This window comes from Onthophagus taurus, chromosome 8, assembly GCF_036711975.1.
Source record: "Onthophagus taurus isolate NC chromosome 8, IU_Otau_3.0, whole genome shotgun sequence".
Taxonomy (NCBI): Eukaryota; Metazoa; Arthropoda; class Insecta; order Coleoptera; family Scarabaeidae; genus Onthophagus; species Onthophagus taurus.
In genome coordinates, this window is record NC_091973.1 from 11,717,985 (window position 1) to 11,790,073 (window position 72,089).

The 72,089-nt window shown below is 38.2% G+C and overlaps 3 protein-coding genes across 5 annotated transcripts; 1 reads left to right on the plus strand and 2 right to left on the minus strand.

Moving 5' to 3' along the window:
* The first annotated feature begins 24,050 nt into the window (after window positions 1–24,050).
* On the plus strand, window positions 24,051–28,225 carry LOC139431189 (uncharacterized). Its single transcript, XM_071198826.1, has 2 exons — window positions 24,051–24,951; window positions 25,011–28,225. The coding sequence occupies exons 1-2, from the start codon at window positions 24,393–24,395 to the stop codon at window positions 28,223–28,225; spliced, it is 3,774 nt and encodes a 1,257-aa protein (XP_071054927.1). The 5' UTR covers window positions 24,051–24,392.
* A 3,510-nt stretch (window positions 28,226–31,735) lies between these two features.
* Window positions 31,736–34,877, minus strand: LOC139431088 (uncharacterized). Of its 3 annotated transcripts, XM_071198668.1 has the most exons (3): window positions 34,460–34,877; window positions 34,319–34,399; window positions 31,736–34,258 (listed from the first exon to the last, which is right to left on the minus strand). In XM_071198668.1, exon 3 carries the CDS (start codon window positions 34,121–34,123, stop codon window positions 32,966–32,968), a length of 1,158 nt encoding a protein of 385 aa, XP_071054769.1. In that variant the 5' UTR covers window positions 34,124–34,258; window positions 34,319–34,399; window positions 34,460–34,877; the 3' UTR covers window positions 31,736–32,965. The 3 variants fall into 3 exon arrangements, with proteins under 3 accessions (XP_071054769.1, XP_071054770.1, XP_071054768.1); XM_071198669.1 differs by lacking the exon at window positions 34,319–34,399; XM_071198667.1 differs by having other exon boundaries at window positions 31,736–34,399.
* Window positions 34,878–36,192: 1,315 nt separating this feature from the next.
* Window positions 36,193–37,455, minus strand: LOC139431190 (uncharacterized). Its single transcript, XM_071198827.1, has one exon. It carries the CDS (start codon window positions 37,453–37,455, stop codon window positions 36,193–36,195), a length of 1,263 nt encoding a protein of 420 aa, XP_071054928.1.
* Window positions 37,456–72,089: the final 34,634 nt, after the last annotated feature.

Consider the following 72,089-nt stretch of genomic DNA (forward strand, 5'->3'; position numbering starts at 1 on the left):
ATATTTGTGATATTCAGACGCCAAATGACATCTTGGAGCAAGTTGGAGATAAAAAACAAAATGTGCCCAAAACGTGATATTATGACGTTATACGCCGTTCTGAGACATGTTTGAACTTTCTATCACTTTTGGTTCCGATAGTTCTGCTGACCATATTTGTGATATTCAGACGCCAAATGACATCTTGGAGCAAGTTGGAGATAAAAAACAAAATGTGCCCAAAACGTGATATTATGACGTTATACGCCGTTTTGAGCCATGTTTGAACTCTGTATCACTTTTGGTTTCGATAATTCTGCTGACCATATTTGTGATATTCAGACGCCAAATGACATCTTGGAGCAAGTTGGAGATAAAAAACAAAACGTGCCCAAAACGTGATATTATGACGTTATACGCCGTTCTGAGACATGTTTGAACTTTCTATCACTTTTGGTTCCGGTAATTCTGTCGACCATATTTGTGATATTCAGACGCCAAATGACATCTTGGAGCAAGTTGGAGATAAAAAACAAAACGTGCCCAAAACGTGATATTATGACGTTATACGACGTTCTGAGCCATGTTTGAACTTTCTATCACTTTTTGTTCCGATAATTCTGCTGACCATATTTGTGATATTCAGGCGCCAAATGACATCTTGGAGCATGTTGGAGATAAAAAACAAAATGTGCCCAAAACGTGATATTATGACGTTATACGCCGTTCTGAGCCATGTTTGAACTTTCTATCACTTTTGGTTCCGATAGTTCTGCTGACCATATTTGTGATATTCAGACGCCAAATGACATCTTGGAGCAAGTTGGAGATAAAAAACAAAATGTGCCCAAAACGTGATATTATGCGTTATACGCCGTTTTGAGCCATGTTTGAACTCTGTATCACTTTTGGTTTCGATAATTCTGTCGACCATATATTTGATATTCAGATGCCAAATGTCACATTGGAGCATGTTGAAGATAAAAAACAAAATGTGCCCAAAACGTGATATTATGACGTTATACGACGTTCTGAGCCATGTTTGAACTTTCTATCACTTTTGGTTCCGATAATTCTGCTGACCATGTTTGTGATATTCAGGCGCCAAATGACATCTTGGAGCATGTTGGAGATAAAAAACAAAATGTGCCCAAAACGTGATATTATGACGTTATACGCCGTTCTGAGCCATGTTTGAACTTTCTATCACTTTTGGTTCCGGTAATTCTGTTGACCATATTTGTGATATTCAGGCGCCAAATGACATCTTGGAGCATGTTGGAGATAAAAAACAAAATGTGCCCAAAACGTGATATTATGACGTTATACGCCGTTCTGAGCCATGTTTGAACTTTCTATCACTATTGGTTCCGATAATTCTGTTGACCATATTTGTGATATTCAGGCGTCAAATGACAACTTGGAGCAAGTTGGAGATAAAAAACAAAATGTGCCCAAAACGTGATATTATGACGTTATACGACGTTCTGAGCCATGTTTGAACTTTCTATCACTTTTGGTTCCGGTAATTCTCTTGGCCATACTTGTGATATTCAGGCGTCAAATGACATCTAGGAGCATGTTGGAGATAAAAAACAAAATGTGCCCAAAACGTGATATTATGACGTTATACGCCGTTCTGAGCCATGTTTGAACTTTCTATCACTTTTGGTTCCGATAATTCTGTTGACCATATTTGTGATATTCAGGCGCCAAACGACATCTTGGAGCATGTTGGAGATAAAAAACAAAATGTGCCCAAAACGTGATATTATGACGTTATACGCCGTTCTGAGCCATGTTTGAACTTTCTATCACTTTTGGTTCCGGTAATTCTGTTGGCCATACTTTTGATATTCAGGCGTAAAATGACATCTAGGAGCATGTTGGAGATAAAAAACAAAATGTGCCCAAAACGTGATATTATGACGTTATACGACGTTCTGAGCCATGTTTGAACTTTCTATCACTTTTGGTTCCGATAATTCTGCTGACCATATTTGTGATATTCAGACGCCAAATGACATCTTGGAGCAAGTTGGAGATAAAAAACAAAATGTGCCCAAAACGTGATATTATGACGTTATACGCCGTTCTGAGCCATGTTTGAACTTTCTATCACTTTCGGTTCCGATAATTCTGTTGACCATATTTGTGGTATTCAGGCGTCAAATGACATCTTGGAGCATGTTGGAGATAAAAAACAAAATGTGCCCAAAACGTGATATTATAACGTTATACGCCCTTTTGAGCCATGTTTGAACTTTCTATCACTTTTGGTTCCGGTAATTCTGTCGACCATATTTGTGATATTCAGGCGTCAAATGACATCTTGGAGCATGTTGGAGATAAAAAACAAAATGTGCCCAAAACGTGATATTATGACGTTATACGACGTTCTGAGCCATGTTTGAACTTTCTATCACTTTTGGTTCCGATAATTCTGCTGACCATATTTGTGATATTCAGGCGCCAAATGACATCTTGGAGCATGTTGGAGATAAAAAACAAAATGTGCCCAAAACGTGATATTATGACGTTATACGGCCTTTTGAGCCATGTTTGAACTTTCTATCACTTTTGGTTCCGGTAATTCTGTCGACCATATTTGTGATATTCAGGCGTCAAATGACATCTTGGAGCATGTTGGAGATAAAAAACAAAATGTGCCCAAAACGTGATATTATGACGTTATACGACGTTCTGAGCCATGTTTGAACTTTTTATCACTTTTGGTTCCGATAATTCTGCTGACCATATTTGTGATATTCAGACGCCAAATGACATCTTGGAGCAAGTTGGAGATAAAAAACAAAATGTGCCCAAAACGTGATATTATGACGTTATACGCCGTTCTGAGACATGTTTGAACTTTCTATCACTTTTCGTTCCGGTAATTCTGTCGACCATATATTTGATATTCAGATGCCAAATGTCACATTGGAGCATGTTGGAGATAAAAAACAAAATGTGCCCAAAACGTGATATTATGACGTTATACGCCGTTTTGAGCCATGCTTGAACTCTCTATCACTTTTGGTTCCGATAGTTCTGCTGACCATATTTGTGATATTCAGACGCCAAATGACATCTTGGAGCAAGTTGGAGATAAAAAACAAAATGTGCCCAAAACGTGATATTATGACGTTATACGACGTTCTGAGCCATGTTTGAACTTTCTATCACTTTTGGTTCCGATAATTCTGCTGACCATATTTGTGATATTCAGGCGCCAAATGACATCTTGGAGCATGTTGGAGATAAAAAACAAAATGTGCCCAAAACGTGATATTATGACGTTATACGCCGTTCTGAGACATGTTTGAACTTTCTATCACTTTTCGTTCCGGTAATTCTGTCGACCATATATTTGATATTAAGATGCCAAATGTCACATTGGAGCATGTTGGAGATAAAAAACAAAATGTGCCCAAAACGTGATATTATGACGTTATACGCCGTTTTGAGCCATGCTTGAACTCTCTATCACTTTTGGTTCCGATAGTTCTGCTGACCATATTTGTGATATTCAGACGCCAAATGACATCTTGGAGCAAGTTGGAGATAAAAAACAAAATGTGCCCAAAACGTGATATTATGACGTTATACGACGTTCTGAGCCATGTTTGAACTTTCTATCACTTTTGGTTCCGATAATTCTGCTGACCATATTTGTGATATTCAGACGCCAAATGACATCTTGGAGCAAGTTGGAGATAAAAAACAAAACGTGCCCAAAACGTGATATTATGACGTTATACGCCGTTCTGAGACATGTTTGAACTTTCTATCACTTTTGGTTCCGATAATTCTGCTGACCATATATTTGATATTAAGATGCCAAATGTCACATTGGAGCATGTTGGAGATAAAAAACAAAATGTGCCCAAAACGTGATATTATGACGTTATACGCCGTTTTGAGCCATGCTTGAACTCTCTATCACTTTTGGTTCCGATAGTTCTGCTGACCATATTTGTGATATTCAGATGCCAAATGACATCTTGGAGCAAGTTGGAGATAAAAAACAAAATGTGCCCAAAACGTGATATTATGACGTTATACGCCGTTTTGAGCCATGTTTGAACTCTGTATCACTTTTGGTTTCGATAATTCTGCTGACCATATTTGTGATATTCAGACGCCAAATGACATCTTGGAGCAAGTTGGAGATAAAAAACAAAACGTGCCCAAAACGTGATATTATGACGTTATACGCCGTTCTGAGACATGTTTGAACTTTCTATCACTTTTGGTTCCGATAATTCTGCTGACCATATTTGTGATATTCAGGCGCCAAATGACATCTTGGAGCATGTTGGAGATAAAAAACAAAATGTGCCCAAAACGTGATATTATGACGTTATATGACGTTCTGAGCCATGTTTGAACTTTCTATCACTTTTGGTTCCGGTAATTCTCTTGGCCATACTTGTGATATTCAGGCGTCAAATGACATCTAGGAGCATGTTGGAGAGAAAAAACAAAATGTGCCCAAAATGTGATATTATGACGTTATACGCCGTTCTGAGCCATGTTTGAACTTTCTATCACTTTTGGTTCCGATAATTCTGTTGACCATATTTGTGATATTCAGGCGCCAAACGACATCTTGGAGCATGTTGGAGATAAAAAACAAAATGTGCCCAAAACGTGATATTATGACGTTATACGCCGTTCTGAGCCATGTTTGAACTTTCTATCACTTTTGGTTCCGGTAATTCTGTTGGCCATACTTTTGATATTCAGGCGTCAAATGACATCTAGGAGCATGTTGGAGATAAAAAACAAAATGTGCCCAAAACGTGATATTATGACGTTATACGACGTTCTGAGCCATGTTTGAACTTTCTATCACTTTTGGTTCCGATAATTCTGCTGACCATATTTGTGATATTCAGACGCCAAATGACATCTTGGAGCAAGTTGGAGATAAAAAACAAAATGTGCCCAAAACGTGATATTATGACGTTATACGCCGTTCTGAGCCATGTTTGAACTTTCTATCACTTTCGGTTCCGATAATTCTGTTGACCATATTTGTGATATTCAGGCGTCAAATGACATCTTGGAGCATGTTGGAGATAAAAAACAAAATGTGCCCAAAACGTGATATTATAACGTTATACGCCCTTTTGAGCCATGTTTGAACTTTCTATCACTTTTGGTTCCGGTAATTCTGTCGACCATATTTGTGATATTCAGGCGTCAAATGACATCTTGGAGCATGTTGGAGATAAAAAACAAAATGTGCCCAAAACGTGATATTATGACGTTATACGACGTTCTGAGCCATGTTTGAACTTTTTATCACTTTTGGTTCCGATAATTCTGCTGACCATATTTGTGATATTCAGACGCCAAATGACATCTTGGAGCAAGTTGGAGATAAAAAACAAAATGTGCCCAAAACGTGATATTATGACGTTATACGCCGTTCTGAGACATGTTTGAACTTTCTATCACTTTTCGTTCCGGTAATTCTGTCGACCATATATTTGATATTCAGATGCCAAATGTCACATTGGAGCATGTTGGAGATAAAAAACAAAATGTGCCCAAAACGTGATATTATGACGTTATACGCCGTTTTGAGCCATGCTTGAACTCTCTATCACTTTTGGTTCCGATAGTTCTGCTGACCATATTTGTGATATTCAGACGCCAAATGACATCTTGGAGCAAGTTGGAGATAAAAAACAAAATGTGCCCAAAACGTGATATTATGACGTTATACGACGTTCTGAGCCATGTTTGAACTTTCTATCACTTTTGGTTCCGATAATTCTGCTGACCATATTTGTGATATTCAGGCGCCAAATGACATCTTGGAGCATGTTGGAGATAAAAAACAAAATGTGCCCAAAACGTGATATTATGACGTTATACGCCGTTCTGAGACATGTTTGAACTTTCTATCACTTTTCGTTCCGGTAATTCTGTCGACCATATATTTGATATTCAGATGCCAAATGTCACATTGGAGCATGTTGGAGATAAAAAACAAAATGTGCCCAAAACGTGATATTATGACGTTATACGCCGTTTTGAGCCATGCTTGAACTCTCTATCACTTTTGGTTCCGATAGTTCTGCTGACCATATTTGTGATATTCAGACGCCAAATGACATCTTGGAGCAAGTTGGAGATAAAAAACAAAATGTGCCCAAAACGTGATATTATGACGTATACGCCGTTTTGAGCCATGTTTGAACTCTGTATCACTTTTGGTTTCGATAATTCTGCTGACCATATTTGTGATATTCAGACGCCAAATGACATCTTGGAGCAAGTTGGAGATAAAAAACAAAACGTGCCCAAAACGTGATATTATGACGTTATACGCCGTTCTGAGACATGTTTGAACTTTCTATCACTTTTGGTTCCGGTAATTCTCTTGGCCATACTTGTGATATTCAGGCGTCAAATGACATCTAGGAGCATGTTGGAGATAAAAAACAAAATGTGCCCAAAACGTGATATTATGACGTTATACGCCCTTTTGAGCTATGTTTGAACTTTCTATCACTTTTGGTTCCGGTAATTCTGTCGACCATATTTGTGATATTCAGGCGTCAAATGACATCTTGGAGCATGTTGGAGATAAAAAACAAAATGTGCCCAAAACGTGATATTATGACGTTATACACCGTTCTGAGACATGTTTGAACTTTCTATCACTTTTCGTTCCGGTAATTCTGTCGACCATATATTTGATATTCAGGCGCCAAATGACATCTTGGAGCATGTTGGAGATAAAAAACAAAATGTGCCCAAAACGTGATATTATGACGTTATACGACGTTCTGAGCCATGTTTGAACTTTCTATCACTTTTGGTTCCGATAATTCTGCTGACCATGTTTGTGATATTCAGGCGCCAAATGACATCTTGGAGCATGTTGGAGATAAAAAACAAAATGTGCCCAAAACGTGATATTATGACGTTATACGCCCTTTTGAGCCATGTTTGAACTTTCTATCACTTTTGGTTCCGGTAATTCTGTCGACCATATTTGTGATATTCAGGCGTCAAATGACATCTTGGAGCATGTTGGAGATAAAAAACAAAATGTGCCCAAAACGTGATATTATGACGTTATACGCCGTTCTGAGCCATGTTTGAACTTTCTATCACTTTTGGTTCCGGTAATTCTGTTGGCCATACTTTTGATATTCAGGCGTCAAATGACATCTAGGAGCATGTTGGAGATAAAAAACAAAATGTGCCCAAAACGTGATATTATGACGTTATACGCCGTTCTGAGCCATGTTTGAACTTTCTATCACTTTTGGTTCCGATAATTCTGTTGACCATATTTGTGATATTCAGGCGCCAAACGACATCTTGGAGCATGTTCGAGATAAAAAACAAAATGTGCCCAAAACGTGTTATTATGACGTTATACGCCGTTTTGAGCCATGTTTGAACTTTCTATCACTTTTGGTTCCGATAGTTCTGCTGACCATATTTGTGATATTCAGACGCCAAATGACATCTTGGAGCAAGTTGGAGATAAAAAACAAAATGTGCCCAAAACGTGATATTATGACGTTATACGCCGTTTTGAGCCATGTTTGAACTCTGTATCACTTTTGGTTTCGATAATTCTGCTGACCATATTTGTGATATTCAGACGCCAAATGACATCTTGGAGCAAGTTGGAGATAAAAAACAAAACGTGCCCAAAACGTGATATTATGACGTTATACGCCGTTCTGAGACATGTTTGAACTTTCTATCACTTTTGGTTCCGATAATTCTGCTGACCATATTTGTGATATTCAGGCGCCAAATGACATCTTGGAGCATGTTGGAGATAAAAAACAAAATGTGCCCAAAACGTGATATTATGACGTTATATGACGTTCTGAGCCATGTTTGAACTTTCTATCACTTTTGGTTCCGGTAATTCTCTTGGCCATACTTGTGATATTCAGGCGTCAAATGACATCTAGGAGCATGTTGGAGAGAAAAAACAAAATGTGCCCAAAATGTGATATTATGACGTTATACGCCGTTCTGAGCCATGTTTGAACTTTCTATCACTTTTGGTTCCGATAATTCTGTTGACCATATTTGTGATATTCAGGCGCCAAACGACATCTTGGAGCATGTTGGAGATAAAAAACAAAATGTGCCCAAAACGTGATATTATGACGTTATACGCCGTTCTGAGCCATGTTTGAACTTTCTATCACTTTTGGTTCCGGTAATTCTGTTGGCCATACTTTTGATATTCAGGCGTCAAATGACATCTAGGAGCATGTTGGAGATAAAAAACAAAATGTGCCCAAAACGTGATATTATGACGTTATACGACGTTCTGAGCCATGTTTGAACTTTCTATCACTTTTGGTTCCGATAATTCTGCTGACCATATTTGTGATATTCAGACGCCAAATGACATCTTGGAGCAAGTTGGAGATAAAAAACAAAATGTGCCCAAAACGTGATATTATGACGTTATACGCCGTTCTGAGCCATGTTTGAACTTTCTATCACTTTCGGTTCCGATAATTCTGTTGACCATATTTGTGATATTCAGGCGTCAAATGACATCTTGGAGCATGTTGGAGATAAAAAACAAAATGTGCCCAAAACGTGATATTATAACGTTATACGCCCTTTTGAGCCATGTTTGAACTTTCTATCACTTTTGGTTCCGGTAATTCTGTCGACCATATTTGTGATATTCAGGCGTCAAATGACATCTTGGAGCATGTTGGAGATAAAAAACAAAATGTGCCCAAAACGTGATATTATGACGTTATACGACGTTCTGAGCCATGTTTGAACTTTTTATCACTTTTGGTTCCGATAATTCTGCTGACCATATTTGTGATATTCAGACGCCAAATGACATCTTGGAGCAAGTTGGAGATAAAAAACAAAATGTGCCCAAAACGTGATATTATGACGTTATACGCCGTTCTGAGACATGTTTGAACTTTCTATCACTTTTCGTTCCGGTAATTCTGTCGACCATATATTTGATATTCAGATGCCAAATGTCACATTGGAGCATGTTGGAGATAAAAAACAAAATGTGCCCAAAACGTGATATTATGACGTTATACGCCGTTTTGAGCCATGCTTGAACTCTCTATCACTTTTGGTTCCGATAGTTCTGCTGACCATATTTGTGATATTCAGACGCCAAATGACATCTTGGAGCAAGTTGGAGATAAAAAACAAAATGTGCCCAAAACGTGATATTATGACGTTATACGACGTTCTGAGCCATGTTTGAACTTTCTATCACTTTTGGTTCCGATAATTCTGCTGACCATATTTGTGATATTCAGGCGCCAAATGACATCTTGGAGCATGTTGGAGATAAAAAACAAAATGTGCCCAAAACGTGATATTATGACGTTATACGCCGTTCTGAGACATGTTTGAACTTTCTATCACTTTTCGTTCCGGTAATTCTGTCGACCATATATTTGATATTCAGATGCCAAATGTCACATTGGAGCATGTTGGAGATAAAAAACAAAATGTGCCCAAAACGTGATATTATGACGTTATACGCCGTTTTGAGCCATGCTTGAACTCTCTATCACTTTTGGTTCCGATAGTTCTGCTGACCATATTTGTGATATTCAGACGCCAAATGACATCTTGGAGCAAGTTGGAGATAAAAAACAAAATTTGCCCAAAACGTGATATTATGACGTATACGCCGTTTTGAGCCATGTTTGAACTCTGTATCACTTTTGGTTTCGATAATTCTGCTGACCATATTTGTGATATTCAGACGCCAAATGACATCTTGGAGCAAGTTGGAGATAAAAAACAAAACGTGCCCAAAACGTGATATTATGACGTTATACGCCGTTCTGAGACATGTTTGAACTTTCTATCACTTTTGGTTCCGGTAATTCTCTTGGCCATACTTGTGATATTCAGGCGTCAAATGACATCTAGGAGCATGTTGGAGATAAAAAACAAAATGTGCCCAAAACGTGATATTATGACGTTATACGCCCTTTTGAGCTATGTTTGAACTTTCTATCACTTTTGGTTCCGGTAATTCTGTCGACCATATTTGTGATATTCAGGCGTCAAATGACATCTTGGAGCATGTTGGAGATAAAAAACAAAATGTGCCCAAAACGTGATATTATGACGTTATACACCGTTCTGAGACATGTTTGAACTTTCTATCACTTTTCGTTCCGGTAATTCTGTCGACCATATATTTGATATTCAGGCGCCAAATGACATCTTGGAGCATGTTGGAGATAAAAAACAAAATGTGCCCAAAACGTGATATTATGACGTTATACGACGTTCTGAGCCATGTTTGAACTTTCTATCACTTTTGGTTCCGATAATTCTGCTGACCATGTTTGTGATATTCAGGCGCCAAATGACATCTTGGAGCATGTTGGAGATAAAAAACAAAATGTGCCCAAAACGTGATATTATGACGTTATACGCCCTTTTGAGCCATGTTTGAACTTTCTATCACTTTTGGTTCCGGTAATTCTGTCGACCATATTTGTGATATTCAGGCGTCAAATGACATCTTGGAGCATGTTGGAGATAAAAAACAAAATGTGCCCAAAACGTGATATTATGACGTTATACGCCGTTCTGAGCCATGTTTGAACTTTCTATCACTTTTGGTTCCGGTAATTCTGTTGGCCATACTTTTGATATTCAGGCGTCAAATGACATCTAGGAGCATGTTGGAGATAAAAAACAAAATGTGCCCAAAACGTGATATTATGACGTTATACGCCGTTCTGAGCCATGTTTGAACTTTCTATCACTTTTGGTTCCGATAATTCTGTTGACCATATTTGTGATATTCAGGCGCCAAACGACATCTTGGATCATGTTCGAGATAAAAAACAAAATGTGCCCAAAACGTGTTATTATGACGTTATACGCCGTTTTGAGCCATGTTTGAACTTTCTATCACTTTTGGTTCCGATAATTCTGCTGACCATATTTGTGATATTCAGACGCCAAATGACATCTTGGAGCAAGTTGGAGATAAAAAACAAAATGTGCCCAAAACGTGATATTATGACGTTATACGCCGTTCTGAGCCATGTTTGAACTTTCTATCACTTTCGGTTCCGATAATTCTGTTGACCATATTTGTGATATTCAGGCGTCAAATGACATCTTGGAGCATGTTGGAGATAAAAAACAAAATGTGCCCAAAACGTGATATTATGACGTTATACGACGTTCTGAGCCATGTTTGAACTTTCTATCACTTTTGGTTCCGGTAATTCTGTCGACCATATTTGTGATATTCAGGCGTCAAATGACATCTTGGAGCATGTTGGAGATAAAAAACAAAATGTGCCCAAAACGTGATATTATGACGTTATACGGCCTTTTGAGCCATGTTTGAACTTTCTATCACTTTTGGTTCCGGTAATTCTGTCGACCATATTTGTGATATTCAGGCGTCAAATGACATCTTGGAGCATGTTGGAGATAAAAAACAAAATGTGCCCAAAACGTGATATTATGACGTTATACGGCCTTTTGAGCCATGTTTGAACTTTCTATCACTTTTGGTTCCGGTAATTCTGTCGACCATATTTGTGATATTCAGGCGTCAAATGACATCTTGGAGCATATTGGAGATAAAAAACAAAATGTGCCCAAAACGTGATATTATGACGTTATACGACGTTCTGAACCATGTTGAACTTTCTATCACTTTTGGTTCCGATAATTCTGCTGACCATATTTGTGATATTCAGACGCCAAATGACATCTTGGAGCAAGTTGGAGATAAAAAACAAAATGTGCCCAAAACGTGATATTATGACGTTATACGCCGTTCTGAGACATGTTTGAACTTTCTATCACTTTTCGTTCCGGTAATTCTGTCGACCATATATTTGATATTCAGATGCCAAATGTCACATTGGAGCATGTTGGAGATAAAAAACAAAATGTGCCCAAAACGTGATATTATGACGTTATACGCCGTTTTGAGCCATGCTTGAACTCTCTATCACTTTTGGTTCCGATAGTTCTGCTGACCATATTTGTGATATTCAGACGCCAAATGACATCTTGGAGCAAGTTGGAGATAAAAAACAAAATGTGCCCAAAACGTGATATTATGACGTTATACGCCGTTTTGAGCCATGTTTGAACTCTGTATCACTTTTGGTTTCGATAATTCTGCTGACCATATTTGTGATATTCAGACGCCAAATGACATCTTGGAGCAAGTTGGAGATAAAAAACAAAACGTGCCCAAAACGTGATATTATGACGTTATACGCCATTCTGAGACATGTTTGAACTTTCTATCACTTTTGGTTCCGGTAATTCTGTCGACCATATTTGTGATATTCAGAGGCCAAATGACATCTTGGAGCAAGTTGGAGATAAAAAACAAAACGTGCCCAAAACGTGATATTATGACGTTATACGACGTTCTGAGCCATGTTTGAACTTTCTATCACTTTTTGTTCCGATAATTCTGCTGACCATATTTGTGATATTCAGGCACCAAATGACATCTTGGAGCATGTTGGAGATGAAAAACAAAATGTGCCCAAAACGTGATATTATGACGTTATACGCCGTTCTGAGCCATGTTTGAACTTTCTATCACTTTTGGTTCCGGTAATTCTCTTGGCCATACTTGTGATATTCAGGCGTCAAATGACATCTAGGAGCATGTTGGAGATAAAAAACAAAATGTGCCCAAAACGTGATATTATGACGTTATACGCCCTTTTGAGCTATGTTTGAACTTTCTATCACTTTTGGTTCCGGTAATTCTGTCGACCATATTTGTGATATTCAGGCGTCAAATGACATCTTGGAGCATGTTGGAGATAAAAAACAAAATGTGCCCAAAACGTGATATTATGACGTTATACGCCGTTCTGAAACATGTTTGAACTTTCTATCACTTTTCGTTCCGGTAATTCTGTCGACCATATATTTGATATTCAGGCGCCAAATGACATCTTGGAGCATGTTGGAGATAAAAAACAAAATGTGCCCAAAACGTGATATTATGACGTTATACGACGTTCTGAGCCATGTTTGAACTTTCTATCACTTTTGGTTCCGATAATTCTGCTGACCATGTTTGTGATATTCAGGCGCCAAATGACATCTTGGAGCATGTTGGAGATAAAAAACAAAATGTGCCCAAAACGTGATATTATGACGTTATACGCCGTTTTGAGCCATGTTTGAACTTTCTATCACTTTTGGTTCCGATAATTCTGCTGACCATATTTGTGATATTCAGACGCCAAATGACATCTTGGAGCAAGTTGGAGATAAAAAACAAAATGAGCCCAAAACGTGATATTATGACGTTATACGCCGTTCTGAGACATGCTTGAACTTTCTATCACTTTTCGTTCCGGTAATTCTGTCGACCATATATTTGATATTCAGGCGCCAAATGACATCTTGGAGCATGTTGGAGATAAAAAACAAAATGTGCCCAAAACGTGATATTATGACGTTATACGCCCTTTTGAGCCATGTTTGAACTTTCTATCACTTTTGGTTCCGGTAATTCTGTCGACCATATTTGTGATATTCAGGCGTCAAATGACATCTTGGAGCATGTTGGAGATAAAAAACAAAATGTGCCCAAAACGTGATATTATGACGTTATACGCCGTTTTGAGCCATGTTTGAACTCTCTATCACTTTTGGTTCCGGTAATTCTGTCGACCATATTTGTGATATTCAGGCGCCAAATGACATCTTGGAGCATGTTGGAGATAAAAAACAAAATGTACCCAAAACGTGATATTATGACGTTATACGCCCTTTTGAGCCATGTTTAAACTTTCTATCACTTTTGGTTCCGGAAATTCTGTCGACCATATTTGTGATATTCAGGCGTCAAATGACATCTTGGAGCATGTTGGAGATAAAAAACAAAATGTGCCCAAAACGTGATATTATGACGTTATACGACGTTCTGAGCCATGTTTGAACTTTCTATCACTTTTGGTTCCGGTAATTCTGTCGACCATATATTTGATATTCAGATGCCAAATGTCACATTGGAGCATGTTGAAGATAAAAACAAAATGTGCCCAAAACGTGATATTATGACGTTATACGCCCTTTTGAGCCATGTTTGAACTTTCTATCACTTTTCGTTCCGGTAATTCTGTCGACCATATATTTAATATTCAGGCGCCAAATGACATCTTGGAGCATGTTGGAGATAAAAAACAAAATGTGCCCAAAACGTGATATTATGACGTTACGCCGTTCTGAGACATGTTTGAACTTTCTATCACTTTTGGTTCCGGTAATTCTGTCGACCATATTTGTGATATTCAGGCGTCAAATGACATCTTGGAGCATGTAGGAGATAAAAAACAAAATGTGCCCAAAACGTGATATTATGACGTTATACGCCGTTTTGAGCCATGTTTGAACTCTCTATCACTTTTGGTTCCGGTAATTCTGTCGACCATATTTGTGATATTCAGGCGTCAAATGACATCTTGGAGCATGTTGGAGATAAAAAACAAAATGTGCCGAAAACGTGATATTATGACGTTATACGCCGTTTTGAGCCATGTTTGAACTTTCTATCACTTTTGGTTCCGATAATTCTGCTGACCATATTTGTGATATTCAGACGCCAAATGACATCTTGGAGCAAGTTGGAGATAAAAAACAAAATGTGCCCAAAACGTGATATTATGACGTTATACGCCGTTCTGAGACATGTTTGAACTTTCTATCACTTTTCGTTCCGGTAATTCTGTCGACCATATATTTGATATTCAGATGCCAAATGTCACATTGGAGCATGTTGGAGATAAAAAACAAAATGTGCCCAAAACGTGATATTATGACGTTATACGACGTTCTGAGCCATGTTTGAACTTTCTATCACTTTTGGTTCGGATAATTCTGCTGACCATATTTGTGATATTCAGGCGCCAAATGACATCTTGCAGCATGTTGGAGATAAAAAACAAAATGTGCCCAAAACGTGATATTATGACGTTATACGACGTTCTGAACCATGTTTGAACTTTCTATCACTTTTGGTTCCGATAATTCTGCTGACCATATTTGTGATATTCAGGCGCCAAATGACATCTTGGAGCATGTTGGAGATAAAAAACAAAATGTGCCCAAAACGTGATATTATGACGTTATACGCCGTTTTGAGCCATGTTTGAACTTTCTATCACTTTTGGTTCCGGTAATTCTGTTGACCATACTTGTGATATTCAGGCGTCAAATGACATCTAGGAGCATGTTGGAGATAAAAAACAAAATGTACCCAAAACGTGATATTATGACGTTATACGCCGTTCTGAGACATGCTTGAACTTTCTATCACTTTTCGTTCCGGTAATTCTGTCGACCATATATTTGATATTCAGGCGCCAAATGACATCTTGGAGCATGTTGGAGATAAAAAACAAAATGTGCCCAAAACGTGATATTATGACGTTATACGCCCTTTTGAGCCATGTTTGAACTTTCTATCACTTTTGGTTCCGGTAATTCTGTCGACCATATTTGTGATATTCAGGCGTCAAATGACATCTTGGAGCATGTTGGAGATAAAAAACAAAATGTGCCCAAAACGTGATATTATGACGTTATACGCCGTTTTGAGCCATGTTTGAACTCTCTATCACTTTTGGTTCCGGTAATTCTGTCGACCATATTTGTGATATTCAGGCGCCAAATGACATCTTGGAGCATGTTGGAGATAAAAAACAAAATGTACCCAAAACGTGATATTATGACGTTATACGCCCTTTTGAGCCATGTTTAAACTTTCTATCACTTTTGGTTCCGGAAATTCTGTCGACCATATTTGTGATATTCAGGCGTCAAATGACATCTTGGAGCATGTTGGAGATAAAAAACAATATGTGCCCAAAACGTGATATTATGACGTTATACGACGTTCTGAGCCATGTTTGAACTTTCTATCACTTTTGGTTCCGGTAATTCTGTCGACCATATATTTGATATTCAGATGCCAAATGTCACATTGGAGCATGTTGAAGATAAAAACAAAATGTGCCCAAAACGTGATATTATGACGTTATACGCCCTTTTGAGCCATGTTTGAACTTTCTATCACTTTTCGTTCCGGTAATTCTGTCGACCATATATTTAATATTCAGGCGCCAAATGACATCTTAGAGCATGTTGGAGATAAAAAACAAAATGTGCCCAAAACGTGATATTATGACGTTATACGCCGTTCTGAGACATGTTTGAACTTTCTATCACTTTTGGTTCCGGTAATTCTGTCGACCATATTTGTGATATTCAGGCGTCAAATGACATCTTGGAGCATGTAGGAGATAAAAAACAAAATGTGCCCAAAACGTGATATTATGACGTTATACGCCGTTTTGAGCCATGTTTGAACTCTCTATCACTTTTGGTTCCGGTAATTCTGTCGACCATATTTGTGATATTCAGGCGTCAAATGACATCTTGGAGCATGTTGGAGATAAAAAACAAAATGTGCCGAAAACGTGATATTATGACGTTATACGCCGTTTTGAGCCATGTTTGAACTTTCTATCACTTTTGGTTCCGATAATTCTGCTGACCATATTTGTGATATTCAGACGCCAAATGACATCTTGGAGCAAGTTGGAGATAAAAAACAAAATGTGCCCAAAACGTGATATTATGACGTTATACGCCGTTCTGAGACATGTTTGAACTTTCTATCACTTTTCGTTCCGGTAATTCTGTCGACCATATATTTGATATTCAGATGCCAAATGTCACATTGGAGCATGTTGGAGATAAAAAACAAAATGTGCCCAAAACGTGATATTATGACGTTATACGACGTTCTGAGCCATGTTTGAACTTTCTATCACTTTTGGTTCGGATAATTCTGCTGACCATATTTGTGATATTCAGGCGCCAAATGACATCTTGCAGCATGTTGGAGATAAAAAACAAAATGTGCCCAAAACGTGATATTATGACGTTATACGACGTTCTGAACCATGTTTGAACTTTCTATCACTTTTGGTTCCGATAATTCTGCTGACCATATTTGTGATATTCAGGCGCCAAATGACATCTTGGAGCATGTTGGAGATAAAAAACAAAATGTGCCCAAAACGTGATATTATGACGTTATACGCCGTTTTGAGCCATGTTTGAACTTTCTATCACTTTTGGTTCCGGTAATTCTGTTGACCATACTTGTGATATTCAGGCGTCAAATGACATCTAGGAGCATGTTGGAGATAAAAAACAAAATGTACCCAAAACGTGATATTATGACGTTATACGCCGTTCTGAGACATGTTTGAACTTTCTATCACTTTTCGTTCCGGTAATTCTGTCGACCATATATTTGATATTCAGGCGCCAAATGACATCTTGGAGCATGTTGGAGATAAAAAACAAAATGTGCCCAAAACGTGATATTATGACGTTATACGCCCTTTTGAGCCATGTTTGAACTTTCTATCACTTTTGGTTCCGGTAATTCTGTCGACCATATTTGTGATATTCAGGCGTCAAATGACATCTTGGAGCATGTTGGAGATAAAAAACAAAATGTACCCAAAACGTGATATTATGACGTTATACGCCGTTCTGAGCCATGTTTGAACTTTCTATCACTTTTGGTTCCGGTAATTCTGTTGGCCATACTTTTGATATTCAGGCGTCAAATGACATCTAGGAGCATGTTGGAGATAAAAAACAAAATGTGCCCAAAACGTGATATTATGACGTTATGCGCCGTTCTGAGCCATGTTTGAACTTTCTATCACTTTTGGTTCCGATAATTCTGCTGACCATATTTGTGATATTCAGACGCCAAATGACATCTTGGAGCAAGTTGGAGATAAAAAACAAAATGTGCCCAAAACGTGATATTATGACGTTATACGCCGTTCTGAGCCATGTTTGAACTTTCTATCACTTTCGGTTCCGATAATTCTGTTGACCATATTTGTGATATTCAGGCGCCAAACGACATCTTGGAGCATGTTCGAGATAAAAAACAAAATGAGCCCAAAACGTGTTATTATGACGTTATACGCCGTTTTGAGCCATGTTTGAACTTTCTATCACTTTTGGTTCCGATAATTCTGCTGACCATATTTGTGATATTCAGACGCCAAATGACATCTTGGAGCAAGTTGGAGATAAAAAACAAAATGTGCCCAAAACGTGATATTATGACGTTATACGCCGTTCTGAGCCATGTTTGAACTTTCTATCACTTTCGGTTCCGATAATTCTGTTGACCATATTTGTGATATTCAGGCGTCAAATGACATCTTGGAGCATGTTGGAGATAAAAAACAAAATGTGCCCAAAACGTGATATTATAACGTTATACGCCCTTTTGAGCCATGTTTGAACTTTCTATCACTTTTGGTTCCGATAATTCTGCTGACCATATTTGTGATATTCAGACGCCAAATGACATCTTGGAGCAAGTTGGAGATAAAAAACAAAATGTGCCCAAAACGTGATATTATGACGTTATACGCCGTTCTGAGCCATGTTTGAACTTTCTATCACTTTCGGTTCCGATAATTCTGTTGACCATATTTGTGATATTCAGGCGTCAAATGACATCTTGGAGCATGTTGGAGATAAAAAACAAAATGTGCCCAAAACGTGATATTATAACGTTATACGCCCTTTTGAGCCATGTTTGAACTTTCTATCACTTTTGGTTCCGGTAATTCTGTCGACCATATTTGTGATATTCAGGCGTCAAATGACATCTTGGAGCATGTTGGAGATAAAAAACAAAATGTGCCCAAAACGTGATATTATGACGTTATACGACGTTCTGAGCCATGTTTGAACTTTCTATCACTTTTGGTTCCGATAATTCTGCTGACCATATTTGTGATATTCAGGCGCCAAATGACATCTTGGAGCATGTTGGAGATAAAAAACAAAATGTGCCCAAAACGTGATATTATGACGTTATACGGCCTTTTGAGCCATGTTTGAACTTTCTATCACTTTTGGTTCCGGTAATTCTGTCGACCATATTTGTGATATTCAGGCGTCAAATGACATCTTGGAGCATGTTGGAGATAAAAAACAAAATGTGCCCAAAACGTGATATTATGACGTTATACGACGTTCTGAGCCATGTTTGAACTTTCTATCACTTTTGGTTCCGATAATTCTGCTGACCATATTTGTGATATTCAGACGCCAAATGACATCTTGGAGCAAGTTGGAGATAAAAAACAAAATGTGCCCAAAACGTGATATTATGACGTTATACGCCGTTCTGAGACATGTTTGAACTTTCTATCACTTTTGGTTCCGATAGTTCTGCTGACCATATTTGTGATATTCAGACGCCAAATGACATCTTGGAGCATGTTGGAGATAAAAAACAAAATGTACCCAAAACGTGATATTATGACGTTATACGCCGTTCTGAGCCATGTTTGAACTTTCTATCACTTTTGGTTCCGATAATTCTGCTGACCATATTTGTGATATTCAGACGCCAAATGACATCTTGGAGCAAGTTGGAGATAAAAAACAAAATGTGCCCAAAACGTGATATTATGACGTTATACGCCGTTCTGAGACATGTTTGAACTTTCTATCACTTTCGGTTCCGGTAATTCTGTCGACCATATTTGTGATATTCAGGCGTCAAATGACATCTTGGAGCATGTTGGAGATAAAAAACAAAATGTGCCCAAAACGTGATATTATGACGTTATACGCCGTTTTGAGCCATGTTTGAACTCTCTATCACTTTTGGTTCCGGTAATTCTGTCGACCATATTTGTGATATTCAGGCGCCAAATGACATCTTGGAGCATGTTGGAGATAAAAAACAAAATGTACCCAAAACGTGATATTATGACGTTATACGCCCTTTTGAGCCATGTTTAAACTTTCTATCACTTTTGGTTCCGGAAATTCTGTCGACCATATTTGTGATATTCAGGCGTCAAATGACATCTTGGAGCATGTTGGAGATAAAAAACAAAATGTGCCCAAAACGTGATATTATGACGTTATACGACGTTCTGAGCCATGTTTGAACTTTCTATCACTTTTGGTTCCGGTAATTCTGTCGACCATATATTTGATATTCAGATGCCAAATGTCACATTGGAGCATGTTGAAGATAAAAACAAAATGTGCCCAAAACGTGATATTATGACGTTATACGCCCTTTTGAGCCATGTTTGAACTTTCTATCACTTTTCGTTCCGGTAATTCTGTCGACCATATATTTAATATTCAGGCGCCAAATGACATCTTGGAGCATGTTGGAGATAAAAAACAAAATGTGCCCAAAACGTGATATTATGACGTTACGCCGTTCTGAGACATGTTTGAACTTTCTATCACTTTTGGTTCCGGTAATTCTGTCGACCATATTTGTGATATTCAGGCGTCAAATGACATCTTGGAGCATGTAGGAGATAAAAAACAAAATGTGCCCAAAACGTGATATTATGACGTTATACGCCGTTTTGAGCCATGTTTGAACTCTCTATCACTTTTGGTTCCGGTAATTCTGTCGACCATATTTGTGATATTCAGGCGTCAAATGACATCTTGGAGCATGTTGGAGATAAAAAACAAAATGTGCCGAAAACGTGATATTATGACGTTATACGCCGTTTTGAGCCATGTTTGAACTTTCTATCACTTTTGGTTCCGATAATTCTGCTGACCATATTTGTGATATTCAGACGCCAAATGACATCTTGGAGCAAGTTGGAGATAAAAAACAAAATGTGCCCAAAACGTGATATTATGACGTTATACGCCGTTCTGAGACATGTTTGAACTTTCTATCACTTTTCGTTCCGGTAATTCTGTCGACCATATATTTGATATTCAGATGCCAAATGTCACATTGGAGCATGTTGGAGATAAAAAACAAAATGTGCCCAAAACGTGATATTATGACGTTATACGACGTTCTGAGCCATGTTTGAACTTTCTATCACTTTTGGTTCGGATAATTCTGCTGACCATATTTGTGATATTCAGGCGCCAAATGACATCTTGCAGCATGTTGGAGATAAAAAACAAAATGTGCCCAAAACGTGATATTATGACGTTATACGACGTTCTGAACCATGTTTGAACTTTCTATCACTTTTGGTTCCGATAATTCTGCTGACCATATTTGTGATATTCAGGCGCCAAATGACATCTTGGAGCATGTTGGAGATAAAAAACAAAATGTGCCCAAAACGTGATATTATGACGTTATACGCCGTTTTGAGCCATGTTTGAACTTTCTATCACTTTTGGTTCCGGTAATTCTGTTGACCATACTTGTGATATTCAGGCGTCAAATGACATCTAGGAGCATGTTGGAGATAAAAAACAAAATGTACCCAAAACGTGATATTATGACGTTATACGCCGTTCTGAGACATGCTTGAACTTTCTATCACTTTTCGTTCCGGTAATTCTGTCGACCATATATTTGATATTCAGGCGCCAAATGACATCTTGGAGCATGTTGGAGATAAAAAACAAAATGTGCCCAAAACGTGATATTATGACGTTATACGCCCTTTTGAGCCATGTTTGAACTTTCTATCACTTTTGGTTCCGGTAATTCTGTCGACCATATTTGTGATATTCAGGCGTCAAATGACATCTTGGAGCATGTTGGAGATAAAAAACAAAATGTGCCCAAAACGTGATATTATGACGTTATACGCCGTTTTGAGCCATGTTTGAACTCTCTATCACTTTTGGTTCCGGTAATTCTGTCGACCATATTTGTGATATTCAGGCGCCAAATGACATCTTGGAGCATGTTGGAGATAAAAAACAAAATGTACCCAAAACGTGATATTATGACGTTATACGACGTTCTGAGCCATGTTTGAACTTTCTATCACTTTTGGTTCCGGTAATTCTGTCGACCATATATTTGATATTCAGATGCCAAATGTCACATTGGAGCATGTTGAAGATAAAAACAAAATGTGCCCAAAACGTGATATTATGACGTTATACGCCCTTTTGAGCCATGTTTGAACTTTCTATCACTTTTCGTTCCGGTAATTCTGTCGACCATATATTTAATATTCAGGCGCCAAATGACATCTTAGAGCATGTTGGAGATAAAAAACAAAATGTGCCCAAAACGTGATATTATGACGTTATACGCCGTTCTGAGACATGTTTGAACTTTCTATCACTTTTGGTTCCGGTAATTCTGTCGACCATATTTGTGATATTCAGGCGTCAAATGACATCTTGGAGCATGTAGGAGATATAAAACAAAATGTGCCCAAAACGTGATATTATGACGTTATACGCCGTTTTGAGCCATGTTTGAACTCTCTATCACTTTTGGTTCCGGTAATTCTGTCGACCATATTTGTGATATTCAGGCGTCAAATGACATCTTGGAGCATGTTGGAGATAAAAAACAAAATGTGCCGAAAACGTGATATTATGACGTTATACGCCGTTTTGAGCCATGTTTGAACTTTCTATCACTTTTGGTTCCGATAATTCTGCTGACCATATTTGTGATATTCAGACGCCAAATGACATCTTGGAGCAAGTTGGAGATAAAAAACAAAATGTGCCCAAAACGTGATATTATGACGTTATACGCCGTTCTGAGACATGTTTGAACTTTCTATCACTTTTCGTTCCGGTAATTCTGTCGACCATATATTTGATATTCAGATGCCAAATGTCACATTGGAGCATGTTGGAGATAAAAAACAAAATGTGCCCAAAACGTGATATTATGACGTTATACGACGTTCTGAGCCATGTTTGAACTTTCTATCACTTTTGGTTCGGATAATTCTGCTGACCATATTTGTGATATTCAGGCGCCAAATGACATCTTGCAGCATGTTGGAGATAAAAAACAAAATGTGCCCAAAACGTGATATTATGACGTTATACGACGTTCTGAACCATGTTTGAACTTTCTATCACTTTTGGTTCCGATAATTCTGCTGACCATATTTGTGATATTCAGGCGCCAAATGACATCTTGGAGCATGTTGGAGATAAAAAACAAAATGTGCCCAAAACGTGATATTATGACGTTATACGCCGTTTTGAGCCATGTTTGAACTTTCTATCACTTTTGGTTCCGGTAATTCTGTTGACCATACTTGTGATATTCAGGCGTCAAATGACATCTAGGAGCATGTTGGAGATAAAAAACAAAATGTACCCAAAACGTGATATTATGACGTTATACGCCGTTCTGAGACATGTTTGAACTTTCTATCACTTTTCGTTCCGGTAATTCTGTCGACCATATATTTGATATTCAGGCGCCAAATGACATCTTGGAGCATGTTGGAGATAAAAAACAAAATGTGCCCAAAACGTGATATTATGACGTTATACGCCCTTTTGAGCCATGTTTGAACTTTCTATCACTTTTGGTTCCGGTAATTCTGTCGACCATATTTGTGATATTCAGGCGTCAAATGACATCTTGGAGCATGTTGGAGATAAAAAACAAAATGTACCCAAAACGTGATATTATGACGTTATACGCCGTTCTGAGCCATGTTTGAACTTTCTATCACTTTTGGTTCCGGTAATTCTGTTGGCCATACTTTTGATATTCAGGCGTCAAATGACATCTAGGAGCATGTTGGAGATAAAAAACAAAATGTGCCCAAAACGTGATATTATGACGTTATGCGCCGTTCTGAGCCATGTTTGAACTTTCTATCACTTTTGGTTCCGATAATTCTGCTGACCATATTTGTGATATTCAGACGCCAAATGACATCTTGGAGCAAGTTGGAGATAAAAAACAAAATGTGCCCAAAACGTGATATTATGACGTTATACGCCGTTCTGAGCCATGTTTGAACTTTCTATCACTTTCGGTTCCGATAATTCTGTTGACCATATTTGTGATATTCAGGCGCCAAACGACATCTTGGAGCATGTTCGAGATAAAAAACAAAATGAGCCCAAAACGTGTTATTATGACGTTATACGCCAGTAGTAGATAAAAGCCGATTCTAGAACCTCCTCTCAGAACCTCAGGTCAAGGTCAAGGCCAAGGTCACGTTGAGTGACCTTGACCTTGACCTTGCCCTGAGGTTCTGGGAGGAGGTTCCAGAATCGGCTATTGCAAAGGGGGTCGTTGACCAGTAACCTAGACCTAAACAATGACCTTTACTTTGAGCTCACCTCAGGTCAAGATCACGTTTAGTGACCATGACCTTGATCAGTAACCTTGACCTGAACAATGACCTTTACTTTGACCTCAACGGAGACCTTGAAGTCAACCTTAATTGTGACCATGACATTGACCTTGTACGTGACCTGAAATGAAGGTTACACGACGTGAGTTCATTGAAAACCCCACTTCGGAGGAGGTATGCTTTAAATAGCAGATAGAAAATCGTGTTCAACAGTATTGAAGTAAGAGTGTTGTGAACATGTTGACCTGCGACGTGTGTTACAAAGAGTTTACTAGACCAGATAATCTTGTGAGACATCAACGCACAGCATGTATTGGGAAACGTCGAAAGGTGGAAGAGGATCAACAAGGAGATGTTATAGTGTGTGAAATATGTGATGAACACGTAACCAGACAATGTTATTCCTCACATCTGCGCAGCAACAAACATAAACAGAAAGCCTTCGTAATAATAGATGATGGTGTAGAAAAAATAGATTCGATATTTGGAGATAAAATATGTAGTTTTAGAGTGAGCGATCATGAACGGAAGTACGTAGACATGAAGGAATTCAGTAACCGAATTAGAGAAAAAGTTATCAGTTTGATACAGTCCGTGAGGAATGTAAATGGTAGTTTAAAAGTGAATACGGAAATTTTTGGATTGTATTTCATAAATACGAAGGAAGAAGTGGAAATCAAATCATTCAACACAAAAAATAAAATTATAACAGTAGCCGTAGACTTGTACCAAACATACGAGGACTTTATGGACGAGATTATGGTGAAAATGTCGGAATTCCAAGAACGGGACTCAGGTAAGAGTATAAGAATAGAAAAGTAGTAAAATGCGAAACTAAAGGCGTTAATACTGCAGGTTGGACCTTGTTGGAAATATTATATCTTGAAGTGAACTGTAACAAGTTTAATCCTACAAGAGCATCGAGCTACATCGACTTACCGACATCCATAAAAGGGAAGAGAGCGGTAATAAATGTGCAAAATAACGATAATAAGTGCTTTGCTTGGGCACTGATGTCCGCGCTGTACCAACCCACAGGTTTACCGCAAAGAATATCATCATACCCAGATTATAGGGAAACAGAATTAAAGTTTGACTGCGTAACATTCCCAGTACCCATCAGAGACATACCAAAATTTGAGGAAGAAAATAACATTTCAATTAACGTCTATGGTATAAATTCTTGGTATAATGGAGAGAAAATGGTAGATGATATTGTAACTGTATGTATATGTAAACAGAAACGGGAGCGTCATGTAAACTTATTAGTAGTCAGCGACAATTTCGGGAATAACCACTATTGTTGGATAAAAAACTTATCTCGACTGATAAATACACAATCATCGACTCATGAACATCAAAGATATATTTGTGAGGGTTGTTTGCAATACTTTTCAACTGAAGACAAGTTGGTACGACATCAGATGGATGACTGTAAAAAAGTGAAAGCAACAGTACCAAGCGAACAAATAAAAGTGAATAAGTTCGGACATCTAGAAAAGGAAAATGTTTTACAATTTGAAGGATTTGAAAAAAAAATGAAAGTTCCGTTTGTGGTGTACGCCGATTTCGAGGCGATTCTGAAACCCTTAACGCCCGAAGAAGGAAAAGTTTACGATGATAATAAACCATATACGGCCCGATGTTTTGAACACGAACCATACGCGTTTGCGTACTACATTAAGTGTGCTTACGATGATAACTTATCGAAATTCCGAATATACCGAGGGCGAAACGCTGCTCTGGAATTTATTATAAGATTGGAGAAGGATGTAATAGAGATCTATAAACAACATTTGAGGCAAACAAAGGATATGATACCGCTAAGCTGTCTGGACCAATTTGTACATGAACTGAGTTCCGTATGTCACATTTGTGATAAACCAATAAACAAAGAAGAGAAAGTGTGTGATCACGATCACTTGACAGGATTGTATAGGGGTCCTGCGCATTCCGTCTGCAATATAAATTATAAATTACCGATGTTTATCCCTGTGTTTTTCCACAACCTGTCGAATTACGATGCCCACATGTTTGTGAAAAGTATTGCCCTAAACAAGGAGGAAGTAGAGGTGATAGCACAAAACAAAGAAAAATATATTTCTTTTTCCAAAAAAATAGTTGTCGGAGAAACAACCGATAACAAGGGAAAGAAACGCAAAGTGTTTATGAAAATAAGATTCGTCGACTCGTTTAGATTTATGGCGAGTTCTTTGGAAAAGTTGGTTTCATATTTGGATGATAAGGATTGTGTGGAAGTGAAAAAAAAATTCAAAGACTCTGAAGAATTTAGATTGATGCGCCAGAAAGGTGTATTTCCATATTCGTTCGTAGATTCGTTTGAAAAGTTGGAGTATAGTAAATTGCCTGATCATACACAGTTTTACGACATATTGAGTTCAAGTAATATTTCAAAGGAACAATACTCTAGAGCACAGACTGTATGGAATAAATTTAAGTGTACAACGTTGGGAGAATACAGTGACCTGTATTTGACGTCAGATGTGTTAATGTTGACTGACGTCTTTGAAAATTTCAGGACAATATCTTTGGAGAATTACAATCTGGATCCTTGCCATTATTATACTGCGCCCGGGTTTGGGTGGGATGCTCTGTTAAAAATGACAGGTGTAAAATTAGAATTGTTATCAGACATTGACATGTTACACTTTTTTAAGAAAGGAATTAGAGGCGGTCTCTGTATGTGTGTAAAACGATCTGCAATAGCAAACAACAAGTTCCTTGACGATTTTAACCCGGAAAAACCATCATCATATATTCTATACTTGGATGCTACCAATTTGTATGGGTATGCAATGAGTTGTAAATTACCAACAGGCGGTTTTCGATGGTTGTCGAACCAAGAAATAGCAGATATAGATGTGGAGTGTTTAGATGATGAACACCTTGGTTATGTCTTTGAAGTGGATTTGGAGTATCCCGAAAGGTTACACAACCAGCATGATGATCTACCGTTTTGTCCCGAAAACATAATCGCTCCCGGATCGAAGCATCCTAAGTTGATTGCGAACTTACAAAATAAATCGAAATACATAATTCACTATGTAAACCTACGTGAATGTGTGAAAAAAGGTCTTAAGCTAACCAAAATACACCGTGCATTGCAATTTCAACAATCGCCGTGGATGAAACCATATATCGATTTTAACTCTGAGAAACGAATGAATGCTACGAATGAATTTGGGAAAAATCATTATAAACAAATGAATAATATCGTGTATGGGAAAACGATGGAAAATGTTGAAAATAGAGTCGATATACGATTAGTGTCACATTGGGAGAATCGTTACAGGAGACCCGGTGCAGAAGCTCTTATCGCAAAGCCGACTTTCAAGTCATCGAAAATTTTCTGCCATAATTTGGCAGCCATTGAAATGCAGAAGGTGGAGGTCAAATATAACAAACCTCTGTATGTAGGGTTTAGCGTACTGGAATTGTCGAAAGCGGTCATTTATAACTTTTTTTATAATTTTTTAAAAGAGAAATATGGTGAAAACGTATTATTGTTATATACAGATACGGATTCGTTAATTCTCGAAATATTTACTGAGAATGTATACCAGGATATCAAAGAAAATATAGAGATGTTCGATACCTCTAATTACAAGTTAAACAACAGACATAATATTCCTCCAGGGCCGCCGATAGTTGGAAAAATGAAAGATGAGTACCCAAATACGATATTAACATCGTTTTATGGTACAGGAGCTAAAGCTTATTGTATTAACACTTTGGAAGGAGTTGTCAAGCGTGCCAAGGGTGTGAAAAAGTATGTTATCGATAAAAACTTAAGTGTTTCAGAATATAAACGGATTATCGAAGATGGAGGTTCTGTGCGAAAAAAGATGTATGTCTTTCGCTCCTCCTATCACACGATGTATACAGAACTAAAGAATAAAGTGGCGCTCTCTGCACATGACGATAAACGTTACGTGATGGAGGATGGATGTCATACGTTAGCTTGGGGAAACTATCTTATTGAAGATCTACGCAGGGAAGATCTTTTGGACAACTTATTGGAGTTGTTAAACGTAAACATGTATGGCTAGTTAAATTGCGATCAGTTAATTTGTAAAAAAAAAAAATACTTGCTTGTATCACAAAACTTGTATATAAAGTAGAAAGTAGGTTGTTAAAAAGGTTACTTGAAATAAAATCAACGAAATTAAAAAAAAAGTTTTTTATTTTCTTAGTGTAAAAATTATAATACATCCTTTTTTGCAATCCAAGAATTATGAGAGCTATCCATTCCCAACCATTTCACTCGGACTTTATTTCCTTTTCGACGAAGAACTTTTTCAATTAAAAATACATCCGGGTGTTTCACACGTTGTAATTCTTCGTCGTAAAATGCTCCAAGAATGGGTTCTCCTCTACCATCTTTAATAAGGTAAGTCCTGGGATTAGTATTTTGAACTGTCGCTATGGTGAAAATTTCATTGGACCAAGTTGGTTGGTAACCTTTAGCAAAAGCGTGTCTGTACTTGCTAATTCGCACGTGTTCCCCCACATTAAATTTATGGTGGTTGGGGTCGACAACTTTAATGGAATTGTATACAGTATTTAACAGAGCAGATTCATTTCGTCGATTAACAGCTGAAGGTTTCATGTGAATGGTGCGATGTATTGTGTTGTTGTAAGATTTTAGTAATTTGGGTAGTAAGTCTAACCAGCGATAATTTCCTTGCATACTAAATTCTTTCCACATTTTATTTTTTAGGGTTCTATTAAACCGTTCGATAATCGAGCTTTTTAAAGTGGAATAGGTGCTGTAATGATTAATGTTAAGTTGTTCCATTAATTTTTGAAAATCGCTATTGTAAAACTCTTTCCCATTATCGGTTTGTAAGTTGCTCGGAGTAATATTCTTTTTACTATGCAAAATGTCCTTCATAGCTTGAGTAACCTCTTTCCCAGTTTTGGTTTTGAGTGGTAAGGCCCATGCGTATTTTGAAAAAGCGTTGATAACAGTCAGTATATACTTGTAACCTTTATTGACCGACGCATATGGGATCATTTCAACCAAATCAGCTTGATAAAGATCCAATAGTCCGTGAAGCAGAACGCGGCGTCGCCGATAATGTCGTCTCGCAGGTGCATGTAGTTCGTTAACGAGATCTCGCTTAACACTAACCATTACTCTACAACCCCTTCAATCAACAACTCTACAAGAAAAGGTAGTCCTCCTATCGGTGCATTATTTTTACACTTAATGGTATCTCCGCGTTTGAGTTGGACTCCCTGGAGCGACTTAATAACGATATCGTTAACAAGTAACTGAACATGAGCGGACTTTACAACATCTTTTATCATACCTTCGTAGAAAGAATTGATGTAATCCGTAATTCCACTTTTGTTTGTGATTTTATAAAGTTTTGTTTTTGGATCAACATCTCCATCACCACGTAAAGTTAAAATAAATGTTGATGAAGGTTGTAGAACTTCGGATCTTGCTATGTGGTTCTGTATAACATGGTGGTGAACATGCTTACCAAATTTATCGATAGATGTAGAACCATGTTCACCAAAACGGTTTAAAGGCATATTGGCTTCTGAAGCGTCACAGAAACAGAAAAAAGTTTATATACCCTTAACGAATGACTTGCGCTTCCCGTAATTCCTCTATGAGGGATATAATTTCGTTATGATGAGCAGTATGACCTGCTGCTTCGGAAGCAAGTAGTAAACGCAACCGATCAACTAATTCGTTCACGTCGTCCCAGTATTCGTACTCTTTAATTGCAGCAGGTACTAACAACTTATTTAAGTGACCTGATCCAGTTTTAGGTTTTGGCCAATATCGAGCCCAGTACACATTTGGTCTTTGACCCAAGGAAATTGGTTTGATTATGTTCACAAACTTTTCATTTTCATCATCAGTTATGATACTTTTTGAAGCGTCATAATCTCTTTTATGTACATTCGAACGTTGTAAGATATCTTTGTAATTTCTCGCATCTGGTAAAGTAAATTTACCCGGTTTATTTTTGAATAACAACTCGTATAACCCCGGTGTTCCTGTATAAGTAAATTCACCCACCAAAATGTTTTTCCCGTCAAACGTTATTGGTTGATTTGCGATATACAATCCATCGGTAAGTGCACGAACACCGTAAGTTTGATCGAACTCGTTATTTACATCTACTGTTAAACCCGTAACATAGGTACGTGGTAAGGGGTCCAGCTGCCCTAAAGCTTCTCTAATAACTGTCTGTTCCATCATTCCCTCCATATTCTCTTTCATGCGCGCCAACTGCTCCCTAGCGTCCCGCTCGTAGACATCTAAAGATGTGTCTGACTCACGAACAGAAACCTCAGGTGTAGTATCTCGACCCTCGAACACCTCTTCGTCGCTGAGAAATTGCGGACTCCGTGCGAGTTCCGGTGAAACATCCATGCTAGCTCCCGGTTTAATGGGTGTTGACGTAACTCTACGTTTAGGTTTCACTCTAGGAGTTTCCAGTTTAAGTCCTTTAGAAGGTTTCTGCAAGTCAGCCAGTAAGGCTGAGATATCTGGTGACTGCTCCTTTTTCGGGGTAAATAAATCACGTTTTATCCCGAATTTATTGTCGAGCGCTAATAAATTGACAGTTTGTAATTTTTTGGAAATATCTGTCAGAGGTTCTTTCAGTGGAGCGAGTTGAGCTTCGGCAATGGACTGCTTCTGTTTTATATCTCCTTTCAAAGTGCGTATTTTATGTTTAACATCTTCTCGCGCAGCTATTAACTGTTGTGCAACATTACGATTCATAGTTCAACGTGATAGTGTAATGATCGCACAGAGACTGAGCATGCAGTCGTAAAGTCAATGGTTTTACAGTATAATGTACTCATCGAAACCTTTCCGATAGCGTCCGTTATTTTTATCGCAATCTAAATCAATAACTAATATACCGTGCGGTGTATCCCAACAAGTTCGACAAATTCTGACAAAATCATCCCACGTAATGTCCCCTAGCAAATGATCGTTGTAAATATGTTTCAAGTTAGTGAGATCTTGTTTAAATAAAACTAAAAGGTTGCAATTGTCACGTAAAAGCTGCTTGGAAATGGCGCTATAACTTTGAGCGAGTAAAAAAGTATCAACGTTTCTATGACGACCGTATGAAAAATATTCCTTGATAATCTGTTGCTCTGTAGGAGCAATATCATCAAAAATAATAATTGAATATTCTTTCACCTTTGACGGTGGTAGAAATCGTCCGACATCTGAGTATTCATAATAGCCGCAAGAGCGGATAGGTTTAAGTAATTGTCGTAGAAATTCGTATTTGATTTGGTAGAGTGAATTAGAGCACAAATATACATTCAAAAAGCGCAACCCGTTGAGAGCTGTCAATAAAGTTAACATTACGTTTGTTTTTCCGGCACCCGAAGAACCAATTATCAAACCACGTTTACATTCCCCACCAAATAATTCGCTATGTCGTTTAAATTTATTTGCAGCGAAGTCGTTATGAAGATTACAGATTGGTAGTGTTAAAGGTTGGCTAACAAACTTAACGTCTTCAACCATGCTGACGGGTGATACTTGAACGGGAGATTAACAAGAAATGAAGTCGTAGTAGAAAACAATGTTTATTTTATCATAAAATGTAGCATACAAAAAATTTCAGCAGATTATTTATTATCATTGTTTCAAAATAATGGTTTACAACACTTTAACTATATAAACTGTTAACATTGAGTTTGAAAGTTATTTAAAGCGTGCGTAATATTACACAATATTTATTTTACAATAAGACGTGGTATACATAAATTTACAAAATTATTTATTATCATGATTTCAAAAGTATCTGTATGGTTGATGTAGTAGAACCACCAGTGGGTTATTCACATACAGATGTTATGTGATTAAACAAAATAAAGCAGTGTAAGTCACAGTACAATTTACACTACTTAGTATTAAATTAACAATAAGTAGATACGGTAAATATTCAAATAAGTAATTAATAATACATATTAACAAAAGCATGGGAGCGGTAACAATAAGTAGATACGGTAAATATTCAAATAAATAATTAATAATACATATAAACAAAAGCATGGGAGCGGAAAAGGTGAAAAGGAAGCGAACTTGTTGTCATATCATCAATTCGAACGATTTTCAGTATCATACAAGGATGGTGTACAAATTTGAAAAAACCACCTACAACATATTAGTTGCTGAGACATCCCTCCGACAATTCCTCAGTACTTTGATCCTCCTCAAGTTGTGGTTTAAAACAGACTCGAAACAAAGACACACGACAACACATCGCACACCAATATTTTTTATTTAAAATAATAGTCTGCAATCGTTCAGAAGATGCATACTTTATTTTCGAGCGCAATTTCACACGACAATCCAGTTGTAAAACGTTCGTTATACTAATATGGTGTAGGCGGCGTCGACAACGATAGCAAAGGTTGCCCAAATGTGATTCATAAAAAACATACCTTGCTTGATACTGAAGACCCACTCCGAAAGTTGAACTCCAATCAACCGGAGAACCGTGGAACAACTTATGTACGGTGCCTTGCGACATTTTCTTTCCAAAGCGTTCCACGGTGGGGAAGCAAACCTCCCCAAGATTGATTCGATCGCCCTTTCGGGATATTCGACGCCAGAAGCATATGTCCCAGCTGTACATTACGTTTAGTAGTAGAGTCTTTGGTAAAACATCTACTAACCGCAACGTACGGTCTTTACGGGAAATCGTCGAATTAACGCTCTCCATAGCCAACTCCTGCAACGTTAACACTGCAAGAGACAAAAAAACTGAACGAGCTTCAAAAAAAAAACGCTATTAACCGTTGTCAGGCAGCAGCCTGAGAAGGGACTTATACAGGTTAATTTTGGTGTTGTACATGTTAAGGATGTTTGAAGAAGCAGCAAAGCAGACGGTGGGATTCTGGTTTACTGCATTCAACGCGTTCACGAAGTGGCGCTTATGATGTTCCAAAGTCGTCACTTTGGTTTGCAATTGAGGTTTCAAGCCCAAGATGAAAAAATCCTCTTGGGACAAAAGACTGCTTGCCAAGTTGGTTGTTGAATGCAGAAACGCATCAACCCATGGGTCGGGATGTGCGGTATTTACAGCTGGAAGATTTTGCCTCTGCGGGATAGTAGGGATAGGTAAAGGTGGTGGGAACACCACATTTTGTGGTGGGATAGTTGTGATAGTTGGCGGGCTGTCACGGATGTCGATGGTCACCTCTGGTGGAGATGTAACCACCGTTGCAGGTCTGGTTACTGTAGCGAGTGTAGGTACTCTTCGTGTGTTACGGGGAGGTTTGGCTAATGCGTTTCGCAGCAATCTACAGGAGTCTTGTGAAGCAGGAGAAGGGTTTGGGCGGGTAGTTTGTTTCACGCAACCCCTTGACAACAAGTTGACGCGTTTTTTTATACGGCGGGATGTGTACCGTATGGGTCCACTCGAGAAGACAGGCGAAACACATATCCTATCGGAGGGTTGGGATACGTCTTCCGTCGCTGGTACAGACGGTGCCGCAAGCACCTGGTTTTCAGCAGGTGCTTGACTTGTGACATCCGTATGTACAATATCTGGAAGTGGTTGTACCACGTCGGCCTGATTGGTAGCAGGTTCAGGTGGCACAACAACTTCCTGATATGTTCCTTCTTCTCGTATCTCCATACTGATGCGAGTTAAGCCGTAGGACGACAAGGTTGGACTGGTGGTAACAATCGCACCATTGTCGTTCCCTGGCTGTGACCGGAGCTCATTCATTATTTGCTCGTACAGTGGTGGGTCTGTAGTGAAATCCTGCATGGTACGACTCAAACCGTCAAAGTTGCCGCTGCAATATAATGGTAACGACGGTAGGCTTGACTCAACAACATTCGTACTGTCGTTATTGCGTGGCAGCACGGCAACCAGTGGGTCGGTCATACCATCGGTATTATCGCTTGCACGAGCGTGGCTGTTACCAATTAAGTGAAGCATAATGGGAAAGACTTCAAGGAATCAAAAGGGTTACAAAAAATTTGGATTATTTTATTAAAATTATACGTTCGCTCACGTCTGACAAGTTTGCAATCCGCTGAAGAACCACTTTTCTCAGCGTATAACAATTAATGTCTGAAATCATCACAAACATACATGAAGAAAACCGATAAAAATTGTATTGATGTAACTTACTTTTCAAATGGTTTTCTATCACGTCTGACAGGTTTGCAATGCGCTGAAGAACCACTTTTCTCAGCGTATAACAATTAATACCTGAAATCATCACAAACATACATGAAGAAAACCGATAAAAATTGTATTGATGTAACTTACTTTTCAAATGGTTTTCTAGCAGAAGGCGATTTCTTCGTGGTCGGAAAAACACAGTTTTTAACAAAATCTGTTATTATTGTAAACACACTTTTTAAGGAATTATCGTCTTTTGTACACTACTATATCACTCAGCGACTGCTGTACACGGAGTGAGGAGTAACCCACTTTCCACTACCTTTAAGTACGGGTTAGTGAACAGGTATTTGTCCGGTCAACTGTCTGGGAATGCGAGGTCGTTTAGGTCTTCTCCTTGTTATCGCCTGTGACTGAAGGGGAGGTCATACTGTCTGGGAATGCGAGGTTGTCCAGGTTTTCTCCTTGTTATCGCCTGTGGCCCAAGGGGAGGTCATACTGTCTGAGAATGCGAGGTCGTTCGGACCTTATCTTCGCCCGTGACTCAAGGGGGGTTACAATCCCCCCTCCCCCCTCCCCCTCCCCTCCCCCTCCCCTGCCCCACCCCTGCCCCACCCCCCCGCGCGGGCGGTCGCGCGAAGCGCGGTACGGAGCGGAGCGAAGCGGAGCGTAGTTGAGCCCGCGCGGGGGGGTGGGGCAGGGGAGGGGGAGGGGAGGGGGGAGGGGGGAGGGGGGAGGGGGAAGGGGAGGTGAAGAGGTTTCTTTAAATAAAACTCATCAATATGGATAAAAAAATAACATTTATTTCTTTTCTAACGTACATTTAATACAATGCATTTTAGGTGGTGGTGGTCCATCGAAATGAGTTTCCGCACAATCATTATTATAATGTTCAAGACACGGTAACTTCATTTGTAACATTTTCGATTGCTGGTAGGCGAACGGTAGTTGGGTCCAAATTCTTCGTAATTCCATAGATGGTACTTTATCGAAATAATACTGTGTTGGTAAATATTTTAAATCACGAGCTGGAATGTTCGCAAATGAGGCATCTTGTTCATATTTTTTCATTACGCTGTACACTTTCTTGGCAGATGTAAGTGGCCAACACCCAAACACAGTGAACACTTGTTCCATCGCAACCAGCTCTTAACTATCCCCCATTACGACTTGTCTCTGCTTTATAGTCACCGACTGTCTTTCGCATCCTTGTTTTGCACCCCCTCTTCGACAACTTCTTGTAAGTGGCGTACATTGGAAAGAGCGCACATACTTCTTCGTCGCGAGTGAAAAGCACAGCTCGGTATACCCATCTCAAGTTTATAGATACTACCTTCCAACGCAAATATCGGCGCGGAAATAATATGTCTTAAAAATTTAATTTTTTCAGGTCCTTTAACATACACTTTCTTGACATTCCGACACAGATATTTGACTATGGCGTCGAATTCCATTGGATGGATAAAACCAACTTTCCAGTCGATGCAATGATGATGTGTCATTAACCAGTTTGCAGTATTCCTATATTTAGATGGTAATGAAGCTATACTGCTACTCGGTTGAAAAACGTGGTGGGTTATGCATTTGTTACTATCACATGATGCTAATTCTTTAGGTACGAACTGATCTTCGTTGACCATGAAACCTTGTATATCGAGAATTATGTATTGAGTTTTATTTGAATACATCTTGCTTCCGTACATCAACACGATTATCCATACTATGCAGCCGTAGAAATCTGTCGCACAACTTATACTCTACGACTTTTTTTTTTGTTTACGCTGAATATAGAAGTCTCACATTTCGGATGATGAGCTACGGGTGCGATGCGGCTCAGGATCCGATCCAACTACACACTACCAACCCTTCTTTCCCCATACTCAAGTCATTTGTTTGACGATTTTTGTTAGTGGAGAATATTGAAACGCCTTATCATGTAAAACTAAACAGTATGCTGTGGTACCATCAGGAATCGGATTTTTTGTCGTAAATTCTATCCGTATTTCTACCCCACTTTTGTGTAGCGCTTCTGCTTGATATGTACAATCAATTCCAATCAGTGGATAATTTTCAATAAATTGTTTCGGAGTGAGTAATGGTTCTCCTTCCTTCCCATAGTAGGACTTTTGAAAGCGTGTATACATGTCATATAACACTGCGACACGATTACTATCAAAGTCCACGTTCAGATTATCGTATGGGTAGCGTTCACCGTTTAGGAATACCGTCAAATTGGTGAGTTTTACATTATCAAAGGTTGCCATGTTCGCCAACTGTTTTCCTTTCTTCTTTGTTTGAAACCCAATTATTATAAATCTAGGTGTTTCCAACTGCGGAGCTGTTTTCACAGCCCATGAATGCTTTGTTGTTTGAGGTAAAGAAGGATATTCATGTACTTCCCAACTGCGAAAAGGTATTTGCAGATCAATATTTCGTCCTGCTATTTTTGTTAGAGCTAATTGTTCTCGTAAGCCTACGGCTAGATGGGGCATTCTCCACACAACTTTATCGATTTTTAACTGTAACGGTTCTTCTACCGTATTCACAAGCACATCATTATCATCATTATTACGAATTAACACTAGCTCTTGTCTCACATTCATCACAATTGTTTTAAAATCTTCAGCAAACCCTATTAATGTCTTTAGCGGTACACTCAATCCAAAATTTCCATTTTTATCCATTATTGCATCCGTTACAGGGGATGTTGGGACCACTTGACCTAGCAGATCCTCGCCCATGTTCCAACCTGCGTTCGCCAACTTTATTATATCGTGAGGGGTATACGAAAAGTATCCTTTCATACATGATGTTAACCCCACGTTTCTCACTCCATCTATTTGAACACCATTTATAAGATAGCGAATATCACTGAACATAAACGCTACAGGATTATTTATCAATTTTGCAGTTGCACTAGCATCTTTTGTTGCTTTACCACTCGCATCCAGTTTACGTACGCTCCCTTCCACATACAAAAAACTTTCATGAGGCAATGTGTAATTGTCTATTTCGGGTATGCCTATACGAATTTCATCATTGTTACCGAAGCTAGTAGAACCAAACGGTTGATGGGAATGATATTCGTAACTTACAATCGAGTTATCTACTTTTATTTTCTCTGTGACGTTTAAGGACTCCATTTATAGTAGTTGAAAACCTAAGTTGCTTAAATACTGACGATTGACGCGTGTTAACTGGGTAGTTGATTTTCGCTTACTGTTAGGTTTTACATCCTTTCGTACCGTTTTATACATTACTCTATCACCCAGATTTTCCTGTGCTTTTCTTCGAACGTCGTACACTATACCCATATTAAATACCCTACTACTCACACCGATTTCAAGTGCACTCTCACGGTCACTTCTTCGTCTCTGAAGTTTACCAACTGACCGTCCTGATCAAGTATGCGTACTATTAATGTACTAATCACGTTCGTTGTAACAGGTAAGTAAATCGGTTGTTGCGGAGCTTCTATTATTTTAAAACCAGCCGGTACGTTCGGGAAGAAATGATACAACACGTGCATGGGTTGTCCATTCGTATACGATCCGGAGCTCAAATTACAATAAATTTGTAATGCATTCGTTTTATTTATATTCACGATATGATCCGATTCTGTTATCGTGTTTTTAGGTATAACTTTAGGGTTAAAACCAAGTAAGGAACCGATTGAATTATCGCTAGCAAAATTTATTCGCCGGTTTGTTTTTATCTCAGCACGTTGCGTATTATTATTACCTCTTATGCGTATCTGTGTACCCGGTGTAGTCACGCTGAGAATATTCCTCGCTGTTAATGTTTTTTTAACGTATTCGTTAATATCGTTAATATCGTATGTTCCTAGCGGTATTTCAATATTCTCTGTAAAATTTCCCATATGATCTTCATATTGTAAAATATTGTTTGTTGAATCGATATTAGGTAACGTATTGAACGTTTCGAAATTTAAAAGAGCTAACTCGTATGTACCGAGTTCATTCAAATAAATCGGTGGGTTAAAGTTACAAGACAACTCCGACCCCCTTCCGGTGAGCGTAAATGTATAACTTGTATGTATTGTATCTTGTTCCATTGTTGTTCTCAAGACTAATCTTACACGGATACTTCCTTGGTATTTAAACTATCTAAGAAATGCAGACACAATTGTCCACAATTTGTTTGATCTTCTTTTTGATATCGTCGATAATTATACCTCACAATATTTCTCCCCCCATCCGATATAAAATACTTCTCCACTTCAATCGGTGGTCGTAAATCTCCATAACTGTCAAAGTAGTTAACATTTACACCATCCTTGTTGTAAGCTGTCCAGTGAGTACCGGGACCCGTACGATTATCAAGATTTATTATCCCACTCTCTCGTTTTCGGATTTTCTTCGGTAAATTGTTTCTCATGTACACCCCACGAAAGTTTAACAGATCAAGCGCTCGTGCATATCGCCTTAACTCTACATCCGTTAAAGAATGTTGGGGTATTTTTATTAGTTTTTTGTTACAGTTTTATAACCACAACCCTTTTTATATGGGTTAATAAACATTCCTGTACCAATTTTGTTCGCCCTCTTGGGGCGTTTTAGTCGCTTTGATTTTCGTGATACCGTTTTCATGACTAGTCCGCAACCTTGCTTATATGGTTTAATATACAAACCGCTGCCGATCGCTTTTGGTTCCATAGCCCGATTGTGACGTTGGGCTTCTTGTAACTGCTCCCTTGCTATTTTTGCTTCGTTTACGGTTTTTGCAATAGCTGCTGCACCTCCGCCTAAAGAACCGAGAGCACCCAAAGCTGCAAGTATTAAGGGTAAAAAACCTCCCGTCTTGGGAATCTTGATTATTTTTCCGCGCGGTTTAAGTATTCTACCTTGATAAGGTTTCAACAGATTGTAACCCACTTGTACATCTCCCTTTGTATTCGTACTGTTGGTCTGTGCAATCGCTCGCCGCACTAAGTTCATTGCCTGCGTAAACGACAACTTACCGCCACGTTTCAACTTCTGACGAGTTGTCCCTCTACGTCTTAGGGCACGAATTTGCATTCCCATACCCATTATTGTTTTTCCTTTCATTATCGTTGACACTAACGCCGACGATAGTCGCTCTCCTAAGCTTGCGTCTTTACTTCTCAACCGCTCTTTCGCCGTCTTATACAACTCTTTATCGGCTATGTGTCGCTCAGCTAAATTCGATGTCGCTGCGTAGGCAATATCATGCGTTTTACAGGCGTCGTCTAATTTATTCACTCCCCGATCTCCACGAACTAATCTCTTTACCAATTTGGTTCCCGGACCGCAATAATTATAACCTGGCAAATGTAGTTCTATCGGAAGCTTATTGATTAATGTATTCACAATACCTCGACCAGACCGTTTGCTTGATCGATGCATACTGTTTCACTGTCCTAACATTCATACCATTATATTTAATAGCTTTCGCACATTATTCGGTGAATATTGGATGGTTAATAATACGCTCACATTTGAAAAAAAATTTTATTTATTTTAAGTCATTACATATTTAAATCTTTCATGAAAAATCTTATTTCTAAATTCGCTGCTTAAGTACAGGTGTAACATATCATTTACATAACTTATTCTATTCTTAAATCTAAGACGATCTAAATACATTTCCTCCCAATTACACTTTCGTGATTGTCTATACGCATAAGTCCATGCATACATTCTATGCATCTCATTTTTACTCTCATCAATCCGCACCTTACCCATGTCTTTATTGATTGTGAAATAATTTAAACAAATCTACATCCAACAAGATTTTATCGAAATTGTACAACATCACTTCCTTACTTATACATATTTGTTCAGAACACGATTCATTGAGCATCGTTAACATATTACGTTTCACATCTCCATCCATTGCAGCTAACGCGTTTATAACACTATCATAATATGCTTTGTAATTCACAGTTCTCAATAATTTCAGTCGAGTTGCTACTAAATCTGCTACGTTCCAAAGCTCATGCAACGATTCATATGCAATATATACATATTCTCCACCCCTCTCCAACTTTAAAATCTTGCAAACGTTTTCCATCCAATCGCACGATATACTGACACCACACAACACTATCTGCGACGGAGACTGATTAGCAAAACTGTTTGTGATTGTTGACTTATACATAATAATGTTGTGCCAATCGTTTTCCGTTAATGTTAAACATTGACCTTTTCCCATTAACCTTACCACTGGTTCAAAATGTAAGTCAGCACTTAATCCTATTGCCACACATTTCGTGCGGCTCTTATTTAGTGCATACACTGTTTCCGAAAATAGAGGACCTCTACTTGCTCTTACTGTACTGTCCGACATGTTGGTTAAGCTCTCCATGTTATCTATTCTCGAAACTACTTCATTATTACCGTTAACACTTTGCGTCATAATAAAAGGGCTTAAGTCTGCAAACGAATCTTTTCCATCAGCGACCGCTTGCATATTGTTACCACACTCTATAACTGTATTAAACTTTTCTTGTTTTAACACCTCTTCAGATGCCACGGGTGTCAACGAGGGTTTTATCACCTTTGGACTTATGCTCGCTTTTTTGGACACCGCCTGTTGAACCTCGAGACTTCTCTTCGGTGCTTTTGTATATTGTTGTCTGGAACCCACTAAGTATATATAACATTAATACTTCTGCTGTAAGACAAGTGTTTATGGACTTACTTGTTCTGCGTTGTTATGTCACCACTACGTCGGATGATTTCAATGAAACTAATCTTTTATGAACCTGACTTGCTATTTATGCACATCATTTTAGGTGGGGACGTCACGGTCACAATTAAGGTTGACTTCAAGTTCTCCGTTGAGGTCAAAGTAAAGGTCATTGTTCAGGTCAAGGTTACTGATCAATGTCATAGTCACTCAACGTGATCTTGACCTGAGGTGAGCTCAAAGTAAATCCAACCCGGTCATGCTCCACTCCTCCGGGAGCACCCGAGAAGAGTCATCACTCGACTTGAGTACACCAAAAAAAAACATCATGAACTGCTAACTCGGGGGCGTCGAGTTGACACCATAAATAATACGTTAAAAAGATATGCAATTGTTTATCATTTATTAAAGACGAGTTCAATAAATTAAATGAAATTTAATTCGGTTGTTTTTCTTTTCCATTTTATATATTAGGATTAGGAATGTGATACATTTAAATTGAATAAAAAAAGTCAGTACAATAAAAATTAATTTATTTAAATTTTAAATTTTAACACTAATCTAAATCCATTTTTAAAAATTTTAAAATTAATTTAACATTTTCAATTGCACAACTGCTTTCCGATTTATAATGATATGCGCAAGAATTTTGACTCAACGAAAGCAAAGGGCAATATATATTATCTTGTAAATTAATAATCACTGGCTTTACCGATGATAATAGGTCTCTCAATACCTTTTCTTTTTGAGATCCCTTTACAAACACCACCTCCACTCCGCATGTATGCTGTTCCAGAATGTCTTTCAGTTGATTATAGGGCACATATCCATTCTCGTAATGCAAATGGTGTAAGTTATTCTCCTCCCAACGCACTTGTCGACATTCTCGCTTATTGAGTCTTTCATAACTTATATCAGGTTGAAATATGAAATGGGAAATCGACTCACCATCACCGATAGCCAATTCTTTAACTCGAAATCCCGAAGATAAAGTAAACCCTTGCATATCGATGACTTTAATTGGATTTCTCGATGCCATTATATTTAAGCGATGTAAACTGCTTAAAATAGGAGCTACAAGTTCCTCAATTTCTTTATGTTCACAACACTCTTACTTCAATACTGTTGAACACGATTTTCTATCTGCTATTTAAAGCATACCTCCTCCGAAGTGGGGTTTTCAATGGCCTCACGTCGTGTAACCTTCATTTCCGGTCACGTACACGGTCAATGTAATGGTCACAATTAAGGTTGACTTCAAGGTCTCCGTTGAGATCAAAGTAAAGGTCATTGTTCAGGTCAAGGTTACTGATCAAGGTCATGGTCACTAAACGTGATCTTGACCTGAGGTGAGCTCAAAGTAAAGGTCATTGTTTAGGTCAAGGTTACTGGTCAACGACCCCCTTTGCAACAGCCGATTCTGGAACCTCCTCCCAGAACCTCAGGGCAAGGTCAAGGTCATGGTCACTCAACGTGACCTTGGCCTTGACCTTGACCTGAGGTTCTGAGAGGAGGTTCTAGAATCGGCTTTTATCTACTACTTACGCCGTTTTGAGCCATGTTTGAACTTTCTATCACTTTTGGTTCCGATAATTCTGCTGACCATATTTGTGATATTCAGACGCCAAATGACATCTTGGAGCAAGTTGGAGATAAAAAACAAAATGTGCCCAAAACGTGATATTATGACGTTATACGCCGTTCTGAGCCATGTTTGAACTTTCTATCACTTTCGGTTCCGATAATTCTGTTGACCATATTTGTGATATTCAGGCGTCAAATGACATCTTGGAGCATGTTGGAGATAAAAAACAAAATGTGCCCAAAACGTGATATTATAACGTTATACGCCCTTTTGAGCCATGTTTGAACTTTCTATCACTTTTGGTTCCGATAATTCTGCTGACCATATTTGTGATATTCAGACGCCAAATGACATCTTGGAGCAAGTTGGAGATAAAAAACAAAATGTGCCCAAAACGTGATATTATGACGTTATACGCCGTTCTGAGCCATGTTTGAACTTTCTATCACTTTCGGTTCCGATAATTCTGTTGACCATATTTGTGATATTCAGGCGTCAAATGACATCTTGGAGCATGTTGGAGATAAAAAACAAAATGTGCCCAAAACGTGATATTATAACGTTATACGCCCTTTTGAGCCATGTTTGAACTTTCTATCACTTTTGGTTCCGGTAATTCTGTCGACCATATTTGTGATATTCAGGCGTCAAATGACATCTTGGAGCATGTTGGAGATAAAAAACAAAATGTGCCCAAAACGTGATATTATGACGTTATACGACGTTCTGAGCCATGTTTGAACTTTCTATCACTTTTGGTTCCGATAATTCTGCTGACCATATTTGTGATATTCAGGCGCCAAATGACATCTTGGAGCATGTTGGAGATAAAAAACAAAATGTGCCCAAAACGTGATATTATGACGTTATACGGCCTTTTGAGCCATGTTTGAACTTTCTATCACTTTTGGTTCCGGTAATTCTGTCGACCATATTTGTGATATTCAGGCGTCAAATGACATCTTGGAGCATGTTGGAGATAAAAAACAAAATGTGCCCAAAACGTGATATTATGACGTTATACGACGTTCTGAGCCATGTTTGAACTTTCTATCACTTTTGGTTCCGATAATTCTGCTGACCATATTTGTGATATTCAGACGCCAAATGACATCTTGGAGCAAGTTGGAGATAAAAAACAAAATGTGCCCAAAACGTGATATTATGACGTTATACGCCGTTCTGAGACATGTTTGAACTTTCTATCACTTTTGGTTCCGATAGTTCTGCTGACCATATTTGTGATATTCAGACGCCAAATGACATCTTGGAGCATGTTGGAGATAAAAAACAAAATGTACCCAAAACGTGATATTATGACGTTATACGCCGTTCTGAGCCATGTTTGAACTTTCTATCACTTTTGGTTCCGATAATTCTGCTGACCATATTTGTGATATTCAGACGCCAAATGACATCTTGGAGCAAGTTGGAGATAAAAAACAAAATGTGCCCAAAACGTGATATTATGACGTTATACGCCGTTCTGAGACATGTTTGATCTTTCTATCACTTTCGGTTCCGGTAATTCTGTCGACCATATTTGTGATATTCAGGCGTCAAATGACATCTTGGAGCATGTTGGAGATAAAAAACAAAATGTACCCAAAACGTGATATTATGACGTTATACGCCGTTCTGAGCCATGTTTGAACTTTCTATCACTTTTGGTTCCGGTAATTCTGTTGGCCATACTTTTGATATTCAGGCGTCAAATGACATCTAGGAGCATGTTGGAGATAAAAAACAAAATGTGCCCAAAACGTGATATTATGACGTTATGCGCCGTTCTGAGCCATGTTTGAACTTTCTATCACTTTTGGTTCCGGTAATTCTGTCGACCATATTTGTGATATTCAGGCGTCAAATGACATCTTGGAGCATGTTGGAGATAAAAAACAAAATGTACCCAAAACGTGATATTATGACGTTATACGCCGTTCTGAGCCATGTTTGAACTTTCTATCACTTTTGGTTCCGGTAATTCTCTTGGCCATACTTTTGATATTCAGGCGTCAAATGACATCTAGGAGCATGTTGGAGATAAAAAACAAAATGTGCCCAAAACGTGATATTATGACGTTATGCGCCGTTCTGAGCCATGTTTGAACTTTCTATCACTTTTGGTTCCGATAATTCTGCTGACCATATTTGTGATATTCAGACGCCAAATGACATCTTGGAGCAAGTTGGAGATAAAAAACAAAATGTGCCCAAAACGTGATATTATGACGTTATACGCCGTTCTGAGCCATGTTTGAACTTTCTATCACTTTCGGTTCCGATAATTCTGTTGACCATATTTGTGATATTCAGGCGCCAAACGACATCTTGGAGCATGTTCGAGATAAAAAACAAAATGAGCCCAAAACGTGTTATTATGACGTTATACGCCGTTTTGAGCCATGTTTGAACTTTCTATCACTTTTGGTTCCGATAATTCTGCTGACCATATTTGTGATATTCAGACGCCAAATGACATCTTGGAGCAAGTTGGAGATAAAAAACAAAATGTGCCCAAAACGTGATATTATGACGTTATACGCCGTTCTGAGCCATGTTTGAACTTTCTATCACTTTCGGTTCCGATAATTCTGTTGACCATATTTGTGATATTCAGGCGTCAAATGACATCTTGGAGCATGTTGGAGATAAAAAACAAAATGTGCCCAAAACGTGATATTATAACGTTATACGCCCTTTTGAGCCATGTTTGAACTTTCTATCACTTTTGGTTCCGATAATTCTGCTGACCATATTTGTGATATTCAGACGCCAAATGACATCTTGGAGCAAGTTGGAGATAAAAAACAAAATGTGCCCAAAACGTGATATTATGACGTTATACGCCGTTCTGAGCCATGTTTGAACTTTCTATCACTTTCGGTTCCGATAATTCTGTTGACCATATTTGTGATATTCAGGCGTCAAATGACATCTTGGAGCATGTTGGAGATAAAAAACAAAATGTGCCCAAAACGTGATATTATAACGTTATACGCCCTTTTGAGCCATGTTTGAACTTTCTATCACTTTTGGTTCCGGTAATTCTGTCGACCATATTTGTGATATTCAGGCGTCAAATGACATCTTGGAGCATGTTGGAGATAAAAAACAAAATGTGCCCAAAACGTGATATTATGACGTTATACGACGTTCTGAGCCATGTTTGAACTTTCTATCACTTTTGGTTCCGATAATTCTGCTGACCATATTTGTGATATTCAGGCGCCAAATGACATCTTGGAGCATGTTGGAGATAAAAAACAAAATGTGCCCAAAACGTGATATTATGACGTTATACGGCCTTTTGAGCCATGTTTGAACTTTCTATCACTTTTGGTTCCGGTAATTCTGTCGACCATATTTGTGATATTCAGGCGTCAAATGACATCTTGGAGCATGTTGGAGATAAAAAACAAAATGTGCCCAAAACGTGATATTATGACGTTATACGACGTTCTGAGCCATGTTTGAACTTTCTATCACTTTTGGTTCCGATAATTCTGCTGACCATATTTGTGATATTCAGACGCCAAATGACATCTTGGAGCAAGTTGGAGATAAAAAACAAAATGTGCCCAAAACGTGATATTATGACGTTATACGCCGTTCTGAGACATGTTTGAACTTTCTATCACTTTTGGTTCCGATAGTTCTGCTGACCATATTTGTGATATTCAGACGCCAAATGACATCTTGGAGCAAGTTGGAGATAAAAAACAAAATGTGCCCAAAACGTGATATTATGACGTTATACGCCGTTTTGAGCCATGTTTGAACTCTGTATCACTTTTGGTTTCGATAATTCTGCTGACCATATTTGTGATATTCAGACGCCAAATGACATCTTGGAGCAAGTTGGAGATAAAAAACAAAACGTGCCCAAAACGTGATATTATGACGTTATACGCCGTTCTGAGACATGTTTGAACTTTCTATCACTTTTGGTTCCGGTAATTCTGTCGACCATATTTGTGATATTCAGACGCCAAATGACATCTTGGAGCAAGTTGGAGATAAAAAACAAAACGTGCCCAAAACGTGATATTATGACGTTATACGACGTTCTGAGCCATGTTTGAACTTTCTATCACTTTTTGTTCCGATAATTCTGCTGACCATATTTGTGATATTCAGGCGCCAAATGACATCTTGGAGCATGTTGGAGATAAAAAACAAAATGTGCCCAAAACGTGATATTATGACGTTATACGCCGTTCTGAGCCATGTTTGAACTTTCTATCACTTTTGGTTCCGATAGTTCTGCTGACCATATTTGTGATATTCAGACGCCAAATGACATCTTGGAGCAAGTTGGAGATAAAAAACAAAATGTGCCCAAAACGTGATATTATGACGTTATACGCCGTTCTGAGCCATGTTTGAACTTTCTATCACTTTCGGTTCCGATAATTCTGTTGACCATATTTGTGATATTCAGGCGTCAAATGACATCTTGGAGCATGTTGGAGATAAAAAACAAAATGTGCCCAAAACGTGATATTATAACGTTATACGCCCTTTTGAGCCATGTTTGAACTTTCTATCACTTTTGGTTCCGGTAATTCTGTCGACCATATTTGTGATATTCAGGCGTCAAATGACATCTTGGAGCATGTTGGAGATAAAAAACAAAATGTGCCCAAAACGTGATATTATGACGTTATACGACGTTCTGAGCCATGTTTGAACTTTCTATCACTTTTGGTTCCGATAATTCTGCTGACCATATTTGTGATATTCAGGCGCCAAATGACATCTTGGAGCATGTTGGAGATAAAAAACAAAATGTGCCCAAAACGTGATATTATGACGTTATACGGCCTTTTGAGCCATGTTTGAACTTTCTATCACTTTTGGTTCCGGTAATTCTGTCGACCATATTTGTGATATTCAGGCGTCAAATGACATCTTGGAGCATGTTGGAGATAAAAAACAAAATGTGCCCAAAACGTGATATTATGACGTTATACGACATTCTGAGCCATGTTTGAACTTTCTATCACTTTTGGTTCCGATAATTCTGCTGACCATATTTGTGATATTCAGACGCCAAATGACATCTTGGAGCAAGTTGGAGATAAAAAACAAAATGTGCCCAAAACGTGATATTATGACGTTATACGCCGTTTTGAGCCATGTTTGAACTCTGTATCACTTTTGGTTTCGATAATTCTGCTGACCATATTTGTGATATTCAGACGCCAAATGACATCTTGGAGCAAGTTGGAGATAAAAAACAAAACGTGCCCAAAACGTGATATTATGACGTTATACGCCGTTCTGAGACATGTTTGAACTTTCTATCACTTTTGGTTCCGGTAATTCTGTCGACCATATTTGTGATATTCAGACGCCAAATGACATCTTGGAGCAAGTTGGAGATAAAAAACAAAACGTGCCCAAAACGTGATATTATGACGTTATACGACGTTCTGAGCCATGTTTGAACTTTCTATCACTTTTTGTTCCGATAATTCTGCTGACCATATTTGTGATATTCAGGCGCCAAATGACATCTTGGAGCATGTTGGAGATAAAAAACAAAATGTGCCCAAAACGTGATATTATGACGTTATACGCCGTTCTGAGCCATGTTTGAACTTTCTATCACTTTTGGTTCCGATAGTTCTGCTGACCATATTTGTGATATTCAGACGCCAAATGACATCTTGGAGCAAGTTGGAGATAAAAAACAAAATGTGCCCAAAACGTGATATTATGCGTTATACGCCGTTTTGAGCCATGTTTGAACTCTGTATCACTTTTGGTTTCGATAATTCTGTCGACCATATATTTGATATTCAGATGCCAAATGTCACATTGGAGCATGTTGAAGATAAAAAACAAAATGTGCCCAAAACGTGATATTATGACGTTATACGACGTTCTGAGCCATGTTTGAACTTTCTATCACTTTTGGTTCCGATAATTCTGCTGACCATGTTTGTGATATTCAGGCGCCAAATGACATCTTGGAGCATGTTGGAGATAAAAAACAAAATGTGCCCAAAACGTGATATTATGACGTTATACGCCGTTCTGAGCCATGTTTGAACTTTCTATCACTTTTGGTTCCGGTAATTCTGTTGACCATATTTGTGATATTCAGGCGCCAAATGACATCTTGGAGCATGTTGGAGATAAAAAACAAAATGTGCCCAAAACGTGATATTATGACGTTATACGCCGTTCTGAGCCATGTTTGAACTTTCTATCACTATTGGTTCCGATAATTCTGTTGACCATATTTGTGATATTCAGGCGTCAAATGACAACTTGGAGCAAGTTGGAGATAAAAAACAAAATGTGCCCAAAACGTGATATTATGACGTTATACGCCCTTTTGAGCCATGTTTGAACTTTCTATCACTTTTGGTTCCGGTAATTCTGTCGACCATATTTGTGATATTCAGGCGTCAAATGACATCTTGGAGCATGTTGGAGATAAAAAGAAAATGTGCCCAAAACGTGATATTATGACGTTATACGCCGTTTTGAGCCATGTTTGAACTTTCTATCACTTTCGGTTCCGATAATTCTGTTGACCATATTTGTGATATTCAGGCGCCAAATGACATCTTGGAGCATGTTGGAGATAAAAAACAAAATGTGCCCAAAACGTGATATTATGACGTTATACGCCGTTCTGAGCCATGTTTGAACTTTCTATCACTTTTGGTTCCGATAATTCTGCTGACCATATTTGTGATATTCAGGCGCCAAATGACATCTTGGAGCATGTTGGAGATAAAAAACAAAATGTGCCCAAAACGTGATATTATGACGTTATACGACGTTCTGAGCCATGTTTGAACTTTCTATCACTTTTGGTTCCGATAATTCTGCTGACCATATTTGTGATATTCAGGCGCCAAATGACATCTTGGAGCAAGTTGGAGATAAAAAACAAAATGTGCCCAAAACGTGATATTATGACGTTATACGCCGTTCTGAGCCATGTTTGAACTTTCTATCACTTTTGGTTCCGATAATTCTGCTGACCATATTTGTGATATTCAGGCGCCAAATGACATCTTGGAGCATGTTGGAGATAAAAAACAAAATGTGCCCAAAACGTGATATTATGACGTTATACGGCTTTTTGAGCCATGTTTGAACTTTCTATCACTTTTGGTTCCGGTAATTCTGTCGACCATATTTGTGATATTCAGGCGTCAAATGACATCTTGGAGCATGTTGGAGATAAAAAACAAAATGTGCCCAAAACGTGATATTATGACGTTATACGACGTTCTGAGCCATGTTTGAACTTTCTATCACTTTTGGTTCCGATAATTCTGCTGACCATATTTGTGATATTCAGACGCCAAATGACATCTTGGAGCAAGTTGGAGATAAAAAACAAAATGTGCCCAAAACGTGATATTATGACGTTATACGCCGTTCTGAGACATGTTTGAACTTTCTATCACTTTTGGTTCCGATAGTTCTGCTGACCATATTTGTGATATTCAGACGCCAAATGACATCTTGGAGCAAGTTGGAGATAAAAAACAAAATGTGCCCAAAACGTGATATTATGACGTTATACGCCGTTTTGAGCCATGTTTGAACTCTGTATCACTTTTGGTTTCGATAATTCTGCTGACCATATTTGTGATATTCAGACGCCAAATGACATCTTGGAGCAAGTTGGAGATAAAAAACAAAACGTGCCCAAAACGTGATATTATGACGTTATACGCCGTTCTGAGACATGTTTGAACTTTCTATCACTTTTGGTTCCGGTAATTCTGTCGACCATATTTGTGATATTCAGACGCCAAATGACATCTTGGAGCAAGTTGGAGATAAAAAACAAAACGTGCCCAAAACGTGATATTATGACGTTATACGACGTTCTGAGCCATGTTTGAACTTTCTATCACTTTTTGTTCCGATAATTCTGCTGACCATATTTGTGATATTCAGGCGCCAAATGACATCTTGGAGCATGTTGGAGATAAAAAACAAAATGTGCCCAAAACGTGATATTATGACGTTATACGCCGTTCTGAGCCATGTTTGAACTTTCTATCACTTTTGGTTCCGATAGTTCTGCTGACCATATTTGTGATATTCAGACGCCAAATGACATCTTGGAGCAAGTTGGAGATAAAAAACAAAATGTGCCCAAAACGTGATATTATGCGTTATACGCCGTTTTGAGCCATGTTTGAACTCTGTATCACTTTTGGTTTCGATAATTCTGTCGACCATATATTTGATATTCAGATGCCAAATGTCACATTGGAGCATGTTGAAGATAAAAAACAAAATGTGCCCAAAACGTGATATTATGACGTTATACGACGTTCTGAGCCATGTTTGAACTTTCTATCACTTTTGGTTCCGATAATTCTGCTGACCATGTTTGTGATATTCAGGCGCCAAATGACATCTTGGAGCATGTTGGAGATAAAAAACAAAATGTGCCCAAAACGTGATATTATGACGTTATACGCCGTTCTGAGCCATGTTTGAACTTTCTATCACTTTTGGTTCCGGTAATTCTGTTGACCATATTTGTGATATTCAGGCGCCAAATGACATCTTGGAGCATGTTGGAGATAAAAAACAAAATGTGCCCAAAACGTGATATTATGACGTTATACGCCGTTCTGAGCCATGTTTGAACTTTCTATCACTATTGGTTCCGATAATTCTGTTGACCATATTTGTGATATTCAGGCGTCAAATGACAACTTGGAGCAAGTTGGAGATAAAAAACAAAATGTGCCCAAAACGTGATATTATGACGTTATACGCCCTTTTGAGCCATGTTTGAACTTTCTATCACTTTTGGTTCCGGTAATTCTGTCGACCATATTTGTGATATTCAGGCGTCAAATGACATCTTGGAGCATGTTGGAGATAAAAAGAAAATGTGCCCAAAACGTGATATTATGACGTTATACGCCGTTTTGAGCCATGTTTGAACTTTCTATCACTTTCGGTTCCGATAATTCTGTTGACCATATTTGTGATATTCAGGCGCCAAATGACATCTTGGAGCATGTTGGAGATAAAAAACAAAATGTGCCCAAAACGTGATATTATGACGTTATACGCCGTTCTGAGCCATGTTTGAACTTTCTATCACTTTCGGTTCCGATAATTCTGTTGACCATATTTGTGATATTCAGGCGTCAAATGACATCTTGGAGCATGTTGGAGATAAAAAACAAAATGTGCCCAAAACGTGATATTATGACGTTATACGCCGTTCTGAGCCATGTTTGAACTTTCTATCACTTTCGGTTCCGATAATTCTGTTGACCATATTTGTGATATTCAGGCGTCAAATGACATCTTGGAGCATGTTGGAGATAAAAAACAAAATGTGCCCAAAACGTGATATTATGACGTTATACGCCGTTTTGAGCCATGTTTGAACTCTCTATCACTTTTGGTTCCGATAGTTCTGCTGACCATATTTGTGATATTCAGGCGCCAAATGACATCTTGGAGCATGTTGGAGATAAAAAACAAAATGTGCCCAAAACGTGATATTATGACGTTATACGCCGTTTTGAGCCATGTTTGAACTCTCTATCACTTTTGGTTCCGATAGTTCTGCTGACCATATTTGTGATATTCAGACGCCAAATGACATCTTGGAGCATGTTGGAGATAAAAAACAAAATGTGCCCAAAACGTGATATTATGACGTTATACGACGTTCTGAGCCATGTTTGAACTTTCTATCACTTTTGGTTCCTATAATTCTGCTGACCATATTTGTGATATTCAGGCGCCAAATGACATCTTGGAGCATGTTGGAGATAAAAAACAAAATGTGCCCAAAACGTGATATTATGACGTTATACGACGTTCTGAGCCATGTTTGAACTTTCTATCACTTTTGGTTCCGGTAATTCTCTTGGCCATACTTGTGATATTCAGGCGTCAAATGACATCTAGGAGCATGTTGGAGATAAAAAACAAAATGTGCCCAAAACGTGATATTATGACGTTATACGCCGTTCTGAGCCATGTTTGAACTTTCTATCACTTTTGGTTCCGATAATTCTGTTGACCATATTTGTGATATTCAGGCGCCAAACGACATCTTGGAGCATGTTGGAGATAAAAAACAAAATGTGCCCAAAACGTGATATTATGACGTTATACGCCGTTCTGAGCCATGTTTGAACTTTCTATCACTTTTGGTTCCGGTAATTCTGTTGGCCATACTTTTGATATTCAGGCGTAAAATGACATCTAGGAGCATGTTGGAGATAAAAAACAAAATGTGCCCAAAACGTGATATTATGACGTTATACGACGTTCCGAGCCATGTTTGAACTTTCTATCACTTTTGGTTCCGATAATTCTGCTGACCATATTTGTGATATTCAGACGCCAAATGACATCTTGGAGCAAGTTGGAGATAAAAAACAAAATGTGCCCAAAACGTGATATTATGACGTTATACGCCGTTCTGAGCCATGTTTGAACTTTCTATCACTTTCGGTTCCGATAATTCTGTTGACCATATTTGTGATATTCAGGCGTCAAATGACATCTTGGAGCATGTTGGAGATAAAAAACAAAATGTGCCCAAAACGTGATATTATAACGTTATACGCCCTTTTGAGCCATGTTTGAACTTTCTATCACTTTTGGTTCCGGTAATTCTGTCGACCATATTTGTGATATTCAGGCGTCAAATGACATCTTGGAGCATGTTGGAGATAAAAAACAAAATGTGCCCAAAACGTGATATTATGACGTTATACGACGTTCTGAGCCATGTTTGAACTTTCTACCACTTTTGGTTCCGATAATTCTGCTGACCATATTTGTGATATTCAGGCGCCAAATGACATCTTGGAGCATGTTGGAGATAAAAAACAAAATGTGCCCAAAACGTGATATTATGACGTTATACGGCCTTTTGAGCCATGTTTGAACTTTCTATCACTTTTGGTTCCGGTAATTCTGTCGACCATATTTGTGATATTCAGGCGTCAAATGACATCTTGGAGCATGTTGGAGATAAAAAACAAAATGTGCCCAAAACGTGATATTATGACGTTATACGACGTTCTGAGCCATGTTTGAACTTTTTATCACTTTTGGTTCCGATAATTCTGCTGACCATATTTGTGATATTCAGACGCCAAATGACATCTTGGAGCAAGTTGGAGATAAAAAACAAAATGTGCCCAAAACGTGATATTATGACGTTATACGCCGTTCTGAGACATGTTTGAACTTTCTATCACTTTTCGTTCCGGTAATTCTGTCGACCATATATTTGATATTCAGATGCCAAATGTCACATTGGAGCATGTTGGAGATAAAAAACAAAATGTGCCCAAAACGTGATATTATGACGTTATACGCCGTTTTGAGCCATGCTTGAACTCTCTATCACTTTTGGTTCCGATAGTTCTGCTGACCATATTTGTGATATTCAGACGCCAAATGACATCTTGGAGCAAGTTGGAGATAAAAAACAAAATGTGCCCAAAACGTGATATTATGACGTTATACGACGTTCTGAGCCATGTTTGAACTTTCTATCACTTTTGGTTCCGATAATTCTGCTGACCATATTTGTGATATTCAGGCGTCAAATGACATCTTGGAGCATGTTGGAGATAAAAAACAAAATGTGCCCAAAACGTGATATTATGACGTTATACGCCGTTCTGAGACATGTTTGAACTTTCTATCACTTTTCGTTCCGGTAATTCTGTCGACCATATATTTGATATTAAGATGCCAAATGTCACATTGGAGCATGTTGGAGATAAAAAACAAAATGTGCCCAAAACGTGATATTATGACGTTATACGCCGTTTTGAGCCATGCTTGAACTCTCTATCACTTTTGGTTCCGATAGTTCTGCTGACCATATTTGTGATATTCAGACGCCAAATGACATCTTGGAGCAAGTTGGAGATAAAAAACAAAATGTGCCCAAAACGTGATATTATGACGTTATACGCCGTTTTGAGCCATGTTTGAACTCTGTATCACTTTTGGTTTCGATAATTCTGCTGACCATATTTGTGATATTCAGACGCCAAATGACATCTTGGAGCAAGTTGGAGATAAAAAACAAAACGTGCCCAAAACGTGATATTATGACGTTATACGCCGTTCTGAGACATGTTTGAACTTTCTATCACTTTTGGTTCCGATAATTCTGCTGACCATATTTGTGATATTCAGGCGCCAAATGACATCTTGGAGCATGTTGGAGATAAAAAACAAAATGTGCCCAAAACGTGATATTATGACGTTATACGACGTTCTGAGCCATGTTTGAACTTTCTATCACTTTTGGTTCCGGTAATTCTCTTGGCCATACTTGTGATATTCAGGCGTCAAATGACATCTAGGAGCATGTTGGAGAGAAAAAACAAAATGTGCCCAAAATGTGATATTATGACGTTATACGCCGTTCTGAGCCATGTTTGAACTTTCTATCACTTTCGGTTCCGATAATTCTGTTGACCATATTTGTGATATTCAGGCGTCAAATGACATCTTGGAGCATGTTGGAGATAAAAAACAAAATGTGCCCAAAACGTGATATTATGACGTTATACGACCTTTTGAGCCATGTTTGAACTTTCTATCCCTTTTGGTTCCGGTAATTCTGTCGACCATATTTGTGATATTCAGGCGTCAAATGACATCTTGGAGCATGTTGGAGATAAAAAACAAAATGTGCCCAAAACGTGATATTATGACGTTATACGACGTTCTGAGCCATGTTTGAACTTTCTACCACTTTTGGTTCCGATAATTCTGCTGACCATATTTGTGATATTCAGGCGCCAAATGACATCTTGGAGCATGTTGGAGATAAAAAACAAAATGTGCCCAAAACGTGATATTATGACGTTATACGGCCTTTTGAGCCATGTTTGAACTTTCTATCACTTTTGGTTCCGGTAATTCTGTCGACCATATTTGTGATATTCAGGCGTCAAATGACATCTTGGAGCATGTTGGAGATAAAAAACAAAATGTGCCCAAAACGTGATATTATGACGTTATACGACGTTCTGAGCCATGTTTGAACTTTTTATCACTTTTGGTTCCGATAATTCTGCTGACCATATTTGTGATATTCAGACGCCAAATGACATCTTGGAGCAAGTTGGAGATAAAAAACAAAATGTGCCCAAAACGTGATATTATGACGTTATACGCCGTTCTGAGACATGTTTGAACTTTCTATCACTTTTCGTTCCGGTAATTCTGTCGACCATATATTTGATATTCAGATGCCAAATGTCACATTGGAGCATGTTGGAGATAAAAAACAAAATGTGCCCAAAACGTGATATTATGACGTTATACGCCGTTTTGAGCCATGCTTGAACTCTCTATCACTTTTGGTTCCGATAGTTCTGCTGACCATATTTGTGATATTCAGACGCCAAATGACATCTTGGAGCAAGTTGGAGATAAAAAACAAAATGTGCCCAAAACGTGATATTATGACGTTATACGACGTTCTGAGCCATGTTTGAACTTTCTATCACTTTTGGTTCCGATAATTCTGCTGACCATATTTGTGATATTCAGGCGCCAAATGACATCTTGGAGCATGTTGGAGATAAAAAACAAAATGTGCCCAAAACGTGATATTATGACGTTATACGCCGTTCTGAGACATGTTTGAACTTTCTATCACTTTTCGTTCCGGTAATTCTGTCGACCATATATTTGATATTAAGATGCCAAATGTCACATTGGAGCATGTTGGAGATAAAAAACAAAATGTGCCCAAAACGTGATATTATGACGTTATACGCCGTTTTGAGCCATGCTTGAACTCTCTATCACTTTTGGTTCCGATAGTTCTGCTGACCATATTTGTGATATTCAGACGCCAAATGACATCTTGGAGCAAGTTGGAGATAAAAAACAAAATGTGCCCAAAACGTGATATTATGACGTTATACGCCGTTTTGAGCCATGTTTGAACTCTGTATCACTTTTGGTTTCGATAATTCTGCTGACCATATTTGTGATATTCAGACGCCAAATGACATCTTGGAGCAAGTTGGAGATAAAAAACAAAACGTGCCCAAAACGTGATATTATGACGTTATACGCCGTTCTGAGACATGTTTGAACTTTCTATCACTTTTGGTTCCGATAATTCTGCTGACCATATTTGTGATATTCAGGCGCCAAATGACATCTTGGAGCATGTTGGAGATAAAAAACAAAATGTGCCCAAAACGTGATATTATGACGTTATACGACGTTCTGAGCCATGTTTGAACTTTCTATCACTTTTGGTTCCGGTAATTCTCTTGGCCATACTTGTGATATTCAGGCGTCAAATGACATCTAGGAGCATGTTGGAGAGAAAAAACAAAATGTGCCCAAAATGTGATATTATGACGTTATACGCCGTTCTGAGCCATGTTTGAACTTTCTATCACTTTTGGTTCCGATAATTCTGTTGACCATATTTGTGATATTCAGGCGCCAAACGACATCTTGGAGCATGTTGGAGATAAAAAACAAAATGTGCCCAAAACGTGATATTATGACGTTATACGCCGTTCTGAGCCATGTTTGAACTTTCTATCACTTTTGGTTCCGGTAATTCTGTCGACCATATTTGTGATATTCAGAGGCCAAATGACATCTTGGAGCAAGTTGGAGATAAAAAACAAAACGTGCCCAAAACGTGATATTATGACGTTATACGACGTTCTGAGCCATGTTTGAACTTTCTATCACTTTTTGTTCCGATAATTCTGCTGACCATATTTGTGATATTCAGGCACCAAATGACATCTTGGAGCATGTTGGAGATGAAAAACAAAATGTGCCCAAAACGTGATATTATGACGTTATACGCCGTTCTGAGCCATGTTTGAACTTTCTATCACTTTTGGTTCCGGTAATTCTCTTGGCCATACTTGTGATATTCAGGCGTCAAATGACATCTAGGAGCATGTTGGAGATAAAAAACAAAATGTGCCCAAAACGTGATATTATGACGTTATACGCCCTTTTGAGCTATGTTTGAACTTTCTATCACTTTTGGTTCCGGTAATTCTGTCGACCATATTTGTGATATTCAGGCGTCAAATGACATCTTGGAGCATGTTGGAGATAAAAAACAAAATGTGCCCAAAACGTGATATTATGACGTTATACGCCGTTCTGAAACATGTTTGAACTTTCTATCACTTTTCGTTCCGGTAATTCTGTCGACCATATATTTGATATTCAGGCGCCAAATGACATCTTGGAGCATGTTGGAGATAAAAAACAAAATGTGCCCAAAACGTGATATTATGACGTTATACGACGTTCTGAGCCATGTTTGAACTTTCTATCACTTTTGGTTCCGATAATTCTGCTGACCATGTTTGTGATATTCAGGCGCCAAATGACATCTTGGAGCATGTTGGAGATAAAAAACAAAATGTGCCCAAAACGTGATATTATGACGTTATACGCCGTTTTGAGCCATGTTTGAACTTTCTATCACTTTTGGTTCCGATAATTCTGCTGACCATATTTGTGATATTCAGACGCCAAATGACATCTTGGAGCAAGTTGGAGATAAAAAACAAAATGAGCCCAAAACGTGATATTATGACGTTATACGCCGTTCTGAGACATGCTTGAACTTTCTATCACTTTTCGTTCCGGTAATTCTGTCGACCATATATTTGATATTCAGGCGCCAAATGACATCTTGGAGCATGTTGGAGATAAAAAACAAAATGTGCCCAAAACGTGATATTATGACGTTATACGCCCTTTTGAGCCATGTTTAAACTTTCTATCACTTTTGGTTCCGGAAATTCTGTCGACCATATTTGTGATATTCAGGCGTCAAATGACATCTTGGAGCATGTTGGAGATAAAAAACAAAATGTGCCCAAAACGTGATATTATGACGTTATACGACGTTCTGAGCCATGTTTGAACTTTCTATCACTTTTGGTTCCGGTAATTCTGTCGACCATATATTTGATATTCAGATGCCAAATGTCACATTGGAGCATGTTGAAGATAAAAACAAAATGTGCCCAAAACGTGATATTATGACGTTATACGCCCTTTTGAGCCATGTTTGAACTTTCTATCACTTTTCGTTCCGGTAATTCTGTCGACCATATATTTAATATTCAGGCGCCAAATGACATCTTGGAGCATGTTGGAGATAAAAAACAAAATGTGCCCAAAACGTGATATTATGACGTTATACGCCGTTCTGAGACATGTTTGAACTTTCTATCACTTTTGGTTCCGGTAATTCTGTCGACCATATTTGTGATATTCAGGCGTCAAATGACATCTTGGAGCATGTAGGAGATAAAAAACAAAATGTGCCCAAAACGTGATATTATGACGTTATACGCCGTTTTGAGCCATGTTTGAACTCTCTATCACTTTTGGTTCCGGTAATTCTGTCGACCATATTTGTGATATTCAGGCGTCAAATGACATCTTGGAGCATGTTGGAGATAAAAAACAAAATGTGCCGAAAACGTGATATTATGACGTTATACGCCGTTTTGAGCCATGTTTGAACTTTCTATCACTTTTGGTTCCGATAATTCTGCTGACCATATTTGTGATATTCAGACGCCAAATGACATCTTGGAGCAAGTTGGAGATAAAAAACAAAATGTGCCCAAAACGTGATATTATGACGTTATACGCCGTTCTGAGACATGTTTGAACTTTCTATCACTTTTCGTTCCGGTAATTCTGTCGACCATATATTTGATATTCAGATGCCAAATGTCACATTGGAGCATGTTGGAGATAAAAAACAAAATGTGCCCAAAACGTGATATTATGACGTTATACGACGTTCTGAGCCATGTTTGAACTTTCTATCACTTTTGGTTCGGATAATTCTGCTGACCATATTTGTGATATTCAGGCGCCAAATGACATCTTGCAGCATGTTGGAGATAAAAAACAAAATGTGCCCAAAACGTGATATTATGACGTTATACGACGTTCTGAACCATGTTTGAACTTTCTATCACTTTTGGTTCCGATAATTCTGCTGACCATATTTGTGATATTCAGGCGCCAAATGACATCTTGGAGCATGTTGGAGATAAAAACAAAATGTGCCCAAAACGTGATATTATGACGTTATACGCCGTTTTGAGCCATGTTTGAACTTTCTATCACTTTTGGTTCCGGTAATTCTGTTGACCATACTTGTGATATTCAGGCGTCAAATGACATCTAGGAGCATGTTGGAGATAAAAAACAAAATGTACCCAAAACGTGATATTATGACGTTATACGCCGTTCTGAGACATGCTTGAACTTTCTATCACTTTTCGTTCCGGTAATTCTGTCGACCATATATTTGATATTCAGGCGCCAAATGACATCTTGGAGCATGTTGGAGATAAAAAACAAAATGTGCCCAAAACGTGATATTATGACGTTATACGCCCTTTTGAGCCATGTTTGAACTTTCTATCACTTTTGGTTCCGGTAATTCTGTCGACCATATTTGTGATATTCAGGCGTCAAATGACATCTTGGAGCATGTTGGAGATAAAAAACAAAATGTGCCCAAAACGTGATATTATGACGTTATACGCCGTTTTGAGCCATGTTTGAACTCTCTATCACTTTTGGTTCCGGTAATTCTGTCGACCATATTTGTGATATTCAGGCGCCAAATGACATCTTGGAGCATGTTGGAGATAAAAAACAAAATGTACCCAAAACGTGATATTATGACGTTATACGCCCTTTTGAGCCATGTTTAAACTTTCTATCACTTTTGGTTCCGGAAATTCTGTCGACCATATTTGTGATATTCAGGCGTCAAATGACATCTTGGAGCATGTTGGAGATAAAAAACAATATGTGCCCAAAACGTGATATTATGACGTTATACGACGTTCTGAGCCATGTTTGAACTTTCTATCACTTTTGGTTCCGGTAATTCTGTCGACCATATATTTGATATTCAGATGCCAAATGTCACATTGGAGCATGTTGAAGATAAAAACAAAATGTGCCCAAAACGTGATATTATGACGTTATACGCCCTTTTGAGCCATGTTTGAACTTTCTATCACTTTTCGTTCCGGTAATTCTGTCGACCATATATTTAATATTCAGGCGCCAAATGACATCTTAGAGCATGTTGGAGATAAAAAACAAAATGTGCCCAAAACGTGATATTATGACGTTATACGCCGTTCTGAGACATGTTTGAACTTTCTATCACTTTTGGTTCCGGTAATTCTGTCGACCATATTTGTGATATTCAGGCGTCAAATGACATCTTGGAGCATGTAGGAGATAAAAAACAAAATGTGCCCAAAACGTGATATTATGACGTTATACGCCGTTTTGAGCCATGTTTGAACTCTCTATCACTTTTGGTTCCGGTAATTCTGTCGACCATATTTGTGATATTCAGGCGTCAAATGACATCTTGGAGCATGTTGGAGATAAAAGACAAAATGTGCCGAAAACGTGATATTATGACGTTATACGCCGTTTTGAGCCATGTTTGAACTTTCTATCACTTTTGGTTCCGATAATTCTGCTGACCATATTTGTGATATTCAGACGCCAAATGACATCTTGGAGCAAGTTGGAGATAAAAAACAAAATGTGCCCAAAACGTGATATTATGACGTTATACGCCGTTCTGAGACATGTTTGAACTTTCTATCACTTTTCGTTCCGGTAATTCTGTCGACCATATATTTGATATTCAGATGCCAAATGTCACATTGGAGCATGTTGGAGATAAAAAACAAAATGTGCCCAAAACGTGATATTATGACGTTATACGACGTTCTGAGCCATGTTTGAACTTTCTATCACTTTTGGTTCGGATAATTCTGCTGACCATATTTGTGATATTCAGGCGCCAAATGACATCTTGCAGCATGTTGGAGATAAAAAACAAAATGTGCCCAAAACGTGATATTATGACGTTATACGACGTTCTGAACCATGTTTGAACTTTCTATCACTTTTGGTTCCGATAATTCTGCTGACCATATTTGTGATATTCAGGCGCCAAATGACATCTTGGAGCATGTTGGAGATAAAAAACAAAATGTGCCCAAAACGTGATATTATGACGTTATACGCCGTTTTGAGCCATGTTTGAACTTTCTATCACTTTTGGTTCCGGTAATTCTGTTGACCATATTTGTGATATTCAGGCGTCAAATGACATCTTGGAGCATGTTGGAGATAAAAAACAAAATGTGCCCAAAACGTGATATTATGACGTTATACACCGTTCTGAGACATGTTTGAACTTTCTATCACTTTTCGTTCCGGTAATTCTGTCGACCATATATTTGATATTCAGGCGCCAAATGACATCTTGGAGCATGTTGGAGATAAAAAACAAAATGTGCCCAAAACGTGATATTATGACGTTATACGCCGTTCTGAGCCATGTTTGAACTTTCTATCACTTTCGGTTCCGATAATTCTGTTGACCATATTTGTGATATTCAGGCGTCAAATGACATCTTGGAGCATGTTGGAGATAAAAAACAAAATGTGCCCAAAACGTGATATTATGACGTTATACGACGTTCTGAGCCATGTTTGAACTTTCTATCACTTTTGGTTCCGGTAATTCTGTCGACCATATTTGTGATATTCAGGCGTCAAATGACATCTTGGAGCATGTTGGAGATAAAAAACAAAATGTGCCCAAAACGTGATATTATGACGTTATACGGCCTTTTGAGCCATGTTTGAACTTTCTATCACTTTTGGTTCCGGTAATTCTGTCGACCATATTTGTGATATTCAGGCGTCAAATGACATCTTGGAGCATGTTGGAGATAAAAAGCAAAATGTGCCCAAAACGTGATATTATGACGTTATACGGCCTTTTGAGCCATGTTTGAACTTTCTATCACTTTTGGTTCCGGTAATTCTGTCGACCATATTTGTGATATTCAGGCGTCAAATGACATCTTGGAGCATATTGGAGATAAAAAACAAAATGTGCCCAAAACGTGATATTATGACGTTATACGACGTTCTGAGCCATGTTGAACTTTCTATCACTTTTGGTTCCGATAATTCTGCTGACCATATTTGTGATATTCAGACGCCAAATGACATCTTGGAGCAAGTTGGAGATAAAAAACAAAATGTGCCCAAAACGTGATATTATGACGTTATACGCCGTTCTGAGACATGTTTGAACTTTCTATCACTTTTCGTTCCGGTAATTCTGTCGACCATATATTTGATATTCAGATGCCAAATGTCACATTGGAGCATGTTGGAGATAAAAAACAAAATGTGCCCAAAACGTGATATTATGACGTTATACGCCGTTTTGAGCCATGCTTGAACTCTCTATCACTTTTGGTTCCGATAGTTCTGCTGACCATATTTGTGATATTCAGACGCCAAATGACATCTTGGAGCAAGTTGGAGATAAAAAACAAAATGTGCCCAAAACGTGATATTATGACGTTATACGCCGTTTTGAGCCATGTTTGAACTCTGTATCACTTTTGGTTTCGATAATTCTGCTGACCATATTTGTGATATTCAGACGCCAAATGACATCTTGGAGCAAGTTGGAGATAAAAAACAAAACGTGCCCAAAACGTGATATTATGACGTTATACGCCATTCTGAGACATGTTTGAACTTTCTATCACTTTTGGTTCCGGTAATTCTGTCGACCATATTTGTGATATTCAGAGGCCAAATGACATCTTGGAGCAAGTTGGAGATAAAAAACAAAACGTGCCCAAAACGTGATATTATGACGTTATACGACGTTCTGAGCCATGTTTGAACTTTCTATCACTTTTTGTTCCGATAATTCTGCTGACCATATTTGTGATATTCAGGCACCAAATGACATCTTGGAGCATGTTGGAGATGAAAAACAAAATGTGCCCAAAACGTGATATTATGACGTTATACGCCGTTCTGAGCCATGTTTGAACTTTCTATCACTTTTGGTTCCGGTAATTCTCTTGGCCATACTTGTGATATTCAGGCGTCAAATGACATCTAGGAGCATGTTGGAGATAAAAAACAAAATGTGCCCAAAACGTGATATTATGACGTTATACGCCCTTTTGAGCTATGTTTGAACTTTCTATCACTTTTGGTTCCGATAATTCTGCTGACCATATTTGTGATATTCAGACGCCAAATGACATCTTGGAGCAAGTTGGAGATAAAAAACAAAATGAGCCCAAAACGTGATATTATGACGTTATACGCCGTTCTGAGACATGCTTGAACTTTCTATCACTTTTCGTTCCGGTAATTCTGTCGACCATATATTTGATATTCAGGCGCCAAATGACATCTTGGAGCATGTTGGAGATAAAAAACAAAATGTGCCCAAAACGTGATATTATGACGTTATACGCCCTTTTGAGCCATGTTTAAACTTTCTATCACTTTTGGTTCCGGAAATTCTGTCGACCATATTTGTGATATTCAGGCGTCAAATGACATCTTGGAGCATGTTGGAGATAAAAAACAAAATGTGCCCAAAACGTGATATTATGACGTTATACGACGTTCTGAGCCATGTTTGAACTTTCTATCACTTTTGGTTCCGGTAATTCTGTCGACCATATATTTGATATTCAGATGCCAAATGTCACATTGGAGCATGTTGAAGATAAAAACAAAATGTGCCCAAAACGTGATATTATGACGTTATACGCCCTTTTGAGCCATGTTTGAACTTTCTATCACTTTTCGTTCCGGTAATTCTGTCGACCATATATTTAATATTCAGGCGCCAAATGACATCTTGGAGCATGTTGGAGATAAAAAACAAAATGTGCCCAAAACGTGATATTATGACGTTATACGCCGTTCTGAGACATGTTTGAACTTTCTATCACTTTTGGTTCCGGTAATTCTGTCGACCATATTTGTGATATTCAGGCGTCAAATGACATCTTGGAGCATGTAGGAGATAAAAAACAAAATGTGCCCAAAACGTGATATTATGACGTTATACGCCGTTTTGAGCCATGTTTGAACTCTCTATCACTTTTGGTTCCGGTAATTCTGTCGACCATATTTGTGATATTCAGGCGTCAAATGACATCTTGGAGCATGTTGGAGATAAAAAACAAAATGTGCCGAAAACGTGATATTATGACGTTATACGCCGTTTTGAGCCATGTTTGAACTTTCTATCACTTTTGGTTCCGATAATTCTGCTGACCATATTTGTGATATTCAGACGCCAAATGACATCTTGGAGCAAGTTGGAGATAAAAAACAAAATGTGCCCAAAACGTGATATTATGACGTTATACGCCGTTCTGAGACATGTTTGAACTTTCTATCACTTTTCGTTCCGGTAATTCTGTCGACCATATATTTGATATTCAGATGCCAAATGTCACATTGGAGCATGTTGGAGATAAAAAACAAAATGTGCCCAAAACGTGATATTATGACGTTATACGACGTTCTGAGCCATGTTTGAACTTTCTATCACTTTTGGTTCGGATAATTCTGCTGACCATATTTGTGATATTCAGGCGCCAAATGACATCTTGCAGCATGTTGGAGATAAAAAACAAAATGTGCCCAAAACGTGATATTATGACGTTATACGACGTTCTGAACCATGTTTGAACTTTCTATCACTTTTGGTTCCGATAATTCTGCTGACCATATTTGTGATATTCAGGCGCCAAATGACATCTTGGAGCATGTTGGAGATAAAAACAAAATGTGCCCAAAACGTGATATTATGACGTTATACGCCGTTTTGAGCCATGTTTGAACTTTCTATCACTTTTGGTTCCGGTAATTCTGTTGACCATACTTGTGATATTCAGGCGTCAAATGACATCTAGGAGCATGTTGGAGATAAAAAACAAAATGTACCCAAAACGTGATATTATGACGTTATACGCCGTTCTGAGACATGCTTGAACTTTCTATCACTTTTCGTTCCGGTAATTCTGTCGACCATATATTTGATATTCAGGCGCCAAATGACATCTTGGAGCATGTTGGAGATAAAAAACAAAATGTGCCCAAAACGTGATATTATGACGTTATACGCCCTTTTGAGCCATGTTTGAACTTTCTATCACTTTTGGTTCCGGTAATTCTGTCGACCATATTTGTGATATTCAGGCGTCAAATGACATCTTGGAGCATGTTGGAGATAAAAAACAAAATGTGCCCAAAACGTGATATTATGACGTTATACGCCGTTTTGAGCCATGTTTGAACTCTCTATCACTTTTGGTTCCGGTAATTCTGTCGACCATATTTGTGATATTCAGGCGCCAAATGACATCTTGGAGCATGTTGGAGATAAAAAACAAAATGTACCCAAAACGTGATATTATGACGTTATACGCCCTTTTGAGCCATGTTTAAACTTTCTATCACTTTTGGTTCCGGAAATTCTGTCGACCATATTTGTGATATTCAGGCGTCAAATGACATCTTGGAGCATGTTGGAGATAAAAAACAATATGTGCCCAAAACGTGATATTATGACGTTATACGACGTTCTGAGCCATGTTTGAACTTTCTATCACTTTTGGTTCCGGTAATTCTGTCGACCATATATTTGATATTCAGATGCCAAATGTCACATTGGAGCATGTTGAAGATAAAAACAAAATGTGCCCAAAACGTGATATTATGACGTTATACGCCCTTTTGAGCCATGTTTGAACTTTCTATCACTTTTCGTTCCGGTAATTCTGTCGACCATATATTTAATATTCAGGCGCCAAATGACATCTTAGAGCATGTTGGAGATAAAAAACAAAATGTGCCCAAAACGTGATATTATGACGTTATACGCCGTTCTGAGACATGTTTGAACTTTCTATCACTTTTGGTTCCGGTAATTCTGTCGACCATATTTGTGATATTCAGGCGTCAAATGACATCTTGGAGCATGTAGGAGATAAAAAACAAAATGTGCCCAAAACGTGATATTATGACGTTATACGCCGTTTTGAGCCATGTTTGAACTCTCTATCACTTTTGGTTCCGGTAATTCTGTCGACCATATTTGTGATATTCAGGCGTCAAATGACATCTTGGAGCATGTTGGAGATAAAAAACAAAATGTGCCGAAAACGTGATATTATGACGTTATACGCCGTTTTGAGCCATGTTTGAACTTTCTATCACTTTTGGTTCCGATAATTCTGCTGACCATATTTGTGATATTCAGACGCCAAATGACATCTTGGAGCAAGTTGGAGATAAAAAACAAAATGTGCCCAAAACGTGATATTATGACGTTATACGCCGTTCTGAGACATGTTTGAACTTTCTATCACTTTTCGTTCCGGTAATTCTGTCGACCATATATTTGATATTCAGATGCCAAATGTCACATTGGAGCATGTTGGAGATAAAAAACAAAATGTGCCCAAAACGTGATATTATGACGTTATACGACGTTCTGAGCCATGTTTGAACTTTCTATCACTTTTGGTTCGGATAATTCTGCTGACCATATTTGTGATATTCAGGCGCCAAATGACATCTTGCAGCATGTTGGAGATAAAAAACAAAATGTGCCCAAAACGTGATATTATGACGTTATACGACGTTCTGAACCATGTTTGAACTTTCTATCACTTTTGGTTCCGATAATTCTGCTGACCATATTTGTGATATTCAGGCGCCAAATGACATCTTGGAGCATGTTGGAGATAAAAAACAAAATGTGCCCAAAACGTGATATTATGACGTTATACGCCGTTTTGAGCCATGTTTGAACTTTCTATCACTTTTGGTTCCGGTAATTCTGTTGACCATACTTGTGATATTCAGGCGTCAAATGACATCTAGGAGCATGTTGGAGATAAAAAACAAAATGTACCCAAAACGTGATATTATGACGTTATACGCCGTTCTGAGACATGTTTGAACTTTCTATCACTTTTCGTTCCGGTAATTCTGTCGACCATATATTTGATATTCAGGCGCCAAATGACATCTTGGAGCATGTTGGAGATAAAAAACAAAATGTGCCCAAAACGTGATATTATGACGTTATACGCCCTTTTGAGCCATGTTTGAACTTTCTATCACTTTTGGTTCCGGTAATTCTGTCGACCATATTTGTGATATTCAGGCGTCAAATGACATCTTGGAGCATGTTGGAGATAAAAAACAAAATGTACCCAAAACGTGATATTATGACGTTATACGCCGTTCTGAGCCATGTTTGAACTTTCTATCACTTTTGGTTCCGGTAATTCTGTCGACCATATTTGTGATATTCAGGCGTCAAATGACATCTTGGAGCATGTTGGAGATAAAAAACAAAATGTGCCCAAAACGTGATATTATAACGTTATACGCCCTTTTGAGCCATGTTTGAACTTTCTATCACTTTTGGTTCCGATAATTCTGCTGACCATATTTGTGATATTCAGACGCCAAATGACATCTTGGAGCAAGTTGGAGATAAAAAACAAAATGTGCCCAAAACGTGATATTATGACGTTATACGCCGTTCTGAGCCATGTTTGAACTTTCTATCACTTTCGGTTCCGATAATTCTGTTGACCATATTTGTGATATTCAGGCGTCAAATGACATCTTGGAGCATGTTGGAGATAAAAAACAAAATGTGCCCAAAACGTGATATTATAACGTTATACGCCCTTTTGAGCCATGTTTGAACTTTCTATCACTTTTGGTTCCGGTAATTCTGTCGACCATATTTGTGATATTCAGGCGTCAAATGACATCTTGGAGCATGTTGGAGATAAAAAACAAAATGTGCCCAAAACGTGATATTATGACGTTATACGACGTTCTGAGCCATGTTTGAACTTTCTATCACTTTTGGTTCCGATAATTCTGCTGACCATATTTGTGATATTCAGGCGCCAAATGACATCTTGGAGCATGTTGGAGATAAAAAACAAAATGTGCCCAAAACGTGATATTATGACGTTATACGGCTTTTTGAGCCATGTTTGAACTTTCTATCACTTTTGGTTCCGGTAATTCTGTCGACCATATTTGTGATATTCAGGCGTCAAATGACATCTTGGAGCATGTTGGAGATAAAAAACAAAATGTGCCCAAAACGTGATATTATGACGTTATACGACGTTCTGAGCCATGTTTGAACTTTCTATCACTTTTGGTTCCGATAATTCTGCTGACCATATTTGTGATATTCAGACGCCAAATGACATCTTGGAGCAAGTTGGAGATAAAAAACAAAATGTGCCCAAAACGTGATATTATGACGTTATACGCCGTTCTGAGACATGTTTGAACTTTCTATCACTTTTGGTTCCGATAGTTCTGCTGACCATATTTGTGATATTCAGACGCCAAATGACATCTTGGAGCATGTTGGAGATAAAAAACAAAATGTACCCAAAACGTGATATTATGACGTTATACGCCGTTCTGAGCCATGTTTGAACTTTCTATCACTTTTGGTTCCGATAATTCTGCTGACCATATTTGTGATATTCAGACGCCAAATGACATCTTGGAGCAAGTTGGAGATAAAAAACAAAATGTGCCCAAAACGTGATATTATGACGTTATACGCCGTTCTGAGACATGTTTGAACTTTCTATCACTTTCGGTTCCGGTAATTCTGTCGACCATATTTGTGATATTCAGGCGTCAAATGACATCTTGGAGCATGTTGGAGATAAAAAACAAAATGTACCCAAAACGTGATATTATGACGTTATACGCCGTTCTGAGCCATGTTTGAACTTTCTATCACTTTTGGTTCCGGTAATTCTGTTGGCCATACTTTTGATATTCAGGCGTCAAATGACATCTAGGAGCATGTTGGAGATAAAAAACAAAATGTGCCCAAAACGTGATATTATGACGTTATGCGCCGTTCTGAGCCATGTTTGAACTTTCTATCACTTTTGGTTCCGGTAATTCTGTCGACCATATTTGTGATATTCAGGCGTCAAATGACATCTTGGAGCATGTTGGAGATAAAAAACAAAATGTACCCAAAACGTGATATTATGACGTTATACGCCGTTCTGAGCCATGTTTGAACTTTCTATCACTTTTGGTTCCGGTAATTCTCTTGGCCATACTTTTGATATTCAGGCGTCAAATGACATCTAGGAGCATGTTGGAGATAAAAAACAAAATGTGCCCAAAACGTGATATTATGACGTTATGCGCCGTTCTGAGCCATGTTTGAACTTTCTATCACTTTTGGTTCCGATAATTCTGCTGACCATATTTGTGATATTCAGACGCCAAATGACATCTTGGAGCAAGTTGGAGTTAAAAAACAAAATGTGCCCAAAACGTGATATTATGACGTTATACGCCGTTCTGAGCCATGTTTGAACTTTCTATCACTTTCGGTTCCGATAATTCTGTTGACCATATTTGTGATATTCAGGCGCCAAACGACATCTTGGAGCATGTTCGAGATAAAAAACAAAATGAGCCCAAAACGTGTTATTATGACGTTATACGCCGTTTTGAGCCATGTTTGAACTTTCTATCACTTTTGGTTCCGATAATTCTGCTGACCATATTTGTGATATTCAGACGCCAAATGACATCTTGGAGCAAGTTGGAGATAAAAAACAAAATGTGCCCAAAACGTGATATTATGACGTTATACGCCGTTCTGAGCCATGTTTGAACTTTCTATCACTTTCGGTTCCGATAATTCTGTTGACCATATTTGTGATATTCAGGCGTCAAATGACATCTTGGAGCATGTTGGAGATAAAAAACAAAATGTGCCCAAAACGTGATATTATAACGTTATACGCCCTTTTGAGCCATGTTTGAACTTTCTATCACTTTTGGTTCCGATAATTCTGCTGACCATATTTGTGATATTCAGACGCCAAATGACATCTTGGAGCAAGTTGGAGATAAAAAACAAAATGTGCCCAAAACGTGATATTATGACGTTATACGCCGTTCTGAGCCATGTTTGAACTTTCTATCACTTTCGGTTCCGATAATTCTGTTGACCATATTTGTGATATTCAGGCGTCAAATGACATCTTGGAGCATGTTGGAGATAAAAAACAAAATGTGCCCAAAACGTGATATTATAACGTTATACGCCCTTTTGAGCCATGTTTGAACTTTCTATCACTTTTGGTTCCGGTAATTCTGTCGACCATATTTGTGATATTCAGGCGTCAAATGACATCTTGGAGCATGTTGGAGATAAAAAACAAAATGTGCCCAAAACGTGATATTATGACGTTATACGACGTTCTGAGCCATGTTTGAACTTTCTATCACTTTTGGTTCCGATAATTCTGCTGACCATATTTGTGATATTCAGGCGCCAAATGACATCTTGGAGCATGTTGGAGATAAAAAACAAAATGTGCCCAAAACGTGATATTATGACGTTATACGGCCTTTTGAGCCATGTTTGAACTTTCTATCACTTTTGGTTCCGGTAATTCTGTCGACCATATTTGTGATATTCAGGCGTCAAATGACATCTTGGAGCATGTTGGAGATAAAAAACAAAATGTGCCCAAAACGTGATATTATGACGTTATACGACGTTCTGAGCCATGTTTGAACTTTCTATTACTTTTGGTTCCGATAATTCTGCTGACCATATTTGTGATATTCAGACGCCAAATGACATCTTGGAGCAAGTTGGAGATAAAAAACAAAATGTGCCCAAAACGTGATATTATGACGTTATACGCCGTTCTGAGACATGTTTGAACTTTCTATCACTTTTGGTTCCGATAGTTCTGCTGACCATATTTGTGATATTCAGACGCCAAATGACATCTTGGAGCAAGTTGGAGATAAAAAACAAAATGTGCCCAAAACGTGATATTATGACGTTATACGCCGTTTTGAGCCATGTTTGAACTCTGTATCACTTTTGGTTTCGATAATTCTGCTGACCATATTTGTGATATTCAGACGCCAAATGACATCTTGGAGCAAGTTGGAGATAAAAAACAAAACGTGCCCAAAACGTGATATTATGACGTTATACGCCGTTCTGAGACATGTTTGAACTTTCTATCACTTTTGGTTCCGGTAATTCTGTCGACCATATTTGTGATATTCAGACGCCAAATGACATCTTGGAGCAAGTTGGAGATAAAAAACAAAATGTGCCCAAAACGTGATATTATGACGTTATACGCCGTTCTGAGCCATGTTTGAACTTTCTATCACTTTTGGTTCCGATAGTTCTGCTGACCATATTTGTGATATTCAGGCGCCAAATGACATCTTGGAGCATGTTGGAGATAAAAAACAAAATGTGCCCAAAACGTGATATTATGACGTTATACGCCGTTCTGAGCCATGTTTGAACTTTCTATCACTTTTGGTTCCGATAGTTCTGCTGACCATATTTGTGATATTCAGACGCCAAATGACATCTTGGAGCAAGTTGGAGATAAAAAACAAAATGTGCCCAAAACGTGATATTATGACGTTATACGCCGTTCTGAGCCATGTTTGAACTTTCTATCACTTTCGGTTCCGATAATTCTGTTGACCATATTTGTGATATTCAGGCGTCAA

Bases quoted from the DNA above. Each gene is read 5' to 3' on its own strand.
- LOC139431189 (XM_071198826.1), top strand. From the start codon at position 24,393: ATGTTGACCTGCGACGTGTGTTACAAAGAGTTTACTAGACCAGATAAT. The intron at 24,952-25,010 runs GTAAGAGTATAA...TTAATACTGCAG, and splicing joins ATTCCAAGAACGGGACTCAG to GTTGGACCTTGTTGGAAATA.
- LOC139431088 (XM_071198669.1), bottom strand. From the start codon at position 34,123: ATGCTTCACTTAATTGGTAACAGCCACGCTCGTGCAAGCGATAATACC.
- LOC139431190 (XM_071198827.1), bottom strand. From the start codon at position 37,455: ATGGAGTCCTTAAACGTCACAGAGAAAATAAAAGTAGATAACTCGATT.